The 70713-nt window shown below is 43.7% G+C and overlaps 4 protein-coding genes across 9 annotated transcripts; 3 read left to right on the forward strand and 1 right to left on the reverse strand.

Moving 5' to 3' along the window:
- The first annotated feature begins 2447 nt into the window (after nucleotides 1-2447).
- On the forward strand, nucleotides 2448-11534 carry ddx18 (DEAD (Asp-Glu-Ala-Asp) box polypeptide 18). The gene is made up of 14 exons (XM_061226267.1): nucleotides 2448-2584; nucleotides 3057-3245; nucleotides 3468-3707; nucleotides 3882-4017; nucleotides 4348-4448; nucleotides 5270-5469; nucleotides 5926-6040; nucleotides 6737-6876; nucleotides 7050-7211; nucleotides 7623-7775; nucleotides 7958-8071; nucleotides 8523-8579; nucleotides 9171-9348; nucleotides 10356-11534. Exons 1-14 carry the CDS (start codon nucleotides 2476-2478, stop codon nucleotides 10502-10504), a joined length of 2043 nt encoding a protein of 680 aa, XP_061082251.1. The 5' UTR covers nucleotides 2448-2475; the 3' UTR covers nucleotides 10505-11534.
- A 701-nt stretch (nucleotides 11535-12235) lies between these two features.
- Nucleotides 12236-15884, forward strand: LOC133117076 (5-hydroxytryptamine receptor 5A-like). The gene is made up of 2 exons (XM_061227183.1): nucleotides 12236-13081; nucleotides 15549-15884. The coding sequence occupies exons 1-2, from the start codon at nucleotides 12380-12382 to the stop codon at nucleotides 15882-15884; spliced, it is 1038 nt and encodes a 345-aa protein (XP_061083167.1). The 5' UTR covers nucleotides 12236-12379.
- A 5758-nt stretch (nucleotides 15885-21642) lies between these two features.
- On the reverse strand, nucleotides 21643-46165 carry ccdc93 (coiled-coil domain containing 93). 2 transcript variants are annotated; one of them, XM_061227236.1, is made up of 24 exons: nucleotides 46039-46165; nucleotides 45391-45504; nucleotides 45193-45287; nucleotides 44975-45086; nucleotides 43739-43837; nucleotides 43231-43287; nucleotides 42578-42678; nucleotides 40855-40875; nucleotides 39154-39190; nucleotides 38833-38922; nucleotides 38365-38415; nucleotides 36939-37025; nucleotides 35290-35403; nucleotides 34775-34837; nucleotides 32378-32451; nucleotides 30009-30090; nucleotides 28333-28407; nucleotides 28151-28222; nucleotides 27658-27766; nucleotides 26264-26346; nucleotides 25697-25734; nucleotides 25289-25373; nucleotides 24037-24150; nucleotides 21643-22858 (listed from the first exon to the last, which is right to left on the reverse strand). In XM_061227236.1, the coding sequence occupies exons 1-24, from the start codon at nucleotides 46120-46122 to the stop codon at nucleotides 22802-22804; spliced, it is 1914 nt and encodes a 637-aa protein (XP_061083220.1). In that variant the 5' UTR covers nucleotides 46123-46165; the 3' UTR covers nucleotides 21643-22801. The 2 variants fall into 2 exon arrangements, with proteins under 2 accessions (XP_061083220.1, XP_061083221.1); XM_061227237.1 differs by lacking the exon at nucleotides 40855-40875.
- A 10303-nt stretch (nucleotides 46166-56468) lies between these two features.
- Nucleotides 56469-63992, forward strand: insig2 (insulin induced gene 2). Of its 5 annotated transcripts, none has more exons than XM_061226549.1 (6): nucleotides 56469-56490; nucleotides 58640-59019; nucleotides 62136-62260; nucleotides 63003-63169; nucleotides 63496-63595; nucleotides 63879-63992. In XM_061226549.1, the coding sequence occupies exons 2-6, from the start codon at nucleotides 58740-58742 to the stop codon at nucleotides 63918-63920; spliced, it is 714 nt and encodes a 237-aa protein (XP_061082533.1). In that variant the 5' UTR covers nucleotides 56469-56490; nucleotides 58640-58739; the 3' UTR covers nucleotides 63921-63992. The 5 variants fall into 5 exon arrangements, with proteins under 5 accessions (XP_061082533.1, XP_061082530.1, XP_061082534.1 ...); XM_061226546.1 differs by lacking the exon at nucleotides 56469-56490 and adding an exon at nucleotides 56541-56757; XM_061226550.1 differs by lacking the exon at nucleotides 56469-56490 and adding an exon at nucleotides 56541-56757 and having other exon boundaries at nucleotides 63003-63151.
- Nucleotides 63993-70713: the final 6721 nt, after the last annotated feature.

Consider the following 70713-nt stretch of genomic DNA (forward strand, 5'->3'; position numbering starts at 1 on the left):
TGTGTGCGCGTGTGTGCGCATGTGTCAGCAATCTCAGCTAAAGCTCTTTAATTCTAACAACATTTCATTGTCTCTCCTCAAATCCCTGAAAGATTGACAGGATAATGACACAATGAAGTGTGAGAGAGTTGTGTGGGGAATAAACACATGCATAAAGAAAAGTCATTTTGTGTGAGATATTAATATCAGACTCATTTGCATCCAGGAGCGGAAGATTCATTTCAAAGACAATTAATCAAAATTGTGGCATATGGAATTGCATATGCGGCATGCCATCCTTCCAAACACAGCAGTAAAAGTATTTGGGATAAGATCCAAATAATACTGCTGGCTTTTCAACAGAAAACCAACGGTGCCTTGTGTGGATCTACAGTGTTTAATAGTGCTAATGCTAGCACTACTATGTTACTTTAGTGATGATGAGATACAAATGTACAATTAAATAGAAACATACTAATAATATCAGGGGCATTCCTTCAGAATTCAATCACTTCCTGACCTCACCATTGAGATTTTATGTTAACCTACATGAGAGTGTTAGAATGTGGTTTGAATGACCAAACATTCAGGAGACAATGTCGACCCATATTGGACCCTACATAAAAACACATAGATCAGTAGATAGTAAGGTAGAACGTGCCCAATCAGAATGGAAGTTCTTCAAAAGGTATAATAGACCTACTTATGTACAAAAACTTGAGTTGATACTGCAATGCCTAGGCATGTTTTGATACATTCAAACAGGATCTCCATTTACAAACCCCAATTTCCACCTTTTGGGTGCCACCGCCCTCTTTTATAAGAGCCAATATCTCTCGAATGACAAATCCAATGAGGCTAATGTTTTGCATGTTCTCTATTGAATATAAAAAATAACATTTACACAAAATTTAAGCAAAATTGGAGTGGTCACCTCCCAGCTCGTCTAGCTGATTTTTCACAGAATGACCCATGAGGAAACTCTCCCTACCATTTGCAGACCAATTGTAGATACAAGTGTGTCAAAAAACATTACTCACTTAGAAACAGCTTGACCAACAGTTACATAAGCACCTGTAGTTCTGTCAAAGTCAGGTATATGTCAATGGGAGATGCATTTTCAACATCTTTCTGATCACAGGCTAATCACTGTGCTTCTCCAAAAGGACAGCGCTGTAGATATACAACCGTTGGTGTGTAAGTGTGTGTGTGAATGGATGAATGAGGAGCATCATTTGTAATGCACTTTTGATAAAAGCGCTATGTAAATGCAGTCCATTTATCATTCTTAGTTATCCTTTCATTTCTAATGATTTGCGCAACATTTGTGTACATTTGCAATGTTGATAAATCACATTTGAACATTAACTTTATTTTGCCGCAGGAGGTTTAATCTTTCTCAGTATGTCAGTGTTCCATGGAACCACATTTCTCACAGAGGCTAATACACAGGCTACTGGCACATCACATTTAACAGCTTAAACCCAAACAGATTGATCACATTTGCTCCCAGCTTTGAAAAAAATATTGTCTTCATCTACTTATTCAAAAAACGCATGCGGTATACATTTTCACTCAATAAACAGGTACTATCAAACGAGTAATTATAATTATCCAAACACTTCCTGCCTGTTCAAATGTGAGGCAGAATTACATTCAACTAAACACTGGATGTTGTTGCCAAGCCGAGACCATCAGAATGGCATTGAGAGTTTGCTGCCATCTTGTGGTGCATTTGCTGCTTCCATTTTAACTTTATTTTTTATTTTTTTTTGCAACAGGGGTTCCTGAAATAAAACTTCGGTGGCACACATGAACGTGCCTTCATAATAATGTAGCCTACAGGGGATTTATTTAATAACGAAGCGTTCCTTTCCTTTTGAAATAATTTAGGAAAGTCCCAAAATGGTCATGTATGGTCACTAACTCTGCGTTTCACAAAATAGGTTTTACAATAAAACGTTAATGGCCGGGTTTCCCGATAAAGAACGTTCTTAAGAGATAAGAAGGCTCTTAAGAACGCTCCGGACCCTTCTTACAAAACCTTCTGACGAAAGATCATCTTAGGCTAAGAAGGCGTTTCGGGAAACGCGTTTGCTTCTTTCGGGAGGCCTAAGAAGGTCCTTAAGAACGTTCTTAGCTTAAGAACGTTCTTAACGCGTTCGGGAAACGCGGCCAATATCATTTGTTGGCTAACAATTACGTTTTAGTTAGCTATTAACCTCTAACGATACTGCCATTTCATGTCAATGTTTACGCGCAATTGCGAAAACAGACAAAACAAAAACATCCCTGAACATGCTTTTCGATATACTTCAAAGTGAATACGTAGTGCATGCGTATTTTCGTGTACTAACCGTAAACCCCCACACTTTCGGTAAAGGTTTATTTTTAGTCAGGCATAAATCTACAGTAGCAATGGGTCTTTTTTAGCGCAGGCATTCTAGTTGACTTACCGGGGTCCTGAAAAGCTCTTGCACGTGTTCTCTGGAAAACATGGCAGACTTACAGATGAAGCTTCTTCGGAAGAAGATTCAAAAAAGGAGTGAAAAGAACAAAAAACGGAACTTACTCAAGAAGCAGACAGAAAAATCAGATGAAGATGGTAATGTTTACACTTTATACGCTATATTGATACGAAAAATCCGTCATCTGAAGGTTGAGTTTGGTTAGCTTCAGTCGTTCAGGCTGGCATGTGTTGTAATTCACTATCGGCTAATGCTAGTTAACACTAGTGTTGTGGAGTCTTCATTTTTAGATCGCTGCACTGTAAAACAAAACAACATAAATAATAATTGTTATAATTGTAATAATTACAGTAATAATTATTATTTTCAGTAAACTGAGCGCATTGAACCATTTCAGCAGGTAAACATGTGGTCTTTGACTTGGAGCGTTTAAGTTGAGCTTTAATTGGGTTGACTACTTATTCAATTCGTGAAGTTGAGACCACTCAATCACGGTATTTGATCTACTTGGGTGTCATATAAGGTTACCTGAAGAAATGACCGTTTGGAAGCCCCGGAAGCCTCTGTTCAGATCGCCCGTCTTATGGTTTTTGTTACCCCATTTCCTAGAGTGTGTCAGTGATGTGACCGAGCAGCTTCGTGATGAAACCAATGGAGAGACTGAGCCAGAGGCTGCCAAAGTTGTGGAAAAGAAAGACGGCACAGAACTTGCATCTCCGGAGGGAGGCGATGCGACTGCAAGTTCCGTGAAAAAGAAAAAGAAGAAAAGGAAACTCGCTGGCAATGCTGATACCTCAGGTAGGCTACAATTTATTACGACAGGTATGAGCGAGCTTGAGACCTGTTATTATGGAGTAGTCTATTTTAAGGGAGACAAATGAAGGAATACGTCACTAATTGTTTGAAGCAGAATCAAAATATCTTCAGACAATTCGCTGTATTTTAGAGACCTAACTTTGTCTTCACTGAGCACTTCTGTGCCTGATATGGCTATTGACGGGACTATTTTTTTTTCTTAAGGTGTAAAGAAAGCCAAAAAGGAGGATGAGGATGGGAATGAGAAGGATGAAGAAATGGAGCCAGAAAAGGAGGTGAAAGATGAAGAGACCACAGAGAAACCTGCTCAGGAAGTAGATCCTGGACAGGAGCAAGATGGGGAGGAGGAATCTAAAGACGGAAAGGACTCTGGTGATGAGGAGGAGGAGGAGGAGGAAGAGGAGGAGGCTGAGGATGGCCCACAGCTTCCTTTAGGACTTACAGGTATTCATACAGCTGTATTATTGGTTAAAAAGAAGCCTGACAGAATGCCTATAACACATCGATGTTTTGCGTGTCTTTGGAAGATAAGAATATTTTGTGCCTACAAAACACTGACCAGTGCGTTTGTGACACTTAGCGTTTGCTTACCAATCAGTCTTTATCTCTTTCACGCAGGTGCTTTTGAAGACACCTCGTTTGCCTCCCTAGCCGGGGCAGTGAGCGAGAGCACTCTGAAGGGTGTGAAGGAGATGGGCTTTGAACACATGACCGAGATCCAGCACAAAAGCATCCGACCTCTGCTGGAAGGGAGGTGAGTTCTGACTACCCAGTACGGTATGGGTTTGAATCCCCATCGCAAAGCCCTGGACTTCAGCCTTTTACCAAGATGGGTTTGCAGCTTTTTCCACTCCAGATAAATTGTCATGGGTTAAATCCAGGTTGTGTGTGTGTGTGTTCAGTTTAAATCGCTGTGGATATTAAAGCTGTCAAACCTTTGGCAGGTTTTATGGCACCTGCTTTAAAGGCTGTATTTGTTTTCACTCGTTTTAAAGCACCATATGGTGTCCTCAAAGGTGGTGTGTTACTGTTGCTTATGATGTTGTCCTGGCCGTGTATCTGATTTTGGGAATGTGTTGTGCAGGGACATCTTGGCTGCAGCCAAAACAGGCAGCGGGAAAACACTGGCGTTCCTGATTCCTTCCATCGAGCTAATCTATAAACTCAAATTCATGCCACGGAACGGTGAGATATTTATTCCCTTCTCCTTATAACGGCAGTCCCAGTGCAAAAACACTCCAGTTTCCAGTCGTTCCATCCTAAGGGAAGCCGCATGCTGGTGGGTTCTGCTCTGGGCCCTAACCTGCTCCTAGTCCTCCCTCCTGATTTCTCCTGCCCCTCCTTTCTGATATCCCTATCCTTGTCTAACAAAAAAAAAATGCACTTCTGATGACAACTATGTTTAGAACAGCATTTCATGTGTATTTTGCTAGTTCTGGATGTGATGCTGTGACTTATGGTAGAACCTATGCACTTGTGAGTCTGCCAAATGACTAAAATGTAAATGTACACGGAATGGCTGAAACTGCTGTGCACTGGGAGTGCCGTTTTCACACATGCGTCGTCAGTAACCTTATTGGAAGTTAGGATTTTAAGTATTAAGGATTTTTAAGCGGGGCGGCCTGTAGCGTAGTGGTTAAAGTAAATGACTGGGACACGCAAGGTCGGTGGTTCTAATCCCGGTGTAGCCACAATAAGATCAAGATCCGTACAGCCGTTGGGCCCTTGAGCAAGGCCCTTAACCCTGCACTGCTCCAGGGGAGGATTGTCTCCTGCTTAGTCTAATCAACTGTACGTCGCTCTGGATAAGAGCGTCTGCCAAATGCCAATAATGTAATGTAAGCATTTGTATTCAAAATGGTTGCAATGCAGTGTTACAAATGTTTTCCAACTCTTATAAACTCTTTAAATGAGATGGGGAGTGTTGAAATGGAAGTGGAGGGGTTTCTATTGTTCGGCGAGGGGGGTGTTATTTGGTGTTATTTAAGCTGTGCCCACTCCTCCAGGCACGGGGGTGGTCATCTTGTCACCTACGCGCGAGCTGGCCATGCAGACGTACGGGGTGATGAAGGAGCTGATGACCCACCATGTTCACACCTACGGCCTCATCATGGGGGGCAGCAACCGCTCAGCCGAGGCCCAGAAGCTGGCCAACGGGGTCAACATCCTGGTGGCCACGCCCGGCCGACTGCTGGACCACCTGCAGGTAACCACACTTCACCCCTCCGCGGCTAGGGCAGGGTGCACGACCAGGCCCGATCCCTTTCTGAGTTTTGTGCCACCAGCTACCCCCACAGACTGCAACTGTATCCTAAAGATTTTACTGTGGTCAAGTACAGGAGTGAACCATCATAGATGACAGAGCTGCAGATATCGCACACTCCAGTTCTGTGTGAGAGAAATACTCTGTGCTTAAAAGTACCCACACTGTACTGGGAGTCTGTTTCTAATTAACTCATTGGATACAAAACGCACATGTAATGCCATGTGAACTTTACAAGCACTGTTATTTTTCTTCAGTTTACTTGGACCAATGGGAATGCTACATTTTCTGTGGGCCTTTAAGAGCTTTGACAACCAACAGTGCCTTAGGATTAATTTTCTATTTTATAAATAGAAATTTAGGTTTACATTTTGCTCTTCTTTTTTTTTTTTTTTATAGAACACTGCTGGCTTCATGTACAAGAACCTCCAGTGTCTAATCATCGACGAAGCTGACCGCATTCTAGAAGTCGGATTTGAAGAGGAACTGAAGCAAATCATTAAACTGCTGCCAAGTACGTGGGATAAAATCACTTGCTGTATGATATTCTAGAGTAGCGTGCAGATTTGTGTATAAAATGAAGACTGAGAATCAATTGAGTAATTGGAACTGGAAAGACCGTTAAGAGTGGAGTCATGTTTTATGGCAGGTAGAGTTTAGTTGGGCTGAGGACACGGGTCATTGGGGATTTTAATGACCTAAAGGTACTTATGTATGCCAGGGATCTGTCCCCAATGGTCACAGTGTCTGCTAGTTTTCTGTGCATTTCATGGAAGGTGCTTCTGCACTAAAGGGATTGGCAGGCTTGATGAGCCACAGTGTCTGCTGGTTTTTGGTGTCACTGGTGGGCTAATGAATCCACACACTCCTGTTCTGAAAGCCTAAGTTGACCGACGGTATAAAAGATGGGTGTGCCAGCAGTACGGAGGATACTCGTGACTGTATGTCAGTCGTTCTCACATCGGCGAAACCGGCGAATGTTGCAGAATCCTCCCACGCAGTCAGGTGGCAAAGTAAATACTGCTTCCAGCCGCACTCGCCACGTTCACGGGAAGCTTGTGATAAAGCGTGTCATTCGTCCCGGCGAGAAAACGTCCAGCATTGTAGCGCACGCTCGCATCCTGTCCTATTTTGAGTCGAAATGTTTCACTCTAGGATGGTTACTGATGCCTCATGTTGTGCATTCTCTCCCCCCCCCCCCCCCCGACAGAGAAGAGACAGACCATGCTCTTCTCAGCCACGCAGACACGCAAAGTGGAAGACCTGGCCAGGATCTCGCTCAAGAAGGAGCCCCTGTATGTGGGCGTGGACGACAACAAGGAGTCGGCCACTGTGGACGGCCTGGAGCAGGTAACGGTCTGGTCCATACTTGTGAAAAGGTTTGGTTGGATGCACTAATCCCGAGTCAGGTTCAAAGTGCCGATGAGGTAGATTTTTCAACTACTTTTTAAACTATCCCCCTCTGTTTTCATGATTTTGAAGATTATGAAATGTCCAACGTAAATGTTTTTCCTTGTTTCCAGGGCTACGTGGTGTGTCCCTCAGAGAAGCGCTTTCTTCTGCTCTTCACCTTCCTGAAGAAGAACCGTAAGAAGAAGCTGATGGTCTTCTTCTCCTCCTGCATGTCGGTCAAGTTCCATTATGAGCTCCTCAACTACATTGACCTGCCTGTCATGGCTATTCATGTGAGTGAGCGTTGACCTCGCCTGACTTGGTTACGAACTGTGAAATATAGCTGGCTCAGACCATGTTTTATGCCCATAAACATGAAGCTTGTTGTTCTTGCCATTTTGAAATGGCAGCATTTCTCCATGCTAAGACAAATTCAAATGAAAGCTGCCTGCACATTACACATCTACAACTATACTATAGAAAGTAAGAAATTACAATTTAACATTGTGTCCTATTGACTGAATGTTTTGTAACTCATCATTGGGTGTACTGCAGGGGGTAAGGCAGTGGACCTCTTAAAACCCCTTGTTCAGCATATTTGGTTCTGCAATGCAACTTGAGTTAATGCAGCACCATGGCTTGTAATACTCTGGCTGTTATTCTGCTGTTTTGGGTATGTGACGTGATCTGATGGCATCTTGCAGGGGAAAATGAAGCAGACCAAGCGCACCACCACCTTCTTCCAGTTCTGCAACGCGGACACGGGCATCCTCCTGTGCACCGACGTGGCGGCTCGAGGCCTGGACATTCCCGAGGTGGACTGGATCGTCCAGTACGACCCGCCCGATGACCCCAAGGTAACCGCGAAGAGAATGTCACTGCAGGCTCAGACGCGTCTAATCGCTGGAAGGATCTCTTGATTTCAGTTACCTTCTCAGCTGTGGGATCAGAAAGATCAGCGTTGAATGTTTCTGTGTGGTTTTTCCCGAAAGTTGAGTTTCGTGGGGGGAATCCATTTTGATGACTCTCTCGTTCCCAGGAATACATCCACCGGGTGGGGCGAACGGCTCGCGGGATTAACGGGAGAGGCCACGCCCTGCTGATTCTGAGGCCTGAAGAGCTGGGCTTCCTGCGTTTCCTGAAGCAGGCCAAGGTGATAGAGCTGGCTGTAGCCGCCGTTATACAGCCTGTAGACACCAGAATCTTCTGGGAATCTCATATCATTCATTGCTCATAAGATATGTGGACTCGTCAAAAACACACTGAAACTAGAATAATATAATTATAATAACGTTTTTCATTTACAATAGGAAAGGGAGTAGGAAGGGCTACTGCTTTGGTAGAGTGAAGAACTGCTCTCATTGGACCACTTAATTTATTTATTTACCAATTTAAATTTTCAAACATAACCACTGTTTTGCAAGCACTAGTTTTTCAGGGTAGCTGTTGTATGTGGATGTGGAGTCCAGGGCTGTCAGCTTGTTTACTTGTGAAGAGGTTCTCTTCTATACACATGCTCTGTATCTCAGGCCCACTGAGGCCTGTATCACAAAGCAGGATTGTTTTACTGTTACATTATTGACCTTTGTTTCACCTTTGTGCAGGTACCACTGAGTGAGTTTGACTTCTCCTGGAGTAAGATATCAGACATTCAGTCCCAGGTATGCCTTCAGTATTTGCATTATTAGCGGTGATTGATATGTATGGCCACTGTCCAAAAATAAAGTCCTGTCAACATTCATAAAAATAACAGCAGTGTTTGGGAAAAGTCTTGGCAACTTGAATAGTTTCAGAGAAAATAAAAAGAGATGAATTAATAGTCTACAATGAAGTTGCTACTGCATGCTACAAAGCTCCACAAAATTCTGCCCACGTACCATTGTGAAGATTGACGTTTTGTATTATTATTTGAAGAGCCCACCTTCTGTACTGTTTAATTACAGCTGCTGTTGTAGACTAACCATTTTGCTTTAATGTGAGGTAGTACTTAATTCTGCGTCTGCAGCAAGATGGGATAAACCATGCAGAATTATATAAATTTTTGTGAAGAACTAGGGCGTGTATACAAATACACTAGGGCATATCACAGAATACTTTAAAAAAAATCATGATTAAAAAGTGGAATTTTGCCCTGAAAGGTACGTTCACCCTAAAACATGCTGTTCATTTAGTGAACTTCCCCTGTCATATTGCACTGGTTAAATGTGAATGTGTGCTAAATGTTGGCCTTGAACACAAATGTCTGTCTGCAGCTGGAGAAACTGATTGAGAAGAACTACTACCTGCACAAATCTGCCCAGGAGTCTTACAAGTCTTACGTGAGGGCGTACGACTCTCACTCCCTCAAACAGATCTACAGCGTCAACACTCTCAACCTCCCTATGGTGGCACAGTCCTTTGGATTCAAAGTGCCACCGTATGTTGACCTCAGTATCCTTTCCTGCAAAGCAAGCGGTCCTTTTTTCTGTCAACGTAATTAACAGCACTTAAAATATTTTAAAATTATAAAGTCATTATTAAGTGTGCATCTATTTGGTATGCTAGCACTTGCTTGGTGAGGGAGGAAAATGCAAGCAAAAATCAATTAAAAGACTTGAGAATATATAGAAGACTGTATTAGGGTGTGAATCCTGCTATAATATGTGTTAAAATCTGGTGTCGCGCTCTGGGTGGTGGGAAGTTTAGCCAGACAGACAGTGACGTGCAGCGAAAGACGTTATTGTCTCTGGAGAGCTGGCGGCAGCACTGAGTGGAGACTGGAGCGTGAAAATATTTCTGTTCTCACAGTGCCGTTCGCGCCCCCCTACCAGGCCCAGCCAATCAGACAAAACTGACTGACATCTACTTGTTATGAAAAGACGTGACAATATGCTGCCAAAGAATTGCCATTTTCCAACGAGTGTCTGCTCCTAGATTGTTTGCAGTATTCTAGCTTTGATTTATTATCCGTTTCAAGCTCAGATGGTGTGCCCATGGTTTTCTAGGACTGCAAATTACGGTTTACCCAGATGGCTGTTGTAAAGAAATGCAAAAAGCTTCCAATGTTTAATCCCGCAGGCCTCGCAGTCACTGTGAAAACTACTTTGCCAAGTGGGATGATGTTCTGGCTGAAATATGTCTGTTTACAGGCTTGAATGAATCTTAACTCTTGTTTCCTGCGATGGTGACGGTTGCAACCAACCCCCGTGCTGGTGTGTTAGGAGATGTGGCTACCAGCCACAGTTGGTACTGGTACGGTCCAGATTCAATACCAGACCACTGTTGTATCAGGGGCTTATACCAAGGCAGACACCAAGGCTTTGGCCCCTCTAAGACTCAAAGGCAAATGTGCATCTTTGACACAGACGGTTCACTAACACTAGCTTAATTACGGGTCCTGTCCGTGCCTGTCCTGAGTGTTCTGCAGTGGCTTCCCTTAACCCAGTTTCCCCCACCAGACGTCCACAGCAGCAGAGGGGTGAAGATGCAGAAGCGTGGTGGGGGCGGTGGTTTCGGCTACCAGAAGTCCAAGAACGTCCACAAGTCAAAGATCTTCAAGCATGTCGGCAAGGGCAAGGGTGGTGACAAGAGGCAGTTCTCCCGGTGAGGCGGCTGGTTGCTTCCCTCCCCAGTGTGGTTGGGAAACCCATCCACTGCCCACCACCACAATCTCCTGTCACTCTAGGAGGCCTACACATGTACTCTCATGATGGACCAGGATGGCTTACACAATGTTCTCCAGAATAGTGTTGTGATCCTTTTTTTTTTTACACCATTGTGGTGCGTATTTCAGAAGATGTGCATCTGTATTATGACTAAATATTTATCTATAGCTTTTCTTGAACTACCTTTCACTGAATGGTAATGTGGGTAATCTCAGAAGGTATGAGTACATCACCAGCTCCCAAACTATACGCCAGGACCCACTGGTGGCTTGTTCGATGCAACTGTAATGTTTGTAGGCGGTTGTTTTGACATGCATTATTTCTTAAACCATATTTGAACACTGAACATCAAATGCCATATTTGAATTGTGCAGACCACAGAAAATTTATTTGATATTCAAGTGGATTTCTGGCAGTTAAAATTTGGGAACTCTGGATTAGATCATAGCCCGCTGTTCCCTCGAGTGGGGGTTCATTGGCCAGAATAACTTTTTCCAAAATGCCATTACCTCAGGACTTGTTCTACAAAGGCGCTCTATAAATGCAGACCATTTACCATTCTCATAAGGATTGGGAAACGCGCTCGCATAAACTGATGAATTGGCATCTACGTCTCCCTATGCAAGATGAATCTGCTTTCCGATGTTGACATTTGGGGAAGTGGTAATTACATTTCAGCCAGGCAGCCTTGTGGTTGCCATCGAGACTGGAGATGATCTTAAATGTAATATGCGAGGCGCTTCCCATTAAAGCAAACTGCAGCAAAATACCATACTTTTATCTCTCTTCGTGGCTGCAGTTAATTGAATATTTTTTTGTTTGTTTTTACGAGAAAATGTACAGATTAATATTTAGCTGAAAATGCCGTAGTTTTATTCAAACTAACATGTACAATGGATGTGTTGTAGAGCAATTCGTGTTATTTTAACACTTATGTGTCTTCTTGCCTCGATTAAAATCTCTGAAATTGCATGTCTTTCTAGTCTTGAAAATTGTTCGATATAAAGACAGCAGTCGATAATGGGCTACTTATTAAGGCGCGAAGAAGTGGATTGCGGGGGCTGTGATCTCGATTTCGATGCTAATTTAACTACACTTTACTTGGAAAAACGCTCGAAAATGATAAGCTCCATCATCAGTGTGTCACTGGAGTTGGCGTCCTGAAAATGCCTGGAAGCGTCCGTCTTTTTCATTCACTCGTGTTGCAGTTTGTAGATGGTTGAAAGGGACATGCTAATACACTGCTGGCAGTACATCTTCTATTTCCTGTAGTGCAGAGTTGTCAGTCATGTTAATTTAGTGAGCCCTTCCTGGAATGTGCCAAAGAATAATGGTTTACAAATAACCTGGTACTGATGCGAAAAATAAGGACCAGTGATGCTGAAATTGCGCTCTCAAAACGACTGATGTTTGAGCTGGTCCGCAATCGGGATCCTTTTATCTACTGACGTGCCATCTATTTTTTTCAGTTGTATTTGCATATTCTGGTATGTCTGCTCGCGCATCTCTGTGGGTAGCCTACATCCTCCAAATTATCTTATTAAAAAGCTCTGAAGTGGAAATAAGACAGCAAGACCGTCTCCCAGTGGTGCGGTCGAATGATGACAAGCGCGCACAGGAGGTGACATTGCTTAGATAAATGCTCCGTTATCCCAGAGTCCTACGTGAGAGGGAATCAATTCGATGACTGGAAAAGTGATGGCCAGTTTTTTTCGTTGGCTCGCAACGACATCGTTTCTCTAACCCAATGCCCACAGCACATTGACTTCCTGGCACACAGAACTTTGCGCGCACGGGTCAGAGCAAGGAATTCCACCATGGATAAGTTTAACTTGACAGTGTGGGTAAACACCAGCTCGGACGAAAACATTCCCCAAAGGCTCACCGTCTCAATGTTCAGTGTCCTTATGCTGACGTTGCTAGTTATGCTGATAATTGCGACATTTTTGTGGAATCTGTTGGTGCTCGCGACGATATTGAGGGTAAAGACGTTCCACAGAGTGCCCCACAATTTGGTTGCATCAATGGCAATATCCGATGTGATGGTGGCGGCTCTTGTGATGCCTCTCAGCCTTGTCAACGAGCTGTCGGAGAGAAGATGGCGCTTCGGAAGAGTCCTTTGCGATGTGTGGATCTCGTTCGACGTCCTGTGCTGCACCGCTAGCATCTGGAATGTCACTGCCATCGCCCTGGACCGATACTGGTCTATTACGCGCCACTTGGAGTACACTCTCAAAGCGAGGAAGAAAATATCAACTATCATGATAGCCGTAACATGGGCTCTGTCCGCAGTGATATCTCTCTCGCCACAGTTCGGGTGGGGAGAGACTTACGCCGCTGATGAGGAGAACTGCCAAGTCAGTCAGGAACCATCATACACAGTTTTCTCTACTTTCGGGGCGTTTTACGTGCCTCTTTCTGTCGTTTTGTTTGTATACTGGAAAATTTACAAAGCCGCTAAACTTCGAATTGGCAGTCTAAAGAGGAACGAGGTTATACCCATGCCGGGAGTCGTACAGGTAATTTACTGTCATACAGGTACTCTTACTGGATACCAAAGAAATCCTGTAACTAAATACGCCATGCACGCGCTCACTGGAACTGCTCTGAATTCTCATTCTATGTGGTTTTTTTTTTTGTTTGTTAGTTTTTTTGTTTTTTTTTGTTTTGTAGTTTCAATGTGCGATACTACACAAACTGTTAGGATAAAAGTGACTTAAAGACCACTTAGAAGCTATTAGTGAATAACTTAAAGCGTTACAGTCCTGCAGCACTCAAATGCGTCCACACATTCCCACTGCAGTACATAGCAGCCTACTATTTAGGCGCTTGCTATTGTCCCGAGTTATGCATCTTCCGAATGTGGTATTTGCAATTACGTTTGCTAGCCAAGCGGGAAGAAAGATTGCAAGTAGGCTATACTGGAGGGTAAGCTGCCATCGCACCCAAATCAATTGAGTAAAAGTCCACGGTGAGGGTGAAAGAAGTCTCAAAAGCTGACAGAATGACCACATTTACTTGGGGTATTATCAGTTAGCCTGCCCATCAAGTAGATTTTTTGCTGTATTTTTATATTTCTGGGATACTGTCGTTAATAAACGTTGTAGGCTACATACAATGAACTGGTACTTTATCCTTCACCTGCAGCCGGCGGCCAGAGGGCAGGCACATTTCTAAATTAAGGCGAGTCTCAGAGAAGGCGATATTGACAGATGGAAGACGGGGATATCATGCGAGAGGAGTGTTGTCTATTGTATTTGATGTTGGGGATGGAAGCAATTTCCTGCGGCAGTGGACACACCGAGGGGAAAGCTCTTTATTGAAAGGCTGTAGCCGCGAGTATCCTGGTTTGGAAATAGCAGTGTGATTTCACACAAGATGTTGGACAATCCAGATATAAGAATGAATATAATGTGTAAACTCAAATTTCACATTTTAAATGCAGGATATCATCCCTAGGACAATGTAGTGCATAACAATAATTATCATCACCATAGGTTCATAGATTTGACTTGCTAATCAAGTCATTGCTTAATATGGGTGCACAGATATGGTCCTGGAGGGCTGGTGTGTATGCTGGTTTTTGTTACCCTGGCTTAGTTTTATGAATGGCCGTTTATATGGCAAAGCTGGTTTACCCCTGCATCAGCCCACAGTAAAAGTAAAAGATTAGGCTAATTAATCAACAAGTTGTTGTGAAATCCTGATCCACCCCAGGAATAAGCCAAAAAAAACTAGTAGTGAAGTAGTGAAAGTCTACTTATCAAGGGTTCCCTTCTCCTTAATCGAGTCGAATTCCTTCCAGATTTATCGTCTCATGTCTCTTTGTCCTTATATCTCCTGCCTCTCAAGAACCAGCCCGGTCAGAGGACACGCTATTTAAAAGAAGGCATTATTGGATAAAGTGAAAGAATGAATGAGCAGAATTAAAGAGGCGTATTCATTGATTAAAAGCTTTTATGACCCCTGCACTGCTCAACATTTCATTGTATATAGCCCTCGTTTCCATAGCAGAAAATGTCATCTTAAGCTATCTTTCGAGTGGCAAGGAGAGGGGTTTAGAGTTATTTGTGCAGTGATGCAAGACAAACAGGGATGCAGATATTTTTACATTACATTTCATTAGAAGGTATTTAGCAGACGCTCTTATCCAGAGCAATGTATTTAGCTGTAATGTCAGCCTGTGAGGTGGGTTTCACTCAGAACCGCATTGCTTACCTCAAAGGGGCCATTGCGGCCCCTCCAGAGGACTGGGACACTGCGATTAGCGTGCGTCTGGTGTGTAAGTGACGCAGTACTTTCTGTGCAGTTACTTCAAAGCACAACTGGTGGTGTAATAAGACACGACAGTCAAGTGTCATTTCAGTTATAAAGCCTTGTGGAATTTTACATTTGGAGAACAAAGAGTATTTTTTAAAGGCCTGACTCCAGTGGCTGACGCACATCCTGAAAAATCAAGTTCCCATCTAGATAGTAGGCTTAGGTTGGAAAAGTTAGAAAAACGTTTTCAGTGGTCTTACCTGAATAACAACCGAGGTTCACTGAACTCCCGTGGACCATGGTCAGTAGAGCTATGGATACTGTAGGCATCAAGCGCAGGGGTTGGATAGCCTTAGGAGACACAGGCATGCATTGCTCCTCAATTCAGACTTATTTAGTACTTTTTAAAATGTTTGTTTCATTGGCTACGTATACATAAATGCACCCTTATATACCACAATTCTGAAATATGTTGCCACCAGTCCTTGTATTGTAAATCAGATCTGGGTCAAATACATAATTGTTCTGATGTATTGGAACCTTTTAAATACTTTCAAAAGAGCAAACCCAGCATTCAGGGTCCTCTTGGTTGGCTCAATTGCACCAGGCAAGATCAATCAAGCACAGAAAATGATTTGAATCCAAAACAATGATGTATTTCACCCAGGTCTGTTGTCATATTGGTTCTCAGAAATGGAGGATGCACGTTTCTGTCCTGCGCCTCAGGTGAAGGAGGCCGAGCACGTGCCCCAGGTGGCCTTTGCAGCCCGCCACGTGGGCGTGGCCTTCCAGACGGAAGGCGAGACGTGGCGTGAGCAGAAGGAGCGGCGGGCGGCGCTGACAGTGGGCCTCCTCATCGGCGTCTTCGTCCTCTGCTGGATCCCCTTCTTCGTGACCGAGCTGCTGGGCCCCCTCTGCTCCTGCACCGTGGTGCCCCCGCTGGGCAAGAGCGTCTTCCTCTGGCTGGGCTACTCCAACTCCTTCTTCAACCCCCTCATCTACACCGCCTTCAACAAGAGCTACAACAGCGCCTTCCGGAGCTTCTTCACCAAGCAGAGGTGAGGGGGTGAGGTCACAAAAAAGGGCCAAATAGCACCCCCTCCCTCACACACACCCCAAACTATGAACACTGAGGAACCCTGGGAATTAAAGTCTTAGTCAGGTGTCAGAGGCTTGATAAATGTACACATACTGTAGGTAAACCACATTGTGGTTTGATCAGGGGGACTACAAACATGCCACTAGTTTTGGCAGAAAAAAATAGAAAATCATTCATATTCTGAATTGATCAAAGCATTTGGTACTTACCTTATTTGTAGATATTATGTTAATAGTAATTACACAATTACCTGTAGAATTTTGTTTCAGCTAGAGTTCCATATGTATGAATTTGTGACTTTTTCCATTTCTAAATTTTGTTTAACGAGCTAAGTGGAACCAAGCATTTTGTACATAAAAGTAAGAGATTAGTTATTCGACAGTTAACTGGTCTAAATTAACATTGCAATTCACACACCGTGTTACATGAGAAAAATGAACCATTCTGACATGCTTCATGTTTAAGTTGTGATTGATTACAACTCATTAGTGTTGCTCAGGACTTTGTATTGATCCACTAAAGCAGTTTGTTACACAGGTCAGCTCACCTGGTTTCTTGGGTCTGAATTATTTGCCGATTTTAAGGTGGAAACAGAAACCAGCACACTACAGCTTTCCACAACCAGGATTGCTGACCCCCAGGACTACAACTTGCTAAAATGTTGTGACACTACTGGAAAATTTGGAAAAAAAATATTTATGCACAAATAAAAGTGGCTGGCTCTCTGGTGCTTCAAAATACAGTTGCAGGAAATATATAATGTATAATGGGAATATAGTTATTGGTTACTTTGTCATCATTATAAAAAAACATTGTAAAAGCATATTTTCTGGAATTTGTGTGTAGGCCCTGTAGTTTGTAACAAACCACATTTAACAGAAATAAATAAAAGTGACTTTAGAAATGTAATAATTTATTTTCCCAAAAGACTAATTTCCCAGCTAATCTTGAATTTGTTCCATGCCACTGTGGAGTATAATTACAGGTCTACTGATGGATCTACTCAATGGATCTGATCTGATATTTAACGCTCAGAATAAGTGGGCTACAGTTCCTGCAAAGATCTTGCTTTTTTGCAGACAGGATATTGTGTTAATAACACCCGCTCACCTTGGAGAACCACTCGTCTTTAAAAGCCCAAGGGGGGTCTAAACGCCATCACGTGTTAAAACAGAATGGGGTCTGAACCAGATTGCAGTGTAATGAATTGCCAAGATCTGAATCTGAATTCCGGGTCCCATTTTCACATCTCACATTAAGGTCCTGTGGGATGAGGTAAGCCATTAATGAAATGTAAATGATGGAGACCCATGAAACAAGCACATTTGCACCTCGAAGAAGCACTCACCACCCGGAGGAGAAAAAAAAAGCAGCCGGGCACTTGGGGGAAAAAAACCCATACAGGAAGGTTTTCTGAAGAACGTTTTGAAAGCTATTATTTTCTTCAAGATCCAATGTGGACAATAGTTGGCACTTGAGATAATGAGGGGCAGAATTTTGCATCTCCTGCGGACAGACAGAACTTCTGAATGTAAACTAAATTCTCCAAAAATAAGATTAAATGTATTTTAAAATAACAATCAGGTCAAATGCACACAATACAAACTTTGCAGTACACACTGCTCTGGAGTGTGTATATTCCGTTTAAGAAATATCACCAGTGAATTCATTTTACAATCTGTTGCAGATCACATACTGGAATAATTATGGAGAACAATATTTATGCTTCCTTTTTAAACAACATAGAAAAAAATGTCCCAAGTGTCAGAGAACACCGACATCAAGTACCAAATGAAAGAATCAGTGTTCAATTAGTGTCCTACAAACAGAAAGAAAATGGTGTTTTGTATAGAAATAATTACAATTTTATTTTTGCAATTCCTTAGCAAAGAGGAAGTACCAAATGGATAGAATTTCCCTGAAGATGATCAGCAAAAGTACCATGTGCCATTCAGCAAGGAAATTGGACAATATTGCACATAATTGCATTTTTAATGGGTCATTTCCACAGAATGCATCAGGCAGTTAGGAAAAGATTATGAATATTCTCGTGAAGACAATTAGTAATACCATCGGTTGTCAAAGATGAGTGAGTGACTTAAGTGCCTGGTCCTTAAAACTGCATGTGTATGTACATCCAGGGTTAACGCCACAAGACACTAAAACTGCAATCACAATTAGCTCATGTAGCATATTCAGCAGCAGTGTTAGCTGGGCTAATACAGGGGTAAAGGGAATTGCCTTCTTCCTGTAACTATCTGGATTTTTTAATAGTTTTGCATGATGAACATGCTTGCAAATTGAAATAAGGATCACTTATCTAATCGCAACAGAATGCTTCCCTAACTTGCATTTCATGGTACTTTGTGTAAATTGATACTGAAGTGCAAAGAGAAAACTGCGTTGACAAGGTACTGTCCCCACATTATACAACCGAGTCCAATGAGATTGGTTTGTGAAGGATGTTCCCGGCTAAAATTAGCAAGCTCGTTAATGACAAAAAATGGTGCGAGAGAGTACGTATGTGTCAGGGAGAAAATGTGATTTGCGAGAAAAGGCAATCCATGGAAACTAAATCACAAAACAGAAGATTTATTCCAGAGATATACACAGAACCCTTCAGGCTGTATGTAATGGGAGCTCTGTGTTTCTCCACTGAAAATGCAGTAAAATTTGTTTTTATTGTGGACAGTACTTTATTGTGAATTGGACCATGAACACCGACTGAGCGTATAACAAACAGTCACTGTGTTTGGGGGGGGGTACAGTCAGTGATAACAAGGGGACCAGGGAAATGCATGCAATTAAGACCAGCTTCAGACCGTGCGCCTCAACCAAGCTTACAACACTGAAGGCACAGATGCCAAAATGTTGAACGTGTCGTTGCACTGAGGGCAAATGTGGGATTCTCTTCAGCGTGTAGCAGCCGAGGAAGTGGGCCACCATGAAAAAACATGTTTTTAATTGAATACATGATATAGTTTTGGGTTTGAATCTCTGTGCCTTTGACTAAGGATTTCCCCTGGAACTTTACAGCAAATGTCGAGCTGGATAATATGCAAAATATGCAACGCAAAACCATTTAAAAGAAAATCCCCTTGTAGACATGTAGGCACTTTACAGAATTGGTTTGCTTTGCCAGTTGTTCCTGTGTAAGGTCACGACAACGGCAACTTTGCGGCGTCTTACTCCACAGACTCAGTCTTACAACTTCGGCTGTAAAGTTCACTTGGGGTGAGTGTTCGAAAAATAATGCAAGATAACTGGCATGGCATTACAATGCAATGTGTATTTTTAATGCCACAGCTTCTGACAGCAGCCAGAGGTGAGAGCCCAGGGTCTGGCTTCCTTACACAGGAGACATGTCTCAGCACACAGGATGCAATGTCTGCCATTTACACTTTCACACTTTGGCCACCGATTCATCAAAACCGTGTCTGAAGACAAGCTGAAGACTAATTCCCGGTGGCACGGATGAGCCAGCATGCATCACTTGTGTGCTTTAACTCAGAAAGCCCATTCAGCTCAAGCACACAGAGTTAGGGCAGATTAAACTGAAGGTCACAACACTCCGTAAGTGGCCCCGGTAAGAAAGCTGGAGTGAGACATGCTTCATGTTTAAGTCGTGATTGACTACAACTCATTAGTGTTGCTCAGGACTTTGTATTGATCCACTAAAGCAGTTTGTTACGCAGGTCTGAATTATTTGCCAATTTTAAGGTGGAAACAGAAACCAGCACACTACAGCTTTCCACAACCAGGATTGCTGACCCCCAGGACTACAACTTGTTAAAATCTTGACACTACTGGAAAATTTGGAAAAAATATATTTATGCACAAATACAAGTGGCTGGTTCTCTGGTGCTTCAAAAAAAAAGTTGCAGGAAATATATAATGTATAATGGGAATATAGTTATTGGTTACTTTGTCATCATTATGTGGACTGAATACATTTAAAAAAAACATTGTAAAAGCATATTTTCTGGACTTTGTGTGTAGGCCCTGTAGTTTGTAACAAATCGCATTTAACAGAAATAAATAAAAGTGACTTTAATTTTCCCAAAAGACCAATTTCCCAGCTCATCTTGAATTTGTTTTGCATGAGGAAGAAACCATGCCACTGTGGAGCATATTTACAAGTCTACTGATGGATCTACTCAATGGATCTGATCTGATATTTAACGCTCAGAATAAGTGGGCTACAGTTCCTGCAAAGATCTTGCTTTTTTGCAGACAGGATATTGTGTTAATAACACCCGCTCACCTTGGAGAACCACTCGTCTTTAAAAGCCCAAGGGGGGTCTAAACGCCATCACATGTGTTAAAACAGAATGCGGTCTGAACCAGATTGCAGTGTAATGAATTGCCAAGTGCACCGAGATCTGAATTCCGGGTCCCAGTTTCACATCTCACATTAAGGTCCTGTGGGATGAGGTAAGCCATTAATGAAATGTAAATGATGGAGACCCATGAAACAAGCACATTTGCACCTCGAAGAAGCACTCACCACCCGGAGGAGAAAAAAAAAAAGCAGCCGGGCACTTGGGGGAAAAAACCCATACAGGAAGGTTTTCTGAAGAACGTTTTGAAAGCCATTATTTTCTTCAAGATCCAATGTGGACAATAGTTGGCACTTGAGATAATGAGGGGCAGAATTTTGCATCTCCTGCGGACAGACAGAACTTCTGAATGTAAACTAAATTCTCCAAAAATAAGATGAAATGTATTTTAAAATAACAATCAGGTAAAATGCACACAATACAAACTTTGCAGTACACACTGCTCTGGAGTGTGTACATTCAGTTTAAGAAATATCACCAGTTAATTCATTTTACAATCTGTTGCAGATAAAATACTGGAATAATTATGGAGAACAATATTTATGCTTCCTTTTTAAACAAAATAGAAAAAAATGTCCCAAGTGTCAGAGAACACCGAAATCAAGTACCAAATGAAAGAATCAGTGTTCAATCAGTGTCCTACAAACGGCAGGAAAATGGTGTTTTGTATAGAAATGATTATTTTATTTTTGGAATTCCTGAGCAAAGACTACCAAATAGATAGAATTTCCCTGAAGATGATCAGCAAAAGTACTATGTGCCATTCAGCAAAGAAATTGGATAATAGTGCACATAATTGCATTTTTAATGCGTCATTTCCACAGAATGCATCAGGCAGTTAGGAAAAGATTATGAATATTTTCATGAAGACAATTAGTAATACCATCGGTTGTCAAAGATGAGTGAGTGACTTAAGTGCCTGGTCCTTAAAACTACATGTGTATGTACATCCAGGGTTAACGCCACAAGACACTAAAACTGCAATCACAATTAGCTCATGTAGCATATTCAGCAGCAGTGTTAGCTGGGCTAATACGGGGGTAAAGGGAATTGCCTTCTTCCTGTAACTATCTGGATAGTTTTGCATGATGAACATGCTTGCAAATTGAAATAAGGATCACTTATCTAATCGCAACAGAATGCTTCCCTAACTTGCATTTCATGGTACTTTGTGTAAATTGATACTGAAGTGCAAAGAGAAAACTGCGTCGACAAGGTACTGTCCCCACATTATACAACCAAGTCCAATGAGATTGGTTTGTGAAGGATGTTCCCGGCTAAAATTAGCAAGCTCGTTAATGACAAAAAATGGTGCGAGAGAGTACGTATGTGTCAGGGAGAAAATGTGATTTGCGAGAAAAGGCAATCCATGGAAACTAAATCACAAAACAGAAGATTTATTCCAGAGATATACACAGAACCCTTCAGGCTGTATGTAATGGGAGCTCTGTGTTTCTCGACTGAAAATGCAGTAAAATTTGTTTTTATTGTGGACAGTACTTTATTGTGAATTGGACCATGAACACCGACTGAGCGTATAACAAACAGTCACTGTGTTTGGGGGGGGGGTACAGTCAGTGATAACAAGGGGACCAGGGAAATGCATGCAATTAAGACCAGCTTCAGACCGTGCGCCTCAACCAAGCTTACAACACTGAAGGCACAGATGCCAAAATGTTGAACGTGTCGTTGCACTGAGGGCAAATGTGGGATTCTCTTCTGCGTGTAGCAGCCGAGGAAGTGGGCCACCATGAAAAAACATGTTTTTAATTGAATACATGATATAGTTTTGGGTTTGAATCTCTGTGCCTTTGACTAAGGATTTCCCCTGGAACTTTACAGCAAATGTCGAGCTGGATAATATGCAAAATATGCAACGCAAAACCATTTAAAAGAAAAGCCCCTTGTAGACATGTAGGCACTTTACAGAATTGTTCAGCGAATCGGTTTGATTTGCCATTTGTTCCTGAGCAAGGTCACGACAACGGCAACTTTGTGGTGTCTTACTCCACAGACTCAGTCTTACAACTTTGGCTGTAAAGTTCACTTGGGGTGAGTGTTCGAAAAATAACGCAAGATAACTGGCATGGCATTACAATGCAATGTGTATTTTTAATGCCACAGCTTCTGACAGCAGCCAGAGGTGAGAGCCCAGGGTCTGGCTTCCTTACACAGGAGACATGTCTCAGCACACAGGATGCAATGTCTGCCATTTACACTTTCACACTTTGAACAACAATTCATCAAAACCGTGTCTGAAGACAAGCTGAAGACTAATTCCCGGTGGCACGGACGAGCCAGCACGCATCACTTGTGTGCTTTAACTCAGAAAGCTGGTAAGAAAGCTGGAGTGAGCGGAGGTTAACTGAGGCATGGGGGAGAAAGGAGGGTTTGGCGTGGTTTAGTTTTCAAAGCAACGGGGTTCCTCAGAACGCTCGCAGACTTAATCGCACCAAAGAATGTGCTGTTAGCACTGAACACGTCAAACGAATGAAGAAAAGAAAATGAAAATGGCCGCCGCTTGTAGGCGCGGACGTCGGTTAGGAGGCTCCCTTTGCGCGCAGCTTGGAGAGCAGCATTTCGTTCTTGCGGCACTCCTGTGGAGAACAGGAAGGGAAGAGACAGTTATCACCAGGGCCAGTCAGGATACCACACTTCAGCCCCCATACCGGCCACACTTGATCTGCTTTGTTTAAACCCCCCCCAGACAGTGACTCAGAGAACTATCCTGGGCCAGGGTGAGGAACTCCATTCATCAGAACTGAGCAGACTGACATTGAAAATACCCAGCAGAGAGGGAATGGAATCCGATATTAAATGCACAAACCACTGACACGGCATGCATAGCGCTAATTAATACCGCAATGAAACCGAGGGCGCTTAAAAAATTATTAAGGGCTCCAACTGTGGTTATTTAATCTCCCTCAGTACATTAGCAACAATTACTGTTGATTCAACATCCAATACAAAATTAGTACAGTTCAATATTAAAGAAAAAGGAAGGAGGAGGGGGCAACCAAATATCCCAAGTTACCCAGTGCCTTGGACAACATCATTAAGTCCGTTTGATTCAAGTCAAACAACTGGCACTTTCTTTTAATTTTACATCAAAGATTAAAAAGGCATCGGACGTGACTCCAAAGGTCCCTGTGGTGAAGCAGCTAATGATAAGATGCATAAACATGCCAGGACGGCTGCCAGGAGTGGCGGAACCGAGATCCATCAATCCACAAAAAACTCAAAGGCTCATAATTAAAGCCCAAAGAGGCATGTCCAGTGCACTTCTGCAAATTTGCAGAATAAAATTAAATGTTCCCACCCTGAATATTCATGACTGAAAGGGGTCAGGCCTGTGTGTGTGTGTGTGTGTGTGTGTGTGTGTGTGTTCATCCAATTGTGATGCTTACAGGATTAATGCGATTAGCCAATCACACATCAGTAGTTCTCCAGATGTCTGGTTTAAACCCCAGATGGGTCACTGGCGATGGGTTGAATCTGTTGCTCTTCAGCTTGGTATGGCAAAAATGTTACCGAGCTCAATTTACAGCATTTGAAATGTGCAATTGTAAGCACTATCGTAGTACTGTAACGAACAAAAGCTTTAGGAAAAAATGACAATGGTCTACTGCTGAAAGTAATGTGCTATGACTGCTTGATCAAAATTGAGGTCCAGCGTGAGGTACCAGCAGAAGCCCACAGACAGAGCGGACCCCAGGAAAAGCGTGGAGAGGCGGGCGAGCGTGTGCATGTCACAGGCCGGGCGGGCGGGCCTCACCTCCTTGAAGTCTTTGACGGTCTTGAAGTACAGCCGCTGCTTCTCCAGCAGCTCCAGGTACTCGTCATTCAGCTGGTCCCTCCTCATCTTGTTTTCCTGTTTCTTCTTCTCCATCTGTGCGTGTGAGGAGAGGAGAGGTGGGGGTTAGCGGGTTCATGTGCTGGGTGCCGTGGAGAAGCTGACGCAAGATGTTCACTGTTCTCAGCCAGCTCTAAAAGGTGTAACATGCTCAGTGTCGGGTTGTGTACCAGCCCCTGTGGGGTATCGTTCCAGGAGCCTTCTCGTAATACTCCAACACTGCACACTGAGTTGTGCACAAAGCACAGTAAAGAAGCAGCAGCAGGGGATATCTTTCTATATTTCTCACAAATGTTACACAAACATTTTAATGTTATGTTAATAACCTAGCCAAATATCAAACATGCAGATGCTGTATCTCACCAAAGCGTACAATTTGGTCTCGCCTGACCACAGCATCACTCATGCACAGGTTAAAATGACCAAATGAGACTTAAATTGAATGTTTTAGTCAGATACAGCATCAGCAGGTCTGGCATTGAAACAGAGAAGCATCATACCCACAGTGAAATACGGTGGCCTTAAGAAGCCCGTCTGCTGTGGTGAGGGCAGTCCTTCTCCCCTTCAGAGTTTAGTAAATGTCTCATTTGCACCTCACCACTTTAAAACCAACAGACACATTTCCTGACTCTGAAGAGGTCTCAATTTCCATCAATATTCAATGTAATCTCATAATAGCTTGGGTTACTTATAGGGGGGAACCAGAGGAAATGCAGGCAAACTCCTTTCCTTCCAACATTAGTTTGCTGCTCCAGTTGCAGGCAAGTGGTGGTGTGATGCTTGCCGCAGCATTGGCATAATATCAGCAGGGAAAAATTTACTCCCACCCAATAGTATGTTGAAAGAGCCAATTCAAGGAAAACGCCATGGAAACAGCTGTGATGTCTGACCTGCACACAATTTGCACCTCCTGCGCCCACTCAAGGCACCCAGGAGAGACTTAGTTACCGCAGATGATTTTACAGCAATTTCACCTGCAGATAAAAGTAATGAACTCTGCCGGCAAAGGGGAGAACATCATTTTCTCTTTTATGACAGGAATAGAGTGAACAATCAAAGCAACCAAACAGGAAATGACACCAAGAAAGAGTGTCGAACACGCCATTGGAGCGAATGGTGGGGACTTTCACCTCCAGAAAAGCAAGAGCAGGAAACTGAGCAGGTGTGAACCTACCTTAATTCGGTTCTGTTTGATTCCCTCCACAATCTGCTCCATCTGTCTGAGGAACTGTTCCTTGGCTCCCGATGATGCCATAGCTCTGTAGAACACAGCAGACAATGTCTTCTGCTAATAAAGTCTGCACCCCCCCCCCCCACTCCCCTCCCCTCCACAACGCAGTCAGAACAACTTGGGTTGGCTGAACAGCGGGAGAGCTCAAACGCCCGCCCACACTACCCACAATGCCACAGTGCAGTAGCAACTGTTCAAACAATACATGCAAAATAGTTCCAGATGGTCAGGATAAGACAAAGCTCATTTGGAATTACGGTGTAGAATTATTAGGAGAGGGGAGAGGGGACAGCTGCTTTTGAAAGTGAGACGCACGTGAGGGCAAGTCCTGCGGACTCGGCCCGTACTCACTGCTGGAAGTTGTCATGAATGGAGTTCAGCAAGTTCACCTGGGGAAGAGGACAGTAAACACAACCGATGAAATTCAAATTGCAACGGTCCCAATGAGCAGCAATAGCAGAAATACATCCCACCACAAAAGTTGTATTCATTAATCAAACAACAACCAGTCGGAAAATGGAGCCAAACATTTGTGTATTTGTCCTGAAGCGAGTGTAAACATGTCTGACGCCCAAGGCAGTATCAAGAGTAATGCAAGTCCAACAATCAAAGCTCTTGAGCACAATCTGGAGATGGTCATGGAAACAACAAAGCTCAGAGAAAATGAATGAAGAGGGACATTAAAAAATACTCTGAATATTTCTCTCCCGGTTAGCACCCTGTCCAAAAACAATCCCCACATGAGCCCGCCCGTGATGACTGACGATGGCTTGCCACGGGATGATGAAATGAAGCATTCCATCACTCTCAGCCGAAGGGCTTGTCAACTGCCATCCGCTCAGAGCAATCTCGCTCCCCCGGTCTCTGACTTCAGACGTTTATCCATCAACAGCTCAATAAACAAGACGCCAGACTCACCTCCTTCTCCAGGAACACCTTCTTGTCGTCGAGCGTGTTGTACAGGGTGAAGAACTGCTTGGTTTCCTTGTGTGTGGCTGAAACTATGGAAGACCAAAGTAAACGTCTTAATCACGTCTGTCACTTTCATTTGAAATTAAGAGATTTTATTTAAGATTGAACACAGTATGAAAAAGAGGAGGGGGGAAAAAAAGGGCAGTGGATGTTTCGTAGAATGTACCGGATTTATAAACCTAATATGTAAAGTTACAAATCAAAAATTCAAGAATGTTGAAATACTACTAATTTAAAGTATCAATCAATCTGGTACCAAATCTGGACTGATTGTAGCTAGGTGGTAGCATTCCCAGGAATTGGAGTTTCAGTTAGCAGAGATTACATTATCTCATCAGCTCCTTGCAAACCCTCAATCAGGTGTCTGCATGTCCACCTGTTGAACTGCACATGAAGGGTACTCCCGACTAATGTCTGTGTGAGCCGGATTTGAACTGCCATGTGGCAAGAAGCAACAGTAATATCACAAACATCTGAGGAGACCACATGCTTATCTGTGCTCCCTCAATTCAGTCACACAGGCAAGCAGCAAAGAGTGCTGATATTCATATGACTGGGCATTCAAAATGAGTTAGGAAAAGGGGAAAGTGCATTCAAATTGTAATTCAAATTTTTAAAGGAATACATTTGAGCATGAGCAGACAACACAAAAGTTGAATAAAAAAAATATGAATTATGAAAAGCTTTTCCAGGGATACCAATGCAAACCCTATCAGGGGTTCCCCGCCCTGTCATGAAGTCTTAATATCTTGGTTTAGTTTGAAAATCGCATTTCCAGCACAAGCTGTGCTTTTCTCCAGTAGTCCTTGAGATAAAGATTAATTAAAAGGCAGCTACGCTCAAGGCATTTCCGACAGGAGGGTTGACAGTGATTTGAGGGTTTCCACGGGCGATCGCAGAAGCCATTCATTAAAATGAGAAACGGTAAACACCACGCTATCACCTCCACCTCGCACAAACACATCCCACCAAAACCGCCGCCTTTGGGGGGGGCTGCGGTGGGGGGCTGCAGTGGGGACCGGTCCAGCTGTCATGGCAACCCTAGCAGCTCTGGAGAGTGGGGGTGGGGGTGTGGGCGTGTGTGTGGGCTCACTGCCGGATTTCTAGCAGTTCATTAGTGAAGTTGTTCCACCGTCAACCTACACCACATCTGACAAATTCTAAATTTAAGAACAACGGCTTCTTAAAGCGCGCAAGATTAAAAAGTCGGGTTTGAACGAAACCAAAAAACAATGAAAAAGGCAATTCAATGCACTGCACAACCCAGCCACTTTAGGCAAAATAAAGAAATAAAATGCTTGTGAAAGACAATGACACAAAGCAGATGGTAAAATACGTACCCTGCCCATAGAGCTCAATAAATCTCTTCTGATACTGCGTTAGCTCTGCGCGGCTCGGCACCTCATCAATCTTCCTCTGCAGGATAGCAATTTCCCTGTTCCTCCGGGCCTGCGGGCAAGAACAGGCATGAGTGCCGATTGCTACTGGGTCAGTCTGGAGGAATTCTGGGAAACGTATGCCCAGGGGAGGTGTAAACAAACCGGAGAGCGGTGCCCGGCCAACACTCCAGCAGAGGACTGCATTTGGCTCTGGAATCAGAAACCCTTGTGTTGTGTTCTGCAGTGTGGTAGCTTCAATGAGAACTAGTGTGCATTCATGCGAGTGTGTTCATCCATGGTGGTTGTGTGAAAGTACCTTGCCATTAAATAGAACTGTACCTACTGGAGCCCAAGCTTCACCACTGCACTACACCCTGATCACATGACCCTAGGTGGTGCACTACACCCTGATCACATGATCCGAGGCAGACAGAAACCCCACAGAGGCCTGTACCAGCAGCAGCCGGATCTTCTGCAGCTTGTCCCGGTCGGTCTTGTACTGCTTCTCAATGAGCTGGGTCCGCTCCTGCAGGCACAGGGAGGCGGGGTCATTAGGGGAAGTGGGAGGGAGTCACAGCGATGCCGTGTCGGGGGTTGGTCGCTGTCATGCACGGGGAGGTGCTCCGCTCACATTACCTTCTCGTCCGCGGCGTCGTCCCCGGACTCCACCTTCAGGCTCTCGATGCTTTGCTGCAGACGGGCCATTTCCTCCTGAACAAGCAACACCCCTGTGTTACTCTTCCCCTGCTCAGACTGATCCAGGAACAGCTTCCCACCCGTCACACATACAATGAAACCTGTACCCAGGTCACATGAACTGGCTCAAGGTACAAATGTGACCCACTAGACCGGGCCCCAGTCTACTGCAGTCATTTCCCACAACCCACCACTGGAGGACAACCAGGACCTAACCCTTGTGGTGTGTGAGTGTGTGTGTGTGTTCACAACCCCACCAGAAATTAGAACCTTCTTAGATACGCTTTATTTTAAAGTGGCTCTCATTACATTACATTATTGGCAATTGGCAGACGCTCTTATCCAGAGCGACGTGCAGTTGATTAGACTAAGCAGGAGACAATCCTCCCCTGGAGCAATGCAGGGTTAAGGGCCTTGCTCAAGGGCCCAACGGCTGTGCGGAACTTATTGTGGCTACACCGGGGATTGAACCGGCGACCTTGTGGGTCCCAGTCATGTACCTTAACCACTACGCTACAGGCTGCCCATGCGGCCGCCCATCCGCTAAGCCTCTCCACACACACGCACAAGACACTACACTTATGTAAGGCTCGACCACTGGCAGAAATAAACAAAAAACAATTTAAAAGTATTTTACTGCACAGAGCAATTATTTTCACACTTCAAAAATAATTGAAGGTTTTTCAAAAATAACATGGACAAAGTAATTCACACCTTTAATTATGGGGAAGCAAAATCCTGCAAATTCAGCTCTGCTTCTATTCCCCATCATCCAAAGGTTAACAGAAGCCTGAAAAAAAACTTTACTGGAGCTTCCAGCACCTGCGCTAGCACTTTGCATAGAAACAGGCCGCTCACAGAAGCCATCAATTAGCAGCAGACATGATCATCAATAAAGTCAGACAGCTGTCTGCACATTCATGTAAATTGTGCTGACAAAGACAGATAATGGCTTTAAAGTATTCATATGAAGTGGGGCCTGCCAGCGTACATGCTAGCATCCATTGTAAGGATGAATATATGTGGGTGTGCATGTCAAGTATAATTATATAGGAGCATAGTAAATTCGCACATCTCTTGTTTCACATCCAATATAAGCTACAGCAAAAAGACACATTTAAGTGGATGCTGTGTTGCACATACAAATGAATGCAAATAAGTACGAATATACAGCACAGCTATGGATATGAAGCTGAGCAATAACATACGCCTCATAGGTTCAGACATTACCATCCTTCGGATCAGATGTTCAACAGAGGTCCTGACTTAATTTAAATCACTTATCACGAAGAGTAGGGGATTCCCCGGTGTCCTGGCTAAATTAAAAAACCAGCCTCTCTGAATCTGCCATCTAATCATCTTAATAAAAATTGTTTTCTCTCTCGCCACCTCAGCTGATGTGTGGTGAGCATTCCAGCACAAAATGGCTGCCATTGCATCACCCAGGTGGGTGATACACATTTGTGGTGGTTTCCCCCTCATCACTGTAAAGTGCTTTGAGTTGCCGGCTGGTGAGAAAAGCCGTATATAAATGTAAGGAATTCATGAATTACCGTGGCAACGTTCGGACCGGAAATAAAAACCAGCGAAGCGAAGCGGTGCTTCAGGCCACTCACCCGGCAGTGCGTGCGGAAGTCCTGCTCCTGGCTCTTCAGGTTCTCGTTCATCGCCACCAGAGCCCTCAGCTTCTCCAGGATACTGCAACGCAAAGCCGGAGAGAAGCCCTCACTCATCTCTGCTGCCGCATAAAAGATCGCCCAACTTCAGCATGGTAACATTAGTCTTAGTGAGCTCAGAGAGCTCTGTATGTAGGGTTGAAGATCACACATGATCAGCCCAGTGGTGGTCAAGTGACACATATGGCCAAAAGCAAGAGTGAATGTTGGCAACAGGCCTCACTTGTTATGGGTGAGCAAACAAAAGTTTCAAAAAGTTTGAACCAATCATAACCTTTCTTTCCATAGATCAATGTTTCAATGGTTCAGAGAAATCAGCCAATTCCTGCTCCATTCTGAAGGTTATTAGGCATTGATTAACATGTATTCAAAATCTAGATGACAATTTCAATAGAATGAACTGTTCACTTAAGTTGGTATTCAATCAAGAATTGAAGGACCCATCAACGGTCAGAAATTACAAAGTGAGCACAAGTGTCTGGTATGAACCCAAACTGAAAGCGTGTCTGATTAGCGGATGAGTCAGCGTATTGACCGGATTCCAGCCTTGGTGTTCCTGCAAATGAAATAATTTAAGAGAAAGCCACGGTTGCGGACATCTGCAAAGGATCAGTGATGTGGCGTGCATTAGCGAGTGCCGTCACAGTGCTTTAACACCCCGGCGTCTCTGGATAATGCCGCAGTGTGTCTGTGCCAGATCTCCCACACACGGCCCGCCTTCACCTGTGTGGTCTTCACGCATTGACCGCGGCGGACCGGGGAGAGATGAGTAATAACATCCATCACCGCCGGTGTCAGGCCTTTCCCACGCCCGCAATCTGGCCGGGCTTAGGGGAGGGAGGAAGGACGGAGCTTTGGGAAGTAATGTGCGTGGAAACACACACACACACACACACACACACACCCGCCTATCTCATATGTGCACACACAGGGACAGACAGACACAAATGCATCACCACACACTCACACAGGAAGCCAAGCACACACGCACACACATGCAGACAAACAGACACAGAAGACACAGAGAGACGTGTGCTTCTCGTGGAGGGGGTCCAGCAGCTGTGACGTTGAAGAATGGGGTAGAGATGTGAAGTGGATTCCAGAGCGTGACCCTCTCTCAACATCGCCCTCAGCCTCCTGGGGCAGTGCAGCTGCAGACCCGGGGCCCGCAGAGCTGGCTCCCTCAGCAGGTAGGGTGGAGGACCAAGGGCCACACACTCAGTCTGCAGTGGGGCTGACGTGCGGTTGGAAGCTCATTGCGATGGGTCCCTGCTCCTCAAATCACAGTCCTTAAGGGCAGAGAACTGCTGGTTTTCCACCCACCCTTTACCTGGAACTCAGACTATACTGTTCAGTCGATTACCAGGGAGGAAAGAAAACCAGGCTCAGATTTCACCATCCCTGCGATAGGCGGTCCAGCGCTTCTGCAACTGACCAGGACTCACCAGCGCATCTCATTCAGTGCAATGAGCAGCTGTGAAAATGTTTAACACAACTGCTGCCCTCTAAAATCGCACTGCTGTATTAGAGCAGCTGAACTGCTCTTCAGAACACCAGCAGAACTGCGAGTACACACCCAGTCGAGAACCAGCCAAGTACGGCAATACAACACCCGTTTACCAATCAGAGCAAACGATTCTGCGTACGAGGCTGCGGCTAACCCGCAGGATCCTGACCTGCTGCAACCAGAGAGAACTTAATTCAACTGCACAACAAGAGGCCTTCCAGTACTGTGGTCTAATAGCAGTCTGACCATACTGTGTGGTCAAGTGGACCGTACTGATGCGATTGGATTCTTTTTCCATTTAATGATCTAAAAACACAGGCTGGGCAAGCTACGGGCTCACAGGCTCACCGCTCAGTCAGCCTTTGACTGACAGCCTGACTGACAGGCGACTGATGTCCCCCATCCAATCAAATCAATTAATCAAGCTGGGCTAACATACTGGAGAGAAACATAATTAATCTCCATTGCAATTATCAGCGGGAAGCGTAATCACAGCTAATCGCCAATCTCCGGCTTGGGGAAAATTAGTATGAAAAAAGTTAATAAGTTGGAACGCTTGGGACAATGGTGCGGCTCAGAGATGGTGAACCTTCTGCTTGTCGAGTATTTTCTCTGTCCCACGATAAGGAATGAAATCCTCATCATGTCAGGGTTTATGGCCTTGTTGGCCTTGTGGCTGGCCTGCACCCCGGGGGGCCACGTTGAGCAGACTCCACGCCATGTCCAACCGGGGCAGGGCTGAAGCAATCAGGAGGTGGGCCTCCCCCGGGTGTAAGGAGGTGCGGGTGGAGACGGCACTAACCTGGAGTCCGCCTGCGCCTCCACTTCCTCAAGAGCTCCCAGCTCCCTCTCCAGCCTCTCAGTCAGCTCGGTCGCCTAGGAACGCATGACGACAATCATCATCATCACACCCTTCGCCATTTATAGGATTCCCCACCATGCCAGAACAACACAAAAGGTGGTTGCAACAATGACGGTGTTGTATTGAAAACCTGAAACACAATGCTCGTTGTGCTTGGAATACGGTTGATGCTGAAACTATTGTACCGTTTTAAAAACATGGACAATTCACAACCGGCTCGAAAATGTTATCGGTAGAACGCAGCTTGGACCCTGCATATGACAACAGATTGGTCAAGGTCTGCCCACCCTGATCAATGAACTTTCCCACGCATTTCCAAAAAGCTACAAAACAATACAAGCCCAAGCTGCCTCTTCTTACCCTGATGAACCTCTTCCAGTCTCTCGTTCCACTCCCCGTGGAATTTTCTTGCAAGGTCCCTCTCAAATGTCCGTTCAATCAGCTGCGCTTTCCTCCTGTGCAACATGCTCCGTCTGCTCACTGAATACATTTTTCAATGTTGAAAAAAAACTTGCCGTGGACGTGCCAAATGTTAATCCCAGTTTCAGCGCCATCATCACAGTAGGCATTCTGTTAGAGGCCTGGAGTATCTATCCAAGATGTTTTGTGTAGTCCATTTTCTTCTCTAGATCAGGCGATTTCAGTCTGTTTTCACCTTTTCCACAGCCATGAAGGTTTCGCTCTCTGGGCGGAAGGCACACAGGGCCTCAACAAGTTGGCCGTCTGGTTCATGTCATTATTGCGGACATTTCTCCCAGTACAGCATCCAGAGTGCTGAAAAACAATCTTCTGCCCTCCGTCTCATAGCCCTCCTTGTGTCGGCCCACTGTTGTCTCCATCGCATATTCTTTCAGATTACTACGCACTACTCTCTGCTGCTTGCTTGGACTGTCCCATAACTCAAACTCAAGTCATGTCTCAGTTTTTCCATGCAAATTTAGGCACTGCAGACGACTAGGATGCCAGTGTAGAGATCAGTTGCTTCAGTCTGAGGTCAATCAGGCCGAGGACTTCATGGACCATGAAGCCAATGAATCTGAAGCTTGACTCAGAAACAACTTTCAATAGGCCCATAGCCTGAAGTTGCACCTCTTTACCACAGATGTGGGCACTCGATTTCTCTGAGAAGGTGGATGGTACTGTCAAGAGATTTTATTATGACACTCACAGTTGCCAGGTGACTGGTCCATCTCTGCTCAAGTAGCCATAAGAAGTCATCCAATGCCCCCTCAGAGAACAGTGTGCACTAAAATGCATCTGCTGGTTAAAGCAATGCACATACAGCACTTACCGATTCGGCTTGTCCTGCACTACCGTTTGGACACCTCCATGTTTACCCGACATCACACTGGCCTCATCACAACATTGACTAAGAATCTTCTCGGGGCTAAGGCCAACATTTGTTAGCTCTGACAGGACCAAATTAGTCAGCGATAAAGCATCGCATTCTTTAGCCGTTGCCACTGGCAGCAATCACTCACAAACACAGTTGTTTTGTAACAGAGTACAACAGACTTGTTCTCGCACCCTGTTGGGTCTTTAGGCTCATCCACTTTAAGTGTGTACCATGAATCACCCATTTCCTTCACCATTTCCTCACTGCGATTGCCTCACTCGTGAGCCCAATTATTTCGTTCTGGATGTCATGAGATGTGGCATTGCGGGGAATTGTGCTGAAGACACTGGCAAGTTCCTTGTCTGTCCTGACCATATCATCTAACATTGCCAGGAATAGTCCACTGCCCCCCCTCCCCTTTGCATCCATCATTATCCTGAGAGGAAGCTTGTTGATGGCAAGAAATTCCACAATGTCCACAATCGATGACAAATACATACAATTTCGTGCAAACTGTGCAGAATTGACAAGTGTTGAAATCTCCACTCCCTAGGCATTCCTTACATGCATTTCAAATGTTCTTTGCTTGATATGTGCCTCCCCAATCCCTTGTTGCTACCAATAGCATGTTGCTAGTTATTATATTCAGTTTGGGTGAAAGCTTATCTGCGTTAGCATTGGAGCCGGCTTTAGCCTACCTTTGATGTGTGCCATAGAGCTGCGTGAATGGAGCGCTCAGACACAGCATATTAGGTGGGTATGACAGAGGGGGCAGATTGTGACAGAATACGGATACAAAATGAAGGGGGCACAATATTCTAACTGAGGGGGGGGGGGGGGGGCGTGAGACCAGGCCTGGCTAGGTCATCAACTAATGAGCATTTCTCTACATTCTCTGGATTCAAACCTGGTAACAAAAAAAATAATAATAATAATCAAATGAAAATAAATCTGAAATTCTGGCCGTGACGCAGTAATTTCATTTTTTTGACATTTCTCACCTCCAGCAGCTTGCCCTTTGCTTCTTCACACCCAGCTTGAACCTCCAAATGTTTTTCTTGCAGCTAAAAAAAATAAATAAATAAAAAATAAAAAAGAGACGTTGTCATAGGGACCAAGTAAAACTAAATCACATGCTTCACAAAACAAGATGTACTGTATATCTAGTGAGAAACACACAGCAGGAATCCAAACTCTTATTTTTTGCTCTCCATCTTAATGAGAATGTAATGGAAAAAATCCAGTGACGTGTGTACCAGGGAGAAGCAGTTCAGGAATAGTACATAGTACATGAGAATTGGGGGGTGGGGATGTGCATCGTAGGTGTGATAAATGCAGGTGAAATTGGCGGTGGGGGGGGTAAGCAGGGTGATGGGTGATCATTTTATAATTAGGGGCAGTGAGTGTGCACTATAGGTTTATTTGATAAGTGCAGGTGTAATAATTGTTGGTAGAGGTGGGGGATGGGTGATAATCTGTGGCAGTGCTAGTGTTCGGGGGGTTGCGATGACATCACCTCCTCCAGCTGTTTGCTCTTCTGCTGGATCTGCTTGCTGAGTGAGGTCACCAGCCTGCGGTGCTGCTGGGCGGGGCCGAACCTCTCCGACCGGTCCTCTGCCGAGCGCTCCGTCTGCAGGGGAGCCACTGTTAGAGCCCCTTACTAACATTACCACACATTACCACACATTACCCTCCAGGGCGAGCCACTGTTAGAGCACCTAACTAACATTACCACACATTACCACACATTACCCTGCAGGGTGAGCCACTGTTAGTGCCCCTAACTAACATTACCACACATTACTACACATTACTACATTACCCTGCAGGGAGAGCCACTGTCAGAGCCTCTTACTAACATTCCTACGCATTATCACATTACCCTGGTACTTACCATTCACATCGTTGACGCCTGTATCAGACCAACTTCTACATCTTACATTTTACACATTACATATTTACACAACACAGCCGGATACTACTAAACAAATTTGGAAAAAACAATTCTTTCAGAAGTGTTTTGTTCAAGGGCCCAACAGCAATACACCACCGGACAAAATACAATGCCAGCTCTTCCTTAACAGTGCTTTGTTTTCTGTTGTTTTTTGCCGATTTTGTTGACTAAACAGCGCTTGATCGCGATGTGAACACAGCGATTAGGAAAGGCAGCCACCACTCCATTCCACTCCACTCTCTTCACTCCAATTTCACGGTCAAATGCATGCCACTTCTTCAAGTCGGACTCATCACAATCACCCTTTCTTTACTAAACCAAAGGTAAGTAGGTTTTTCAGCACACTCAAATTAATTAAGAGGTGGACAATATCATTACTGCTTGGGCTTATTCAGGTATTCACTGGAAAGTCTAAACTGCAAAAAAAAAAAAAAAAGTAATCCTTTCACAATACATTCAAATGAATTTAAAAGGCTTATCGGCCAGGATTGGATTCCAAGCTCAAGAGCTGCTCAGAGTATTTAGCATGTAGACAGGGTCACAGTGAAGGAGTGTGAACGAAAAACAATCCTGTCGGTGTGGTAACACACTGCACGTTTCTAGTGTCTGGAGAAACTGATGAAATACGCTTTTGCACCAGTGTGAATGGTCTTCACACAGGCCCCACGGTATGGAAAGCTGTCTCCAGCACAGCTGCCGTTAGACGCTCATTTGAGAAGGGTGTGCATGATTTAGAATGCCTTTAATGGACGATGCAGAAGTAGCATTTAATAGTTCTCATACATTTAATAAATACTAGACTCGGCTGAGAGAAAGAGGAACCAGACTAATTCCGGCTGTGAAACTCTGGTGTTTTCAAGAACAGGCCTGCAAAGTTGGCAAGTAATAACAACAAAAGAACTGTTCCAGAACGATGAGATGATGCGTCAGCGCATATGCGAGGGAATATTCAAGTAGATGACCATTCTGTCCAAAACCCTCTTCTACAGAGTCTTAACCTAGGGGTTTGTATCCAAACACAGAATTAAAGCCAAAGATTTAGATTTTATCCGAAAATGAGCTCCATCTCCTTACTCCATTTTCTTTCTTAGTTAGGAAAAACAAAATTATACAATTTGAAGATAAAGAACCGAGAAGATAAATAAAGAAGAAAAAGGAAGTAATTAGCTCTTATTGTGAGGATCTCAGGATGAAGTAGCAGATGGGCGTACCTTCTCGGCGTATTCAGAGGCGATTTGTTTGATCTCCTCAGACCGCAGCCCCACGATGTGCCCCACTGCACTGGCCGTGGGCCTCCCCTGCAAACACCAATTCCCTCATTACATGTGTGCTGCAGCAGACACGGAGTTACAGTCCCTCATTACCTGTGTGCTGCAGCAGACACAGAGTTACAGTCCCTCATTACATGTGCGCTGCAGCAGACACAGAGTTACAGTCCCTCATTACATGTGTGCTGCAGCAGACACAGAGTTACAGTCCCTCATTACATGTGTGCTGCAGCAGACACGGAGTTACAGTCCCTCATTACATGTGTGCTGCAGCAGACACGGAGTTACAGTCCCTCATTACATGTGTGCTGCAGCAGACACGGAGTTACAGTCCCTCATTACATGTGTGCTGCAGCAGACACGGAGTTAGCGCATCAGCTCACTTATCTGGTCAACAGGCTGAAAACTGGGCCTCTGTCATTTCAATGTCCCGCGACATGCATCGCTGGAAAACAAAACTACAAGAGGCACTGAAGTACCCCAGAACCCCAAATCTGTGATGTGATCAACTCCTCACACCTGGGTGAAGTGTGGTCCCTGGAAACCCAGCAGACCGTAATGCAGGAGAGGTCTTACGAGCTGTGGGAGGGCTTCACACTTTCTCAATGCAGACTACATGAGACTACCCGTTGACCTGTTCACACTGAACTTACAGGCCTATAATGATTACCCTCAAGACTCAATTCTGGTAAATTAAAGCCTACACAGATATTTATTTAAATGTAATTAAGTGCTCTGTTTTGGCTTCAATCAGTAGTGTGCTTTTTAGTGACCTGCGTGGTTGGAAAAGCATGGTAGTAACTGTAAAAATGTGTAGAATTATAATTTTCTCCATTGGTGAAGATTACATTTTCAGAAATTCTCAATTTCAGTAAGATGACACTGAGTAATACGCTCGTCTTTCTAGAACTCTTTGAGAGCACCCCACTACTTTGTTACCATTGTCCACTACACATCGACAAGGTACACAAAACACCCCTGGATATGAAAGAATAAAAATCACAGAGTATTCACTGAACACATTAAACACTTAGTTTAATAAGGGACGAACAGAGCACTGCAGGTCAAGAAATCTACAGGCTCCACCATCGACCTACATCATTGTTCTCCTATGATTTCAGAGCAGACTAATATTCATAGGCAATGCAAACTTCCTGTGGAAAGCATCCCAGACAGCCCAGACAGCTCAGACAACTGACTTGCGCAAATCATTTCACAGCAGATCATTATGTCATGCAAATGCAATTGAAAGATTATTTAAACCAATGGATGAAATAATTGCCCATACTTGAGCACACCTGAAGTGAATAAATAGCTCATCACGAGGTGGAAATATCGCTCTGGTCTATTATTGCGTCTGAAGGCTTACCTCCTCCGTTGCCATGGCAGCCATGCCAGTCATCAGAGTTTTAATGCGTAGCTAAAAAAGAACAGGAGTGCTGTAAGCAAGTGCGGTATGGAAACCGCTCATCACGGTGATTACAAAACTATTACTGCTGGCAGCATATGGTTAGCATGTATGATCTTCCACTCGTATGCAAATTATACATCGTCAAAATGACTACGTTGCCACAAATAACGGCTTTGATGCAATTCAATTGTTTACCGTGTTACTTTTCTGTCTTTTCTGTTTTTGGCGACAAGGTATGCCTTGCAGTTGTGCTTCCCAGCATCATATTATATTTTAGTTCTCACATAATAAAACAAAAGCTTCACAGCAAAAACCAAGACAAATGACACGTTTGAAACATTTCTCTGTCCATTCCGTGACCAAGTCAGTCCACGGGTAGTGAGAGTGGGATGGGAACCGGACCGGTACCGGACCGGTAAGACCCACCTCCTCAGCAGCCTGAAGGTCCTCCTCCTCAGACACCTCGCTCATGCCGGGGGGCACTCCCGGGGCCTGTGACAGCTTCCTGTCCTCCGCCTACACAGGAGACAGCCATGGTCACGAAAACAAGCTTTACTGTAGCGATTTAGAGAAAATAATTGGGCACAGCAAATGTAATCATCAAGAAACTAATTTATTTATTTAGGTTATTTTCTTAAGGGGAAGGGACGGGGGGCACTAGATATTCACTTATACACACCTAGACTTTCCATATGAATAGATAAGACCAGGCAAACTGCTTTTGCACATTTTCACCCAGATACTCACTTTTTCTTGTTTGGACTGTTTACTGAATCCATAGCGTCTGTGTAAAATAAATAAAAAATACAAAATGTAAATGTTTCATAAAATGAGCCATTCACAAATCAAACATAAATCCACTAAACTGCCTTAACCATGGTTTCCCACAGGTATTAATAGCAGGCACTGCACCTCAGCAGAATTCACAAGCAGATCTGCAAACATCAGAGAAATCAATAAAATCTCAGACTCAGCTCTCCAAGGACGATATTTAACAAACCTGGCATCGTGTAGTCATGTTTTCACCACGTCAGGTGTAGGATATACTACGTGAATATCACACTTAACACCACTGCTGCTTCCCCTCTTAGGCACTTCCCCTTGCACTAACCGTTTTCTGGAGGAAACTGTGCTGATCATGAAGGAGAATATGACCCTGCCATTGCTTTTTAAAATGCTTTCAGAAAAGAGAAGAATAGCCTGAATGTACCGCCTGGAATGACAGGGAGATACACACAGGAATGCAGAATTCACCAGTAATTTCAGTCCGTCTATTGCTGCAGATGTTTGACAGAGAAGTCCATGCACAGATACAAGTCAGCATTAGACACCAAGCTCACATCGAGTGTTGGCATAGCCATTTGATCAAGAAAAAGTTCAGGACTCCAACAAGACACCAAAGGGCTTTTATAGGTCTATTGCACACATTCATCTTACTCTGGTAGGCCTTAGTAGAAACCGTCGCCTTCTTCAAGAACTCAAATGCAAACCCATTTGTGGCTTCTGGTGTCCAACTTTTATACTTAATCAATTAATCTTCTGGGCTAGCACCCAAAGAATAAAAATAATTTTGTATTAGTTTTAAATAAGACTACTTTTACTGTGGTGGGGACTTTGAAACACTACAGTATACTGTGTACAGAATGGAGAATTATATTCTCTATTATATTCTGTTTCTATAAAAACTGCCATTCAACAACCAAATAATAGAAAGTAATAGTATTAAGAAGGATGGACTAGATTCATTGAGCTCTTTACAGCACAAAGTACTGTACACTGAAGATGAAAGTCAACCACCACCTGTATTAAGAAGCGGTACAAAGCACCACTCGCCTGCATCATTTTTCTCATGCGTCTTGTAAAAATGTGCCATATCATACTGCTCATATGGTAAACACTAGTTCAGAGAATGAGTTTTTACCTAAAAATATACTAGTTTCAGATGGCTTAATTGATTCAGAGAGATGAAACAAGGTAAGCAATCGCTTTGAGCTTGTGTGTCAGCACCCACGCTTTATTTAAAAACTGACAAAATGGTGTCAGTCTGTCACACATGTAAAACGGCTGTGTGCTCCCTGCTAACTTTCAGGGGCCTCTTGAAGGTTTGCCTCATTGGCCGAAGTGCAGCGAGTTAAACTGAGAAAAGCTGTGGACTGCAGGGCAATGTTTGCCAATGCAGAGAGCGAAAACCTCAGTTAGTATCAAACACTCCGGAGCCATTAACCCAGTCCCAACTCCAGTCCTACAGGGCTGCAGTGTCCGTCGGATTGAAATTAAATCACAAAAAGACACCTCTGCCCTCCAAGACCAGAGTTTGAGTCACTGCATTAACTCGAGTTTCCATGCAGTTTGTGTCATAACCTGCAAGTTGGATTTAGTAATCAATGCTGGAAGCAGTCTTATTAGAAGCACTTTGAACATGAGCCTGCAAATCTACAGAATACTTACAGGATGAAAACAGGATGTAGTCTTAAGAGATTACATACAAAATGGGGGGGAAAAAAAAAGAGGTGAGAAGGCCTGAAGGAGCATCGAGGATTAGACTTAAGTGACACGATGACGATGATGCATTAATCATAATTCTCACGGCAGACGGCGAAGACCACAGCTGGGAGCATCTCTTAAGCGAGCCAAATCATGATTGCTGAATAATATGCTAATGGAGAAACCTTTAATCAAGGATGAATCTCAAACGCATTCAAACCCTAGGTTGTCACGGCAACCTAACCATCGCATGCCGTTTCCATTTTCAACCGCCCCCACCCCCCGACCGTGAAAAGAATGATTTGCTAAATTGTCTTGGAGAGGACAAATATTCAAGACAAAAAATTTAGCAATGTTTGAAATGACACAAATAGGACTCAATGTGACAGAAACGGTGTGAAATAATAGAGCTCTCCTCTCTGTGTTGGGTATCAGCTTGCTTGGATGCTGATTAGACAGGACCATTTGAATTTTAAATGCGAAATGCCTCGCACGTGTTGGTTGCGCTTTTGGAAACCAAACTGGTGGCATCCAGCCCCTGCAAGCACAATGGAATCATCCACTTACACAAGCCTAGGCAGGAGTGAGTGAGTGAGTGAGTGAGTGAGTGAGTGAGTGTGTGAGTGAGTGAGTGAGTGTGTGAGTGTGTGTGTGTGTGTGTGTGTGTGTGTCAGGGATGTCAGAATGAATTTCAATCCCGTAAATCCTCAAATTGTGGCCGGGGTCTTTTATTGACTTAGGCTGCACAAAGCACAGGCCTTTATTTGGGGCAGGCTTGTATTTGAGGCAGACCTTTATTTCTTATTAGGCTTCTGTTGTAGAATTTTATTCTTAAGGATCTTTTTTTTTTCCTAAAGTGCGTTTTATTGTGAGACATACGTTTCGTTAGGAGCAGCATACCGGTAGGCTATCAAAAGATTGTCGCTTTGGTTTGGGATTTAATTGACTTTTGGACTGTTTGATTCTATTGCTAAATGTTGGGACTGGTGGGCACTGAAATCTGGGGGTATTTGATGGTTCACTGTTAAAATTGCCTAAAATAGCCTAAATTGAATTTAATTTTATAAAATTTGTAGGCTGGAATGCCTCGCGGCAACAATTGTGTTTAAATGTATACTGCTTCAGCCTTTGGAAAGCTCAGAAGGGGGCGGCAAGCGACTGGTAGCTTGAGAGTAACGTGTTGGAGACCCATGGTGTAGGACAACGACTTTTCATTGGCAACAGTATTAAACCAACCAATAATATAAAATATTAAGAGCTCGTTTATTTCATTGAGTTAAATCGAAACAATGTCTTCTAGTGACTGATAGCCCTACTGGTAGGCAATATTAGCCCGGCTTGTATTTGGGGGCCGGCCTTTATTTGTCCGAATCGACCACGCCCAGGCTATTATCCGAGGCCCGGCTTCAAATAGAATCCCGGACACAATTTGAGGATTTACGGTAATCATCTTCGACATGGATATTCAGCGGCTCCAAGAATTCCAAAATTCTATATTCACCCATGCTTTCAGGCTGATTTTTTATTAATCACGCTTAAAATAAAGACCCTAAAATAACAAGATTAACTTAATAAAATGTAAATACACAGTGATTCAGTGGTTAAAGATTTCATCACGCCTCTACAGCTCATGTACCTACATTCAGGGGAGAGGGTGAGAATAGCACAACAGGACAGACATACACACCTCCCATATTCTAACAGTGTGGAGTGAACTTGAGATTCTTCATCAGTCAGCTCTCCTGCATCAGCCTGTCTCTTATACTTCCTCTCTGGTTTGTAAACATCCTGATGGAGAAAGAATAGGGTAGAGGCAAAAAAAATCCAATCAGTCTTGGCACAAGACTGAATCCTGCGGCGTCAAAACACCTTCCTACATTCAGCAATCTGCTCCAAAAATAACACCATTAACAATTCCATCATCTCAGAAGAGCCACTTACTGCGACTGCACTTCTCCACCAATCACATTCATTTATCCCACACGATGCCACTTCCTGCATTTCCACCACCCAACATAAAATACTGAGGATAACGTTTAGTCTACCCTACTGGCACGCACTTGTAGAAGGCCCAGGTTAGCAAAAGGTGGTTGTGGAGGGTTTAGCCTGTTGTGCTTAAAAATACACAGGAGTAAAACCTATGAATAAACCCCCGAATTATGCAGAGGCCATGCGACTGCAAGCTATCATAGCTTGTGTTGAAGAGTCAATATGCACTCTGGAGGGTGTTCTGAAAGGAAGAAGCAGCGGCACAACTGTGCGTGAGCTGCAATCACCAGTGGTCATTTGAGGGGCGATAGGTATCATCACGCCGCGGCAGTGAACAGAAGCAGTACTTACACACACATCCACCACTGTTTTTATAGCCTTCTCTTTCCTCTGCATGAATTCATCATCCTGGAACACAAAAGTGAGTTTCAATCAATCACAAAGACTGACGCTTGGAGTACAGATTGATGATTGGTGTACCTAAGTATGGTAAATACAGAAAACTGTCTTTATGTTTGAATATAATCTTTAAAGTAAATTCTATTTGCCTAACAGTCAGGAGTGCTCAACACGAAGCAGTGTCAAGTCTTTTACATTTTAGTTTTAGCTTGCTTCTTGAGCCTTGCAGTTTTTTTTAATTTGTATTATGGTTATTTTTTTAATTAAAGCACCCTCCCATTCATCCCAGTATGGGAATTACAAATCAAATACATTCCCTCAGCAATGCAAGCATTGGCTTAATGTATGCCATGTCTTGACCTCTATTATTGCAATCATAGTGCCCTTTCATCCCACTTGCGAATGTTTCCTTTTTTGTCCTCCAAACCCACACATTTAAAAGAGCAGAATAAAGGCTCACCTCAGGAGTGCTGTGACTTTTCTGGAACTGAGCCACAGCATAGGAGCGAATGTAGTCCCCCATCTCCTCCCTGGTCTCAATCGCTCGCTTCACCAACCACTGGATGTTACAGGAAGAGAAGCAGACTGACATTAGACTGGTGCTTCCTCATGGGTAGGGACTATAAGTTCAGAAGTTGCAGCAGTAATTGTACTACCGTGTTCACAGAGAGTATGTGAAATTTGCAGAGGTAGTCCGTTATGCCTCTGTCTCTCTGACAGCAAGCTATAAACACTGGATATTTTCCCACTGAAATGAATGCGCAATCACTGTAATATCCCCCAAGAAGCCGAGAGGGGAGACAGGGAGTGAAGGAACACACCTGCTGTGTGACCGTGTTAGCTGGAGGGGTGGGACGGTCAGGAAGTAAAAATCCAGACAGACAGCCTGCTCTGCCCCTCAAACACACGATTATCAAAAACAGTGTACAATAAATGCTGCTCCGAACACCACAAACACCTTCCCCAGATCGCATCCTCTTTTCAGTATCTTACTGCACAAAGGCAGCCTGTATGGCTAAGGTATAGGACTGGGTCGTTTTGGATAAAATTCCACTTAGGGTCAGCTAAATTAAGAAAATACAAAATAAAAATAAAGGAAAGTCTCTATGAGGACAAAGAAGCAATCTAGGCAGATCTAACCGAATCTCCTCACCTCTTAAAGGCCCCATATTGTACACCTTTTCAGTGTTTTATTTCAGGTCCTAATATACGCAAGACAATATTTGTGTGGTTTTACGTACTACAATCTCTATCCAGTTTTACACGCTCATTCTCCAGCACTTCTCATGAGCTTTACCAAGAACTAGTGACTGTGTCTTTAAGGCTCATTGATATCAATTAAACTCTGTTCTGATCAGCTAGCTCCAACGTGTGTGTCTAGCACTTAGTATTTTGCTGAGGTGGGCCGTGCTGATGCTAATGAGCGTATCATAGTGATGTCACAACTTGACAAAAGTCCAAACGGCTCATTTAAATTTTCTTCATACACGTTGTCTGGATTAATTTGGGGACTGCATTTTAATACTTTCACACTGTTTTTATAGCAGCTTCAACTCCTTTATAATCCAGAGAGCAAGGGAAATGTAATTTTCTATAATATGGCAGACATTTTCATCCCTCACCCCACACAAGGACAGCTTGTGTGTGAAAGAGGGAAGTGTTTGTGGGGTCCCTACCCACCATTGCACTGAATTACCTGCACAACAGGGAAAATGTGGATGAAGTCCAACCCCTGAATCTGATGGGGCTCCAGACGATGGGGGCACTTCATTTTGGGGAGCACCGACACAATCTTCTCTGTAAGGGCTCTGGCAAGAAAGGCACCGGGCAGGGAGGACAGTTGCACATTAGCATGGACCAATAGGCAGGAGGGTACACAATCACGAATAGAACAATGTAAGTGCCATTGCTTACATCTTCTGACCAATGGTTGAATTCTCCTGGAACAGCAAGTCTACGTCGATGTCGAAGTTGCATGTTGTTATACACCAAGTCATGCCGCCCACCACCTGAACAGAAAAGGTTTGTTGGTAATGACATTGTCATTTAGTATGTGCTTCTAGTGTAATTAACACCTTGCTTCACTGTGAGCACCAGCCAGCAACTTCACACCTTGTCAAAAGGAGACAGTCCTTTAATGCGAGCTCTGAAGTACCCCGCTGCAAGCAGCAGCTCAAGGATCTCGGAGAGTTTGATGTTTTGTTCCTCATCCTCCCTTGTCTCCACCTATGAAACAAATGGATCTTATTTTTCACAAGCGCTGACATTAAGCAAATAGTCTCACCATATTGCTGTTGCAATACTGCATGAATCAGTTCCGTCTCGCTTCCAACAAAGTTGACCAACAACCGGCGAAATTCCAAGTTACAAAACTATGCCAATGCCTTGCTCTCAAAATATAACTTAGAGTATGCAATTAGTCAATTCTACGGACCGCTAGGCGTACATTGGATAGGCTACATTTTGTCGAGTACTTGGACACACCTGTGCTTCGATCGGTATTTTTTCAGTCTGACATCATACCCTCCGTAAACATGTGTAAGTTACTACACCACTATTGCAAATTATTTCGTGTAGACTATGACATGAAAAAAGCTGACCGATAACGTAACGCTACAGTGGCTAGAGCTATAGCCAACTAGAGTTGCTTCACGTCAGTTAGCTAACATTACTCGTTTCAGACGTGCCAAAAGAAACACTGCAAACTAACCCGGCTTACTAACTACGTAGAGATTCTTCAACGTTTAATTAATTTCTTACCTGAATAAGGTTGCCTTCTTGATCATACTGAGCTCCTATTTTAGATCCTGTTCTCACTCTTGAAAACACCGAAGTGGCCGCCATCTTGAACTAAAATGAAATCACGTGAACATCAGGTGACTCATAGCGGTGCACGATAATTCCATTAGGGTTTTATGAGGTTATAAACCAAAAGCGACATTTATTCATGTAATGTGAAATAAGGAATTCACAGAAATAGCTGTATGTATACTTAACTGTACCATACAGAAACAGGCTTGCATATGTGCAGTCTAAACTACGTTTTTAGAAATGCATTCATCTCATTGTTTTAATTATTATATTTCACACTCATCTATTCTACTTTCGTCCAGTAGATGGAAGTATTAAACCACTTTGTACCCTCTACCTCTTGCTGGGTTCTCATTTCCAAGAATAAACCTTTTTGGTCCAAAGAGGTGCTCAGAATACTGCATTTTTTTTGGCACCAACAAATTCCCAACCTTAATGTATCCTCATGTTATCGTATGTTTCCTGTATTAAATGTTTAATAGCAGTGGTGGTCAAGAAGAGGGATCTGAATCTCTTATTTAGGAAAGGAACAATGGGAAAAAATAGAGATGAAGTGAAGGCTTGCCAAGCACGAGCATTGTTTTCTATTTTAAGGTGACAATATAAAGCATAAGACAGTGGGGGGAGCAGAATTAAGCAATGACTGAAATAACTATATTTTGGACAAGCAGTTGTATTTACCCTTATGCTGGGTTGTCTAAAGGCACTGTATGTCTTTGTCACTCCCAGGGAGTTTTAAATGAGAAAATGGAAGCACAGAAATGCTTACATAAAATACAGGAATGAGTCAAGGGCAGAAAGGGTAAACAATACAGTAAAATCATAGGAATGCATACAGGAGAATATTTCCAATTAATACATTGAAAATCAAATAGGAAAACAATGTCTATGCCATGTCCATAAAAGATGCATTATTGTATATGACATGGAAAGGAAATTGAAAAGACACAGTGCACAAATTAGGCCAGCAGAGTGTATGATAATATTTAATACCTTTGTATACATAAAAAAGCTGCCTTGAATAAAATATGTAATGTTTTTGTGCTCACTGACATTTATGTTGTTTGAATCAATACCCTCTCATATTGAGAGAGGAGGGCTTCAATTTAGAATGTTTAATCGATTATTTAATGTATACATAATGTCTCTACAGTATATATAATTTGGCTGAATCCTCCTCAATACCAAAGCCTCTGAAAATGAAACAGTAGCTATAGAGGGTTAAACAAGTTTCGAGATGAAATCACAGGGTTGACAAATGCATGGTTAGATGCTTGACATGTCTGTATTACAGGGAGATAGACATTCTATTAAAATGGAAGATCCCATAATGGACTATGAATCACCACAGGTAATAGAGTTGCCAGGTTGAATGACTGAGAAGCAGCGGTGAATTCCATTAGGCCCCCTTTTGTTTTTAAATCAGTCATTTTCTCGCCCCTGCTATTGAGCTACCTTTGTCTCCTGCTGGCCGGGTGCAATTATCACAGCTTAATATCAAAATGCACGGCTCCAACCACCCGTTTTCCCACCAATCAATCTGTGCGAGTCCTTGAGTCTACCCAGCCAGCCATAGCGATCCCAGATAGCAATTTCTGTTCGCTAAATGTCTCGCTTTCTCACTAAATCACCTGGCAGTTTCTAGATAGACTCGCCACAGCCACTTGATGCCAGAGCCGTAAATGCTTCCAAGCACACATTTGGATTCCAGAGCCATACCAGCTCCTCGGGGCGGCACATCCACTCAGACTGTTAGTATGTGCTGCAACGGGTGCTTGTGTGGAGATATCGCACGTACATCATACATATGCATTTGTGCGTTCCTCATCTGTGTAAACTCAAGTGTGTTTCAATGCCATTCTGTCATATCTAGTGTGCATGGCTATTCTGGGAGTGAAAAATATGTTCAAGTTGTAGGTTTATTTCAGGTTACAACACTTGAAATTTTCCAAAGGTATATTAAAATGTTAATGTGGTGTATTAAAATAATTTAATAGAGTATGAGCCCCAACAATCAGCTGCAATCGTTTTATAATTATTTCTGTGATTTTTGTAATGGCCTTGTAATCAGCTGTGATGATTATGTGAGCTGTTACCTACATTAGAAGTGCCAGGAAGCCAGCCCCCCAACCCCCAACATCTCCCATCTGCTTAAATGAACGGTCTGATTTCCCCAGTAATCATGAGAGAGAAAAACATGGCAAACAGCAATGTCACACTCACCAACTCCCACACAAAAAGGAGTTCATTTAACTCTCCAGCGCAAAGTGTCTGTTGCCATCCATCAGATCACTGCGGTACAAGGCAATTTTCAGCAAATGTGATGCTCCTGAGGTTGAATGGCAAGGCTGTGAGGATTACAGCTTTATGTATGTGGGAGTGAGAAACATGGTTAATAACTATTGCAAGCCAATATACCACTAGGCAAGAGTACTATGGAAAATGTTTGATTAATTTTATTTATACCCATAAACACATACAGTGGTGTGAAAAAGTGTTTGCCCCCTTCCTGATTTCTTATTTTTTTGCATGTTTGTCACACTTAAATCTTTCAGATCAAACAAATTTAAATATTAGTCAAAGACAACACAAGTAAACACAAAATGCAGTTTTTAAATGAAGGTTTTTATTATTAAGGGAGAAAAAGAAATCCAAACCTACATGGCCCTGTGTGAAAAAGTGATTGCCCCCTAAACCTAATAACTGGTTGGGCCACCCTTAGCAGCAACAACTGCAATCAAGCGTTTGCGATAACTTGCAATGAGTCTCTTACAGCGCTGTGGAGGAATTTTGGCCCACTCATCTTTGCAGAATAGTTGTAATTCAGCCACATTGGAGGGTTTTTGAGCATGAACCGCCTTTTTAAGGTCATGCCACAGCATCTCAATAGGATTCAGGTCAGGACTTTGACTAGGCCACTCCAAAGTCTTCATTTTGTTTTTCTTCAGCCATTCAGAGGTGGACTTGCTGGTGTGTTTTGGATCATTGTCCTGCTGCAGAACCCAAGTTCGTTTCAGCTTGAGGTCACGAACAGATGGCCAGATATTCTCCTTCAGGATTTTTTGGTAGACAGCAGAATTCATGGTTCCATTTATCACAACAAGTCTTCCAGGTCCTGAAGCAGCAAAACAGCCCCAGACCATCACACTACCACCACCATATTTTACTGTTGGTATGATGTTCCTTTTCTGAAATGCGGTGTTACTTTTACGCCAGATGTAATGGGACACACACCTTCCAAAAAGTTCAACTTTTGTCTCGTCAGACCACAGAGTATTTTCCCAAAAGTCTTGGGGAACATCAAGATGTTTTCTGGCAAAATTGAGATGAGCCTTAATGTTCTTTTTGCTCAGCAGTGGTTTGTCTTGGAACTCTGCCATGCAGGCCATTTTTGCCCAGTCTCTTTCTTATGGTGGAGTCATGAACACTGACCTTAACTGAGGCACGTGAGGTCTGCAGTTCTTTGGATGTTGTTGTGGGGTCTTTTGTGACCACTTGGATGAGTCGTCGCTGCGTTCTTGGGGTAATTTTGGTCGGCCGGCTACTCCTGGGAAGGTTCACCACTGTTCCATGTTTCCGCCATTTGTGGATAATGGCTCTCACTGTGGTTCGCTGCAGTCCCAAAGCTTTAGAAATGGCTTCATAACCTTTTCCAGACTGATAGATCTCAATGACTTTCTTTCTCATTTGTTCCTGGATTTCTTTAGATCTCGGCATGATGTCTAGCTTTTGAGGATCATTTGGTCTACTTCACTTTGTCAGGCAGGTCCTATTTAAGTGATTTCTTGATTGAGAACAGGTGTGGCAGTAATCAGGCCTGGGTGTGGCTAGAGAAATTGAACTCAGGTTTGATAAACCACAGTTAAGTTATGTTTTAACAGGGGGGGCAATCACTTTTTCACACAGGGCCATGTAGGCTTGGATTTTTTTTCTCCCTTAATAATAAAAACCTTCATTTAAAAACTGCATTTTGTGTTTACTTGTGTTGTCTTTGACTAATATTTAAATTTGTTTGATGATCTGAAACACTTAAGTGTGACAAACATGCAAAAAAATAAGAAATCAGGAAGGGGGCAAACACTTTTTCACACCACTGTACATATTTTATAAATAAAAATAAAAATTGTAATGAAACGTATTTTCAAGAACCGAAGATTTTCTATATGCAAATATGCACAGATACACATGCACACACACACACACGCGCGCACACACACATACACACATATGCACAGACACGCACACACACACATACACATTCACACACACATGCACACATGCACACACACACCCACACAAACATGCACACACACACACACACACACACACACACACAACAAACAAGCATCACATAATGCTTCATTGTAAGTGAGGGTTGAGAAACCCATCGCTGTAGTAGTACAGGCCTCCCCCATTAACCGCCTCGCTCCCTATCACACTGCATCAGATGAAAACAACCCGCTGTGGTGGAGCCGTCGTTTCCACCGACCGAGCTACTGGGGCCTCTCCAACCACCGTTCGCCATGACAGCTGTAAGATTAACTTTGTTAGGTGTCGACCCGCTCATGCAAGCCAAATTAAATTAATGGAACAAATTTCCCCCATAATTAAGATAAAAATTCATGTCAGCTGTAACCTTGCTGTGCACTAATTATGTACAAATGATTTATCATCTGTTTCGCCCGGAATATTAATCTTCACCTCATTGATAACTGTGGCCGGTGTTAAGAGATGAGAGTTGATTAACAGTGACAGCCTCAGCGTTTCAGAGTGCAGAGCGCTGCCAACCAATCAGAGCTGCCGTTGTCACATAGTATGGCTTCCCATCTTTTGGTCAATTAGTCTACATTGAGTGTGCAGGTGGGCATAGCAGAGCTAGATTTTTTTTTTGCAATACAATGCTCTACCATAATCCAATTACCCGAAAGCTACAGTGTGCAGGAAAAAATACAACTGAACATAATAAAATGATAAGTTAAGTCATAATTTCACAAAAAATAATAAAGTATGAAATAGATTTTCTTGATATTAATTTGTCTACCAATTTTCGTCAGCTCTCATTTTCCTGATCAGATAACAATTTGATTTCTTATTAAAAGACATTTATTCTGTTTTTTTTTTTTTAAGTTTGATTTGGAAAACATGGAACACGAATGAAATGGCAGGAGTTTTTTCATATTACTGTGGCTTCATATGAAACATTGTAGATTATATTGTGCCATGAAAGCTGAAGCGTACACTAGGTCTGTATTCTGTAAGAATAAATCCTTCCCAGAGGCAGGCATCATAAACCGCGGGTGCTCAGGACCAGGACGCGGTAAGCTAAGTCATGCGCGGAAATCCTGGGTGCAGAAGCGCATAGATCAATAGGTCATGGTTCATGCTAGGTTTCCATCAGCTCAGTAGTTTCCAAGGACACTCGGAAGAGTAGACCTCATTGCATCCTCATTGCATCCTTCTTTATTCCAAGACAACCCCGCTATTTTTTCCCTTTTCCCTGAAACCACCCCTTAATTTACAGTCACCCGTACAGATGCTTTCCTTCCAACATTCCAGCCATGGAATGCGACATGAAAAGTGGATCTTACTTTCACACGATCGCTCATTTAGAAGCTGGGTAATGAAACAGCATAGTGTTTATTCAAGAAACAGTTACGTTGTAGCCCGTTTTTATGTTCCTTGTGCTTTGATGTGAATCTTAGTGCTTAACTGTCTCACTCTTTAGTCGTTTGTAATTGATTTAAATAATATAATTATCGCAAAATTAAAAAATAAAATAACATACACTGAATAATACTGTCGGCTACTTGTCTTGTTTGCGGTCCCCGGACCACAGTGCCACCGCCGTTTCGTTAAGATCCAGCGAACATCCTTCCAATGAAAAACTGCACGGGGCAAGCATTTTAAAAATGCTGAAACTTAATGCGCAATCACAGCGCTAATGTGAACAAGGTAGGCTCATTTTCTGTATAATTTTTTCACATTTTCAACGAGGAAAAAAACCAAACCACGACCGTGCTCAGAGCACGCGCGCTAGGTGGCGCCCCAAGGTCACATATCGAGATGAACCAGCGTACAGTTTCAGCCTGTGCAACATCGCCGGTTCAACGCTTTGCAGTTTCGAGATCTTTAATAAAGAGCATCATTTTTATATATTTACGGCTTGACTGGTTTATTCATTTGTATTTCTTTTCCTTCGAGGAAAAAGTATGAGAAAAGAAAACAAATTGTGATTCTGCATATAACAATGGACACATTCTTTGTTCTCTGAAGTGGTTTTGGATTTCCAGTTCTGTAGCCAAATGCAGCAATCACTGTCCAGTAGAATTGCTCAGTAAGGATGATGCATGTTTTATCTTCTTACTCTCTACACACTGTACTGGCCACCATTGTTTTTCTGCTTTGTTTTGCCACATTTGCATTTTGTGCTACATGGATTCAGCCTTTCGACTGAAAACGACAAGTTGCTGCCCTGGACATGTTGTAATCTTTGATTCTTATTTTAAATGGAAAGCAAAGTGGTCAATATAATGCAACTGCTAGACAGGCTAGGCAATTCTGCCATCTTATTTTAAAATGAAGATGAATAACATAATGTAGCTTTTTGTGAACCATATCATTAATAATATTAATTGCATTCTAGACTGCTATTTCTTTTGACCGTACACCATGACACAATTCCCATTGTGGTTAGTCTCTTCGTTGTGAACTGTAATAAAACTGGCTGCGTAAATGTCAGATAGCCTCGCCAAAGATCAGCTCCGCTTTGACCATATCTTTAGTTTCCCCAGGAGAAGCTGAGAGAAACGGGCCTATTGCTCATATTTCTCTATTCATTCCCGCCTTGTCTTTTCCCCTTCACTGACTCCTTACCAGCAATTGTGCCACAAAGCCCAGCAGATGTTTAGCGCACCTCCACAACTTGTCACAAGTAGTTAGAGAGATTTCTTGATCTGCCCTTGCTCTGTGGATTTGGGGCCGTGTTCCTCTTCCCTTTGTGTTTTGAGAAATATAGCTAGTCTTCTCAGACAAAGCCAATGGCCCAAAGTTGGATTCATTAACAAATTAAATCTAAGACATACATAACCAAACACTTTCCCCTGGATTTATGATAGAACCACCTCCATGATCCAATGCCGAACAACAGCAATATTTTTTAATTCTACCAAATGACCCAATATTTATGTTTGTAAAATTACATTCTTCTCTGAATTCTCAGCACAGGAAACATCACATTAACTGAAATATATAGCTTCTAAAATACAGTAATCCAAATAATTTGCTCCTCCTGCTAAACCCTCTGGAATGTCTATTGCCACTTCCCCACTATCTGTGAATGGAGCTTTAGACATCAATGGCATCTTTAATGCACCTTTTTTTTCATCCGGGAGGCGACTGGAGCTCACGCGTTGGGGGTGAAGGGTTAATTAGAAACAAGTGAAAGGTCAAGGGGGATAATATGAGTGCTGAGCCCAATAATGAGGAGAGGGGGGACCTCTCTGACAAGAGCCTGTGATACAGGATTTATACCAGGGTTATGACAGTGGGACAAATAGCGCTGATAGCAGAAAGGGGTCCTCAATATCGGGCTGAGCAGGATGATGAATTGGGTGGCTGGCTCTATTCACTTAACGTCAAGGGCCATGCTCTTTGCCCATGACATTTTCCCTCTCCCCCCACTTTTCTTTGTCAATCTCCCTCACTTTCTTGCTCTGGCCCTCTCCGTTATTCTCTTCTGCTCTCTCTCTCTCTCTCTCTCTCTCTCTCGCTCCCTTCCTCTCCCACCACCCTTCCTCGGTCTTTGTCAATATCCCTAAATCTCAACCCCTGGTTGCTCTTCCTCCTTGCTCTTCTTCTCTTTGGCTTTTCCTCTCTCCCTCCTGATCAGAACTCAAGATACCCTCAAGGGTCTATGGGACGTAAGGCAGATGGAACCTGTCAACACCACATTAACTAATAAAGCTCCGAACGGCACATCTCATCAAATTTAATGTACAAAAAATAATGCTCCTCGATAGCGCAGTGATATCTCCCCCCAACACATGCCTATACAGTTCTTTTTACTCCCTAGTTGCACACAGTATGCAAAATTGTCTTTTTTTCACGTTTATCATCAGCACTTGGTATCCTGCCCTTTCCTATTGCCCCCCTCGGCACAGATCCTGAACAGTGGTAATTGGCTTCCTCTGAAAATCCACCTTTCCATTAGTTATTTTATTATTGCTGCTCCTTTCAAGTTACTCGTGACTGTTCACTCAGCGTGTTTGATTTGCTCCGGCACATGGCCTAATAGGCTTATGTTATGGAAGTACAGGAATTTGAGTGGATTATGGAAATCCCCTTCTATGTTAACGCTTTATATTTACACGTATTAGACCCTTGTGTCATATTCACTGCCTCCTTGTTGGGATTACATGGTCATTGTGCTACACAGTTAGAGCACAAGTACGCTTTGTAAATGGCTCTATAAGTGCCTGAAAGAACTGTCCTGGTGTCTGATTGCTTGGGCACTGGCCACGTTAATGTTACTCTTACACGGAATGCTCAGCTTGTTTTGCTGGAAGATTTGAACCTCTAACTGAAATTGGTCTCCCTCCCATAGCACTGCATGTAAAAAATTGAAGTATTGTTAAAAGCCTGGTTGGAGCAGAATAAAAACAATGACTCATTCACAGATCCGGCATGGCAGATTTATCCCAAATTATGGTTGTTTTCATTGTTAGGACTGGTGGTTAGCTTAGTGTAATGTGAAAGACAATGCATTTTTCTTAAACAGACATCACTGCTTTGGCCATTGGTGAGATGTTTGCCATGAGTAAACCATGAGGAGCAGTAATCATTTATACACACAGTGGCAGCACACCCCCCACACATACACTTGTTCAATCAATATTGCTCAGCATGCTTTTAATTACAAAGGCTCCATCCCTGTAGTAGCCCAATAGCAAAATGCAATTAGCTAAAGTAATAATGAGATAACTGCCTTCTAATTAGTATCAACAGCACAACAATCACTTGTCGTTTGGAGTGATAGGGGTGGATGTATGTAACCTTGGTCATATAATCATTGAGGATACCGAGAGCTATGTGCAGAATCATGTCAAGTTTCCGTTCACAGCATGCAAGGATTTATGTGTAATTATTTCCACAAGTGTACAAAAAGGTATTTTGTTTGAGACACTATAGTATTTTATATTTTGAAAATGTAAAATATATTTCCCATAGGTCTAACTGCAAGTCTTTGCTTTAATTCACCTTGTTCTTTTTACCACACACGTGAAAATCCATAGAAATTTAAGCCATTGTTCTTTAGCCATTATTCCACAACCTGATTGAACAAAACTGATTGTTTACATACCAATAACCATTCTTCAGCACAGGCAGAAAACCTTCACTTCTTATTGTTATGTTATCTGTTAGAACTGGTTAATAAGGTTGCTGTAATACATTCTTCCCAAAAAATACATTAAGTAAACAGGGGGTTTCTGTTTTTATTTTTAGAATTATCAAAACAAGGACCCACAGACAACTCTTTTTCTGGTTGAGGATGCAACAATTAATACATACAACTGTATTAAGTTAAGTTAAGCACTGGTAGTTTTAAAAGAATAGCTAGGTATTTTCAGTGATGAATATGTCACATTGTGGATACGGAACAGCACATGCAGCATTAGGGAGGAAAATGGCATTTCCATGGCTGTCCCCGTTTAAATCCCATCCTTGGCATGAAACTTTAGCACACCACTGGATTAACGATGCGCTCAAAATCCACAATGCTAACTGGAACAGGATAGGGGTGCCAGTTGAGTGGACATGGAAAATCAGTGGGCAGATCCAAGTTCTGAATTAGGACAACTAAAATCATGACAGTTCACACTAAATGTAGTTTATGGCTTTATGAGAAATCAGTGGGCTCCATTTGTGAATTAGGACAACTGAAATCATGACAGGCCACGCTAAATGTAGTTTATAGCTCTTTGAGAAGCAAACTATTTGGGCTGACAGTAAACCAATTAATTGAGTATTCTGACATCAAATAACATATAGGCTAGCCCTAATGAAAAGGCTTAACATATTGTTCTACAAATAGCATTGATGTGTGTGTGCATTTATTTTTGACAAATCAGTTTAATTTGCAATTCATTATAAATACCTACCATCTGTTATGGCTGTCATGGATTTGTCCACTTTATACAACTGTTTTTAACCATTCAGCCATTCAGCCATAACACCATTCAAATAATCAACTTCCTTCCCCCATGAATCCTTAAGAACGATGAGAAGAACCTCCCTTCCAAGATCAACAGGCTGCGAGTATAATCAGTACATTGTAAATCACCTCATACCCATCGCTTTACCGCGTACTCGAGCTCTGCACTGGCTTGACTTCTGCGCTTGCGGGTTTGTACTAGGAAATTACGTCACAAAGATAGAATCTGATTGGACGATTAGCCCTCCAAGACCTGAATGAGAGAAACAGCAATATTCTCATCCCCAAAAAATACTTTCTAATTGTTGTTTAGAAATGTATCTGAATCTGACCATATAACTAAATTAGCTTGTTAAGTTTTTCTCTGCTTTTATGAGATCATGAGATTTATGAGTACCAGCTAATGCGTTTTTCTCTTAATTCGTGGAAAGAAAGCATTAATTCATTTCTGAAATAAGGTAAGCACAGTGGATGCTCACACAATGTAAGTCAAATCCAGCTAACGTTAGCTGGCTAAAAATACGAATAAACATCGCCTGCTAATATGATGTAGTGAACGGCTTAGTCTAGTTAGCTAGCTAGCGAGTATTTATTGCTGATTCGGATTGGTTTTGTTTGAATACAATCCAATTTAGCTAGCATCAACGATGACAATATGATGTGGCATCTGCCTAACACTTGACTAGGTTAGCATTTAATCTGGAAATGTCAACATTAATTGCAAGATCATTTGAACAGGCCTGTGATCATGTAGCTAGCTACGTTAGGTAGGCTACTTATCATTAGAGCTATACAAACGTTTATCCGAGATTAAAGAAGTGACAGCTGGCAGCACCACTTAGGTAAACAAATACAATTAGCAATAAATTGTATTGGATAATCAGCAAAGTGTATGCAGTTTCAACAGCCTAGCAAATGTGTCTTTGCAATCAATGTGTGCTAATTTTGAAAAAGTGAATGAGTGAGCGCTCTTGTAAAATCACTGTAGATTAGTGTGTTATTTTCAACATCGCTAACGTGTTAACTAGTTACTGTTAGTGATAATCAAGTGGAGCATTAGCTAATGTTTTAAAGTTTGAAAGCATGAACTTTACTGCTGAACAATTGAGCCAGCAGCCCTGAGACCACAAAATAACTTTAGTCAGCAATTTTCGCGCTGTGTTGGTAATATACCTGGATTATCTCGCATAAATAGGTTAACGTACACTCACAGAGACGCTCATGAGAGAATTGGCTTGTCTGCTAATAGCAGATAATGAAGTGTCACTGTCAGTAAAACATCAGACTCATGCAAAGCATGTAATATAACGTTTTGGTCGGGGGATTTACGATTTCTTGCTAACATTTCTGAATAACAAAACTAAATGACCACAAGCCTGTAATATTCACACTCAAAATAATCCATGTGACGTAATTCACCCGTCCATTTTAACGAGATTCTGAAATGAGTCTGCAACCGTTCTCCTTCCATACCCACTTTATTGCCAATCACTGACATATAAAAGGTTAAATGTGCTGTAGTCAGTGTAGAATTTGTATTTTGGAAGTGCAGCACACTATTAATCCACACATTTTGGAGGGAAAATGCTTTACGAGGTGTGAAATGGACAATTTCTCAGAGGCTTGTAATCCCGCAGCTGCCCTGGAGCAGGGAATCACGGTGATGAGGGAACTGCTTGTATGACATATTTGGGTTGTAACTCATCACCTCTCCGCACAAAACATAACGAGCAATGGTATGCATGCAGACGCAGGGCAGCTGGGAACGATTGTCCTGTTTTCTCCATTGTGCATGGAGGCTGCAATAGCATAGTATTCTTAAATCCGAACAAATCTCTTCACTGTTTGGGGCTGTGTTGGCATTTTGTTGCCTTAATTTTCTCGCATTTGTTCTAGCACTGGGGTGGGCCCTACACAACAGGCCCTCTTTTCATTTGATTTCTGTGTGTACACATACATTTTAGAGAGGGGATACTAATAACATCTTAAAAGAGTGTTTGTATGTGTTTTTTCCCCATCCATTTCTCATTGTGTTAGGATGGCCATTGAATGTGTCTAGGTTGTTACCATCCACTTGTTTTAGTTGTGCTAAGTGAGCGAAATCAGTCTGGAAGTACACTTCAAGGAGATAAGCACAGGAGATGCAAGGGCTGGGTTAAGTGAGGAGAAAAAAAAAAAAGAAGCCCCAGCCAACCAGATTCATTATCCCACATTTGCTGGCACCAGTCAGATTGCAGGAAGGCTATACATGTTAATGAAGTTGTCCATTTTAGTTTGAGTTGAGCGAGTGACAAATAGGCCTGTGCATTTAAGAGATTGATTTCTTATGTTTTATGTTAGGCTCCCTGCAATGTCTGATGACAGCCAGAACACCAGAGGCTAGCATCTCAATCGGGACCCCCCCATCACGCATGACACGAGCGTCCGCATTCTGGCGGCCATGGAGGATGCATCGAAGGTCAAAGGTCAGCAGGAGAAAGGTAACGAGGACAGCGATGAGTCCGACCCGAAGGCCCGGGGGCCATACATTGCGGTCGTCACCAACCGGACAGTGAACCTGGTCATCCGCGGAGTCATGCTGTTCTCAGTGGGAGTGTTCTTGGCCCTGGTGCTCAACCTGATGCAGGTCCAGAAGGGCATCACCCTGTTCCCGTCCGACATCATTGGGAGCATCTTCTCATCCGCCTGGTGGATGCCCCCCTGTTTCGGAACAGCCTCAGGTACTGCCGGACGCCCCTATGCAGTAGGTGTCAGGTGGGGAAGGTGGTCACCTGGGCATGTTTGGTGTGACATTCCAACTTTTAGAGCTAGTCTTACTTAGCTCTGCATGTGATGGACCATCCCAATAAAGCCTTTTCCCCGGGGACCCTTCTCAGGTATCTGTTTTTCTAAGGGTCGCAGGGGGAGCCCATCCCAGCATACATTGGGCAAAAGGCTTTTTCTAAGGATGAAGTTTAAATGAATAAATGTATTATTCATTTAAAGCCTCCTGTTGGATACTCCTTTCACGTGCGCAGTCCTGCGTGCCCCCTACAATCAAGTAAAGTCCTCAGCTGTGATATCAAGGGTATAATTAAAGCTTTAAGCCTTGTGGTTCAAGGCGAGGATTTATTTGCATTGATACAAAATGTTATTTTCTTTCCAGCTGAAATAATCTGGGAAGATGATTTAAAAATAACCATTTCCTGCTGTGATGAATGGGGAAGCCGTGCCACTCCGCAGTCTTCGAGCAGAGTTATTGCGTGGGTGGCATGGCTTATTTTCCTTGCTTTTCATTTGAATGATGGCCACAGACTTTTTTTCTGTTCTGTCCTTTTTTACGACCCCTGATACATTTACAGCAGAGGGGAGACAGGAGTAACAGTTACTGCTGAAAAAGACAGATCACACACACACACAGCGCTGCCTTCCGTAGCTGTTGCGCGGAGCGTTTCTTTGTGTGTGCGTCTCCATGCCGATGCCAAGTGTTCGTCTTGTTGCGTGACCTTAGAGAAAGAGAGGCCCGGGCTCACTCCAGTGGGGGCGAGGGGTCTGATCTGCTGGAAAGGCATTCCCAAAAAGCAGAGCACCTGCCAGGCAGGGACAGCTGGAGTCTGAGTCTTCAGCAGCCTGTTGCATCTGAGACAGCTCCTTTGTACCCCCACGGTCCCGCACCCTTCTCCCCCTGCCTTGGCTGCTCGTCCACCATTTTGCATGTAATGGTATTGTTACAGTCACAGATTTCTACACTTAGCTATGCCCTTGTTATGCGCTAATTTGAAAGACATTTAGTGTCTGTTTCCAGACTTTCTGCTACAGTTGTGGATGTGGAACTGTAGCTTTATTTTTTCGGTTGGGTTAAGTTTGGCTAGGAAGTGGTTTAGACCTGTTTTTCTCCTCATCTTGATTTATTGTTAACCACGGATAATGTCCTAGTATTATCTCCATTTTGGATCCTGAGTAACCGTGGGTTTCACTGTTTTCAGTCTGATGTAATGCCATTTGGCCACGCTGGATTTCACGCTGTGCCGTGTGTCAGCTGGCCTGCCATGCCTGTGAAACGGTTTGTCTTGCCGAAAGTGACAGCGCACGTCAGAGCATGACCTCCCACCGCCCAGCGGCCCACCGGGCCCTCTCTGCTGCATCCTGCGCCGTGCCAAAGCCCCGGGGCTCTCCCTGCCTCGCCCCTCTGCCTCGGCCTGGTCCTCAGCCGCGGGCATTACTGCCACTGCTGACCCTTTGCCAAAGGCCACACTACACACAACCAAATGAAGTGCTGCATTCAAACTGTATTATCCTTAACTTTTTTAATCAAATGATACACACATTCCATCATTTGCAAAGATCTTACTCACCACTAAAGTACATTAATGTACAGACGTGTTAAATTAATAATACAGAAATTAATAATGCTGAAAAGCTTTGCTTATCGGTTTGCTTATGTGTGACTGGCGTTAAAGCTCCTAGTTATGTATACGAATGTATTAGGTAGACGTGTACACCAGTTTGTTCATGCAAATATTTAATCAGCCAATGGCAGAAACTAAATTTTAAAAAGCATGCAGACGTGGTCAAGAGGTTCAGCTGTTGTTCAGACCGAATGTCAGAATGGGGAAGAAATGTGATCAAGTGACTTCGACTGTGGAATGGCTGTGGAGTGACTTTTACTGCGCTACACCAACAAACCCCCCCCCCCCCCCCCCCCCCCCCAGTGAGTCTACAGTACCTCCAACTGCTCTGAATGTACAGTACCTCACACTGCTGTCTGAGTCCACAGTACCTAACACTGCGCTCCGCCCGCACCTTACCTGTTCTTATTTTGTTTGTTTTTTTTCCCAGTTTGTGCAGGATATTGGCTCTTTGACATTGGCTCTTTAAATTATGCAAATCCAAGATTTGCTGTGGTCTGATAAGGCTTGCGGTAAGTGGATTAGGTTTAATTAGAGCAATAATTTGTCTCCGCTGAATTATCTCTCCATCCTGTCCCAGAGCATGGAAATCCAGGTCTCTCAAAGATAAACTCCTCTTCTGATTCCTGGCACAGGGGCTTTGTAAAGGTGGTTGCACAGCAATGATTGCCTTTTATGATGGATGTTGCACGCTGCATATTGAAGACAACAACAGCAGAAAGCCGCTGTACTGCGCTGCGGGCCTCATTGATATGCCGGCCGGTTTGTTACGGCCTGCCTTGCCCAATGAGAACGGCCGTCTGTGTCACTCTGCCCCTGTCCAGTCCACAGTCGCGCAGGCTGTAATAAAAGCATTACTGTCTCTCTCTGCTCAGTCAAGGCCATAATATGTGCAATGCTTAAGGCTCGCCGCTACAATTGTTGCGCTGGGCCTGCCTCTGTGTCGAGGTGAAGCTAGCCCAGGGTCGTTTTTACACGTCTGCAGTTGTGGTAATCGATTAATGGCTTAACCAGCTCTTTGCTTTACACTCTGCGGCTTGGGGCTGCGACTCCCGTGTTAATGTGTTCAGTGATGAATGTTCATTGACTGGGAATCTTGTGAATAAATGATATTCGCGTTGTTGCCCCACACACACACACACACACACACACACACACACACACACACACACACACACGCACACAGCTGAAATTGGTTTCAGTTGTGCTGTACTGCTACACAATGGGTCGGTGGTCAGCATGGCTTTGCTTCAGCTGTCGCGTGTGCCGTAAGCGCGATTGCTCGTTTCAATGGCTGCGGCCGGATGGCGTGCTGTCTTTCATCCACCACGCTGACGGGCGTGCCTCGACTGTTGCGATCGGGGGCCTCCGCAATGGGCGAGCCAGACACGGAGGCCCTGTTAATCCTCGTTCCTGTTGTCTGAATCCCCCCCCCCCCTCTGTCGCAGCCATGGTGGGCCTGCTGTACCCCTGCGTTGACAGCCGGCTGGGCGAGCCCCACCAGTTGAAGCGCGAGTGGTCCAGCGTGATGCGCTGCGTCGCCGTCTTCGTGGGCATCAACCACGCCAGCGCCGTATCCTTCCTGCGCCGGGGGGACCACCCCTGCACCCCTGCACCCCGCCTCACCACCACCCCAACACCCCTCCCCTCCAACACCCCACCACCCCTGCACCCCACCTCACCACCACCCCAACACCCCTCCCCTCCAACACCCCACCACCCCTGCTCGCTGCCGCCTTACCACCCCTGCACCCCACCTCACCACCACCCCAACACCCCTCCCCTCCAACACCCCAACACCCCTCCCCTCCAACACCCCACCACCCCTGCTCCCTGCCGCCTTACCACCCCGGGACTCTCTCTTCATGGGTCAAAGCTAAACAATAGGGGGACCCTAAGCTGGCTGGGGACTATTACACCACTTTTAATGTTTGTGTGGTTTTTATGATGTAAGTTTCACCGTTTCAGAAGTCAAATACACAGCTATATTCCCTGGTTTTCTTTAAATTAATTTATTAGGTTTTTGTAATTGATGGGAGGGGGTTTAATGCACTGCTGTCATATAGTCTGGAAAGTCATCACTTGACTTTGATTTACAAATAAATGCCAGTATTATTTTGTTTTGGTGTCAAACCATTTCTTTCCACATTCATTTTGGTGATCGATCACTTTAAGCATTTAAGGACAAATCTTGACTAAACCCAGGACTTTTAGAATGTAGTTTCCATTCTTTAAGTGTGTATATGTTCGGGAGGGCAGCCTGCTCTAGCCTGTGTCACGCTGAGTTGCCGTAGGCTCCTTACCCGGGTGTGCAGAAGGTGGACTTTGCGAACGGCGTGCAGCTGTCCCTGACGCTGGCCGCCCTGGCGGTGGGGCTGTGGTGGACGTTCGACCGCTCCCGCAGCGGACTGGGGCTGGGCGTCAGCATCGCCCTCCTCGCCTCCCTCACCACACAGCTGCTGGGGTACAGCGGAGTGTTCCAGTACGCACCTCAGATCTCTGCCACAACCCGACCGCAAGCAAAGGCATCTAACTGTCAGCTGGCTAAATAATGCACCGCTAAAGATAGATCAATGGCCGGATTATCGTTTCCAGCAGTAACCCCAAAGCATACTTTGACATGTCTGTAATACCCAACATTTTTGCTAATTCCTAACCTTGTACGAAGGTTTAGAATCCAGCCATTGTGTACGGTTCATTAATGTATTTGTCATGAAGCTTGTGAACTTTTGATCTATCCACACAGCCACATGCACACATGGTTTCTGCCCTTCCATTCCTGTTCATTTATATATGTTTTATTTTAAGGTACGCTTCTCCAGATTCCCTCTACATACGCTCCTGGCTACCCTGCATCTTCTTCGCTGGAGCCATAACCATGGGAAACATAGGACGTCAGCTTGCAATGGTATGGGGGTCAACATGCGGGACAATAATGAAAAAAAAAAAAATCATAAATCACACCAGCATAAATTAATAATTTAATTAATTAGAGCTTAGACTGAATGAGATTGAGTGTGGAAGTGGTTTAGCATGAGTAGACACGCAATATGTTTTGGGATCTTGCACCCATGGGCTCTTTACCGGGAACAAAAAAGGCCCTGTCTGTTGTTTTAACATCAAATTCAAAAGTTATTTTTAGTGTTTGTTACTAATTGTGTACAAACTTCTTTGTCTTCCTCTTTCTCCAGTATGAATGCAAAGTTGTTCAGGAGAAGACTCATCAAGACTAATGAAGCTGGCAACATCAATCTCTAATTTCATCTTTGACTGGGTATATGCCCAATTGAAAACGGGTGTATGTAGAAACAACAGTGCAATCTGTGATTGCAAGTTTACAATGTAAAATGATCTGAGAGCATACAGGGTACTGGATCAAAAGCATTCTGCCACTTTTGCCTGCTTGTTGCCAAACAGACAGACTTTCACAAGACACTGATTCATCTGCAGTTGTGCACAACAAATACTGTAGCTTAGAGAGGTTGAGTTGTGCCCTCTGTTGGAAGGATATACTTGTCATATAGGATATGTGCTTGCTATATAATACTCTGTTTAGCCTCACAGGTCTTCATTTGATGAATGTATGAGAATTATTTCCTTTGCAGTGTGAAACGGGTCATTTTCTGTGTTAGGCCAGATGGTGTTCCACCTGGTACAATAACAAGCCTGTTTATGTTATACCCAAAAGGATTTGATTTATTGGATTTCTGCTCTTTCAAGGCTTCTAGTCATAATAATTTCTCAGCAAAAACAAAGCATCAAGTACGAAAATATTTAATATTACTTACTGATATTTCATTGCAGTACACACATCAAATTCAGAAGTTATTTTTCGTGTTTGTTACTAATTGTGTACAAACTTCTTTGTCTTCCTCTTTCTCCAGTATGAATGCAAAGTTGTTCAGGAGAAGACTCGTCAAGACTCTCTCCAGTTACTGTTAATAGTGTGTATAATAATGATTATAATAATATCCCATGTGAATTGTACAGGCAGTTTTAAGCTCAGTTCTCTGTAGCTCTGCTCCACGCTGCTCAGACCACTCTTATCAGGGGGTCTCGTCACCAGGGATACGGAAGAAGGCGGGGCTTCATTTGCGGAGGTGTGCAGCCCGTCACGTCAAAGTGAAAGGAACTCATTTGACTTAATTAGCTCATTATCTCATCGTTTTAACATGTTCCACTTTTCTTAATAATGAGGTCAATCGGTAGAGGGGAATAACATTTAAAGAAAACGCCCTTGCATATTTTAAAAAAGGACAGTGTTTTTATATAGAACTTGAATAATAATTTAGCCCCTGCATGTTAGTGTCTCAAGCAAACGAACACTTTTTTCGTAAAACACAAACAGTGTAGAAAAGAAATCCCTCGAGCCATGTGTCAGCTCGCAATTCGAGCTGTTTGTGACTGGACCAGTGAGGGGTTTTATCAATAAGGGAACTTTGAAATCCTTCTTATGAATCCATGATGCTTCAGTAGGGATGGAGACTTTCGGTGGTTGGTTTTTGTCATGTTTTTCTCCAATAAGAGAAAGTATTTTGCATAAATGAAAGTCTTAATTTAGGTGTCACGGTGTTAATATAAGGTTTGGGATGAAATTGTTAAAATGGAAAATGACAGGGAAACAGCTACACCCCCTTTTGTATGATACCCCTGCACCTGTTTCTGCTCACACATGAAATGGGCCTGTTTGTGATTTTAAGCAGTTTAAAAGCATTTCAGTAATATGTAACATGACCCAAAGACCACTGAAATAGACTAATAATAAACTAATAAAAAAATGTCCGAAATTTGACCGGTTGGATTTCCTTTTTCTTCTTAAATGGCCAATCCGAAGCAGTACATCAGTCAGACGGGCAGCTCTTCGTCCCAGTTAAAATCACTGACGACTCCCTAGACGTGCCTACGGGGGAATCGAGTGCATGTGAGTCAGCATGTACTACGCTGCTACGATGTCTGCCGTCCTAATGCAGATTAATGTTACCTGCCTCCTCCTGGCTGCTCGTGTGCTACGAGTAATTAAGATTAATAATCCGGCTTCAGACTGCTTTTGTGTGAGGGGTGTCGTAACCAACCCCCCCCCCCCCCCTTTCCCAGCGCAATCAAAGGGGCAAGTTTGAAGGAGAATGTTTTCGGTCTCCCTTTATCATATTGTTCTGCGTTTAATTGTTATCATTAACATAGACCAGGGCCGCTAAGCACTTCATTATTAATGAATTAATTAATCTCTCTATTCAGGCCTGATCTGACATGCAATTATCTTATCGTGGTAAATTAGGGTCATGCGGCAAGTTTTGAGAGGACGTAACTGCCTGCCTCTCGGGAGTCTTTTAGATATGGTACAACAGAGGTTGTCAACCTTTTGTGAGCCGGAACACCTACACAGACAGATCGGGAGAGAGGCTGCTCTCCAGGAAAGGGGGGGGGGGGGGGGACCATTGTTGTTAAATGCTGTTGCTTCATGTAGATGAATACCTATATTGTATTAATAAAAGGGGCACCCTAGAGAGCATTGTCTTTCTGACAGTAAACTCCAATGAAAGTTACACTTGCCACTGTGTGTGTAATGGACAGAACATCTCATCATAATTACACTGTCTTGGACCCCATGTTAAAAACATCCATATTATACAATGTCTTCATAAAATGATACCACACCATACCATACCAGAAGGCTTATTTCATGCAGTTCTGTTCTGTAAAGAAAAATATACTAGTTGCTTTGAGGTTGTAGCATACAATACTACACCTTAAGACTTGGCTGTTGGCCACAAAAATAACACAAGGTGTTTTTGTCAGTGTGGTACAGCAATATTTGAGCAGATACACAACAGTGCTACTGTACATCAGAATAGCATATCTAAGCTTACAGTATTGGCCTATTATTCTGGTATTATTCTGAACAGGAAGCCTTGGTAAAATCAGTATAGAGCACATTATGTTTAGTCCTATTCGAGTATGGTTAATTACCTAGGGTTTTTTTCAAGTCAGCGCAGATACAAACATGAACTGTAGTTGTAAATCTATTGTGTGTGTGCATGTGAGTATGTGTGTCAGTACATACGGTCTCTTTAGTGTTATGGTCTTTCATTCTCATTAAAGCAGTCTGACCCACAACGTTAAGAATCTTACTCATGTATGCATTAAACTGATGAGCAATTTCCCCTCCTGCTGTGTTTCAGTGTGTGTGTGTGTGAGGGTGTGTTTGCATGCGTGGGTGTGTGTGTATGAGTGTGTGTGTGCGTGTGTGTGTGTGTGTGTTAGGATGCATTTGCATCTGCTTAAATCATGAAGCTGGCTGACGACCGCAATCCAGCCCGCAGCTAATGGGTAATTTAGCATGGGTGTTTCAGGAAACGGCAAGGACACGGAGGAGTGATTATCTCCAGAGAAACGCCCTCTAATATTAACAGGTAAAAGATCTGACACACAAGCTGAGCAGGCTGAAGCACAAACGTCAGAGTTCACAAACGCATTGCTGAAATGTATTTTGTCGATACGGGGTTTGAAAGTGTACACACACTGGTTTGTACTGAGTTATATTGTGAGTGACAGTACAGCAATTAATAGATTTTTGTCCATAAATGCAACTCTTGCAGACATTATGACCTGCGAGGTTATAAGGCCACAGCACCACAGTTACCAGGTGTGAAGAATTGTATGAAATTGCAACGCTGGTACCACAAAAAAAAACCTTTTTTTAAAAAGACAGTATGTTGCTGATATGATGTCATCATTAATTTTGGCAGTTAAATGGCGGAGGGTGTAAACAATACGCACAAAGCCTTTGTTGATGAGGGGTGGGGCCAGCGGGTGAGTGTGTGTGCGTGTGGGAAGGGGGGGGGGGGGGTAATTACAGGAGCATCTCCAAATGAGGCAGCTTTTCCATTAATTAAACATCAGTGTCAAACGAGGCAGCAGGGCAGGAGGGTGGCTGTGTGAGTGTGCTGGCCTGCTCGGGGGGTGCTGTGCGCACACGAGAGGGTAAACAAATCCATTTTTAATAAAGGTTGTACCTAATAATCCTCCCGCCGGCAGGTGAGGCCCGGCATATGGGCAGACCGGCGGAGGGCTGCTGAAGGGTGACGGCTCCAGCAGCTGTTTGCTGTACTGGAGCCAGCGAGCGGGCGCACTGTATGTTTGAGCCTGGGTCCAACTGTGTGTGTGTGTGTGTGTGTGTGTGTGTGTGAGGGAGTGTGTGTGTGAGGGAGTGTGTGCGTGTTTGTGTGTGTGTGTGCGTATGTGTGTGTGTGTGTGTGTGTGTGTGTGAGGGAGTGTGTGTGCGTGGGAGTGTGTGTGTGTGAGTATGTGTGTGCGTGTGTGTGTGAGTATATGTGTGTGTGTGTGTGTGTGTGTGAGGGAGTGTATGTGTGTGTGTGCGTATGTATGTGTGTGTGTGTGTGAGGGAGTGTGTGTGCGTGTTTGTGTGGGTGTGTGTGTTTGTGTATGTGTGTGTGAGTATATGTGTGTGTGTGTGTGTGTGTGTGAGGGAGTGGGTGTGTGTGTTTGTGTGGGTGTGTGTGAGGGGGTCTGTGCATGCATGTGTGTGTGTTTGTGTGTGTGAGTATGTGTGCGTGTGCTTGGGTGTGTGTGTGAGAGGGGGTGTGTGCGTATGCGCGCATGTGTGCATGTGTGCGTGAGAGGGCGTGTGTGTGTGTATGTGCACGTGTGTGTGCGTGCATGTGTGTGTGCGTGGTTGTGTGTGCGTGTGTGTGTATGTGCACGTGTGTGTGTGTGTGAGTGTGTGTGAGAGGGGGTGTTTGTGTGTGTGTGTGTGTGTGAGTGGTTGTGTGTGCGTGTGTGTGTGTGTGTGCATGTGTGTATGTGTGAGTGGTTGTGTGTGTGTGTGTGTGTGTGTGTGCATGTGTGTGTGCGTGGTTGTGTGTGCGTGTGTGTGTGCGCACGTGTGTGTGTATGTGCACGTGTGTGTGTGTGTGAGTGTGTGAGAGGGGGTGTGTGTGTTTGTGTGTGTGTGTGTGTGAGTGGTTGTGTGTGCACGTGTGTGTGCATGTGTGTATGTGTGAGTGTGTGTGCATGTGTGTGTGTGTGTGTGTGTGTGTGTGTGAGTGGTTGTGTGTGTGTGTGTGTGCGCACGTGTGTGTGCATGTGTGCGCGTGCGTGTGTGTGAGAGAGGGGGTGTTTGTGATGGAGGCGGGGACAGCAGGGGCCGTCCTTGGAGCCAAACGACGAGTGATAAAGCACACTCAGTTCTGTGCAAGAAATTGTTTCCTGGTCCCCTCTGTCCTGCCACCACTCAGCCCCCTCAACCCTCCATCTCCCCCTCCCTCTCCCCCTCCTGCCCCACGTCCCTACCAACACCACCCCTTCCTTTTTTACACAATCACCCCCACCCCCCCATAACCGAGATGATGCGATATTTTTCAAAACGGCTTATGACAAACCTTCCAATTATCTCTGGATATTGGTCCCGCGAGGGAGAAGGAGGTAAAAAGTCAAAGTAAAACAGCGCCTTTGCAAATAGGAGCTGCATATTGCTGTTGCGAGCAGCTATGTGATCAATGACCTTCTTTTGTTATACTTTTTGGCCCCATTTCCACCTTTCATTCTGCAAGAAGCATAAGGATAAAATGGTGAATAAAAACATCCTAATAGGACACAGAGGGTTAAGCACACCATTTCTGAGGGAATAGGCAAATCTATTCACATAGGTCGCTTCACACTGTGTGCATATGTCATGCGGTGAGTAGCCCCGGAAGCATGTTTGTCCTACCTCTAAGGGATTTTCACACTCCGTGGGACACAAAATCTCTATAAAGTGACTTACTGAAAAGGGAGAAAATTGGAAGCAGTGGTCTTCCCTCGGTTCTCCCCGTTCCCCCATTCTGCCTCCTCTGAACTGTGAAGAATGATCCTGAAAATGAAATCAGGGGAGAACTCGACAGAATCCTGTTTAATGGTGTGACAAAATGAATCACAGCTCTTAAAGGCATCCATCACGACTAAAAGGTGACCACAAATGATCTGCGAACCACTATATATTGATTACTCATGTACTACAAGTGTCGGATTTAATGTTCGAACAGCGCAAAAAGGCGGCCGAGACAGCTGGCGCTTTAACTCTTCTTTGATAGATTTTAATGGTGAAATATTGATTTCTGTCTGGCCAAGGTCTGTCGGTAGGGGCCAAAGTCATTTGTTGGGTAATGCCGGACACCCAGTTTGCGACTCACAATCAATCATTCTGGCACCGCTCACTGGGAAAAAAATCCGTGCTACACCTTGGACCTGAACACAATTTCATCGTGCAATGCGTTAACGAAACTTAGATGAAACACTCCGACGAAGAAAGGTGAGGGGAAAATATGAATGCTAAGACGTGTTTATTGAGTGGGGACGCTTGGCAAATCGTAACTGACGCGAAATAGTCTCCGAGAGCCATGGAGAGAAAATGAGCATCTTCGTAAAAGGGTCTATATTTTATTTACACATCCGTCGGGAGACTGGAAGCCCAGGTAATCTGTTGTGTTACAACTCAGTGCTCGTTCTCTCCACCCAGAGAGATAACAGAGAGGGGGCTAATGGGAACCCATCAATCACAATCAGTTTCCAATTCCGCTGGTGTCTTCCCACTCCCCGCTACTGTTAAAGCTCCCTAATAGCGGTGATAACATAGTTCTATGGCTCCGATAGTGCTTCGCCCCTCGGAGGGTCACATTCCTGCGTAGATTGAGCGGGTGCGAAGTCAGCATCTCTTTTCCGCAAGAAAATGAATATGGGTGAGACTTGACAAGTCTCCGACAACGTCCCCACGAAATAATAAAATATTCCGCCAGATTCTTGAGAGACCTAGCCGGTTGTCAGAACACAGAGTACACAGATGCGCGAGGGATAATGGCTGGCTTGATTTTGATTATCTTGCTTACCTAATGATTTTTGCTCCAGTGCCCAGCTCAATCGCGCTCATTGGGAAAGCGTCCTATTAGTATGTCAAGGCGGCACCGAATCGTTATCTAGGATAGGGGCCCTCAGCTATACCCAGCGCACGCTAGCGGCTACCCAGCCCCGCTA

Source organism: Conger conger, chromosome 17 (assembly GCF_963514075.1).
Source record: "Conger conger chromosome 17, fConCon1.1, whole genome shotgun sequence".
NCBI classification, from domain to species: Eukaryota; Metazoa; Chordata; class Actinopteri; order Anguilliformes; family Congridae; genus Conger; species Conger conger.

What these genes read in the sequence shown, in the direction of transcription:
- ddx18 (XM_061226267.1), top strand. Translation starts at nt 2,476, where the DNA reads ATGGCAGACTTACAGATGAAGCTTCTTCGGAAGAAGATTCAAAAAAGG. An exon ending in AGAAAAATCAGATGAAGATG is followed by an intron (nt 2,585 to 3,056) that starts GTAATGTTTACA and finishes CCCATTTCCTAG; the next exon opens with AGTGTGTCAGTGATGTGACC. An exon ending in GACTGCTGGACCACCTGCAG is followed by an intron (nt 5,470 to 5,925) that starts GTAACCACACTT and finishes TTTTTTTTATAG; the next exon opens with AACACTGCTGGCTTCATGTA.
- LOC133117076 (XM_061227183.1), top strand. Translation starts at nt 12,380, where the DNA reads ATGGATAAGTTTAACTTGACAGTGTGGGTAAACACCAGCTCGGACGAA. An exon ending in CCATGCCGGGAGTCGTACAG is followed by an intron (nt 13,082 to 15,548) that starts GTAATTTACTGT and finishes CCTGCGCCTCAG; the next exon opens with GTGAAGGAGGCCGAGCACGT.
- ccdc93 (XM_061227236.1), bottom strand. Translation starts at nt 46,122, where the DNA reads ATGGCGGCCACTTCGGTGTTTTCAAGAGTGAGAACAGGATCTAAAATA. An exon ending in CTACATCCTGTTTTCATCCT is followed by an intron (nt 39,191 to 40,854) that starts GTAAGTATTCTG and finishes TATTTTACACAG; the next exon opens with ACGCTATGGATTCAGTAAAC. An exon ending in ACTTCCGCACGCACTGCCGG is followed by an intron (nt 28,408 to 30,008) that starts GTGAGTGGCCTG and finishes TTGCTTGTTCAG; the next exon opens with GAGGAAATGGCCCGTCTGCA.
- insig2 (XM_061226549.1), top strand. Translation starts at nt 58,740, where the DNA reads ATGGAGGATGCATCGAAGGTCAAAGGTCAGCAGGAGAAAGGTAACGAG. An exon ending in GCATCAACCACGCCAGCGCC is followed by an intron (nt 62,261 to 63,002) that starts GTATCCTTCCTG and finishes CCGGGTGTGCAG; the next exon opens with AAGGTGGACTTTGCGAACGG. An exon ending in TAGGACGTCAGCTTGCAATG is followed by an intron (nt 63,596 to 63,878) that starts GTATGGGGGTCA and finishes CTCTTTCTCCAG; the next exon opens with TATGAATGCAAAGTTGTTCA.